This window comes from Schistocerca nitens, chromosome 3 (genome assembly GCF_023898315.1).
Source record: "Schistocerca nitens isolate TAMUIC-IGC-003100 chromosome 3, iqSchNite1.1, whole genome shotgun sequence".
NCBI lineage: Eukaryota > Metazoa > Arthropoda > Insecta > Orthoptera > Acrididae > Schistocerca > Schistocerca nitens.
In genome coordinates, this window is record NC_064616.1 from 52,931,114 (window position 1) to 53,003,202 (window position 72,089).

Here is a 72,089-nt window from a genome sequence, read left to right on the forward strand (position 1 = left end):
CATAACATAGAGTAAGGGGAGAGAATGGAGGTAAAAATAGACCAACATGGAGACGTTCATGGGGGACAGTTAAAAAAGTCACCAGAAACTTAGAAAACACAGTTGGCGATTCTTAAAACACACAGAAGACACTGAATGCACATGCACAGGTTAAAAGTCGGCCACAGTATTAAAAACACTCCAGAACAACACACTTAAAACCCACTTGGAGCACACACGATGAAGAAGAAAACTGCCAGGTGGGACCTGCCGAGGGAAAGGTCAAAGAGGATGAAAAAGGAGAGGAGAACAAGGGGTAGCAGGGGAGGCGGCGGGATGAAGAAAGTAGGGGCGTCAGCGGGTACACTAAGAGGCAGGAGACACGTGTGGCAGTAGATGAAGAGGGAAGACAAGGCAGGAGGAAGTGCAGAGACACTGAAAGGGGGGCACAAGAGAGGGAGGGGGAATTGGAGGGGGAAGCTGCTCAGGAGAAGGGAGAGGGAGGAGAGGGAGCCCTGAGGAGGAGGCAGGAAGATGGGGTTAGAGTTAGTAGGAAGAGTAGATGTCAGGGCGCAGCTCATCATCCAGTAGGGGTAGATGGTGGAAGTTGTGTTGGGAAAGGAGATGGAGGGTGTAGAGATGGAGAGAGGGTGGGACACAATGGTAAAGGCGTGGCAACAGGTTGGGGGTGGAGAGGAAGGGAGACACCAGGGGGTGAGGGGGATCAAGGTGGCGGACAATATATAGTGTGTGGATGTGTTCAAGGGAAAGGAGAAGGTGGGGGAAGGGGATGAGGTTGTAGAGGATGCGCGTGGGGGACGGAAGGAGGATGCAGAAGGTGAGGTGGAGCGCATGGTGTTTGAGGATTTGGAGGGCTTTATGGAACTGGGGAGGTGCGGAAATCCAAGCTACGCTGGCATAACAGAGGATGGGGTGGATCAAGGATTTTTAGGTGTGAAGGATGGTGGAAGGATGCAGATCTCATGTCTGGCCGGACAGGAGTTTCAGGAGGCGGAGTCAGTTGTGAACTTTGTTTTCGACGGTAAGGAGATTGGAAGTCCAGGTGAGGTGGCGGTCGAGGGTGAGGCCAAGGTATTTGAGGGTAGGAGTGAGGTGGATAGGACGGCCATAAATGGTGAGGTAGAAATCATAGAGGCGGAAGGAGCGGGTGGTGCGGCCTATGGTGATCGCCTAGGTCTTGGAGGGATTGATACGGAGGAACCACTAGTTGCACCAAGCGGTGAATTGGTCAAGGTGGGTTTGGAGGGTACATTGGGACCATTGAAGGGTAGGATAAAGGACTAGGAAGGCGGTGTCATCAGCAAACTGGAGAAGATCAAGAGGTGGGGGAGGTTTGGGCATATCAGCAGTGTACAGGAGATAGAGGAGAGGGGAAAGGACAGAACCTTGGGGCACGCCGGCAGAGGGATAGAAAGTACGGGAGTTGGAATTGTGGATAGTCACATAGGAGGGACGATGGGAGAGGAAGGAAGCAATGAGACGGACGAAGTTGTTGGGGAGAGCATAGGTATGGAGTGTGAAGAGGAGCCCGGGATTCCAGACACGGTCATAGGCGTTCTGGAGATCAAGGGAAACAAAGATAGCGGAGTGACTGGAGTTAAGTTGGAGGGAAAGAAGATTGGTAAGGTTAAGGAGCTGGTCGTCAGTGGAGAAGGAAGGACGGAAGCCACATTGGGTAAGGGGAAGGAGGTTAATGTGGCGGTGAATACGGTGAGAGAGGATGGCCTCGAAGACCTTACTGAACACGGATGTGAGGCAGATGGGACGATAGGAAGAGGTATCAGAGGGGGGTTTGTTAGGTTTAGGGAACAGCAGGACACGGGAAGTCTTCCATAGGTCAGGGTAAAATCCAGTGGAAAGGAGGACATTGTACAAGGTAGCAAGGACAGACAGGAAGGATGGGGTGGGGGATTCCTTGAGGTGGCAGTAGGTGACGCCATCATGAGCAGGGGCAGTTTTGCGTTTGGAGCAGAGGATAAGTGTGATGTCTTGTGTGGTGATGGGAGTGTTGATGTCTGAGGGGGGTAACCGATCCAAGTACTGGAAGCTAGGGGCGAACTGGGGGACAGAGGTGCCACTGCGGTCAAGGACGGTGGGGAAGAGGGAGTAATCAAAATGGGGATCGTCAGGAATGGAGAAGCAGAATGGTTAGCCTTACTGAGGTTGTCAGGAAAGGATCGATCGTCATGGAGGATGGGGTAATGCGGCGTGGGATGGCTACCAGTAAGGTGGTGGAAGGCTGACCAGTACTTGGAGGAGTTGACAGGGAGGGTGGAGTTGAGGCGTGTGCACGTCTGGCCGCAGTCCTGGAATTTCTTTGCTGTAAGGAGGTCCAGATGTGTTGCTGTAGTTGCCGGTGGCGGGTGAGAGTATCCCAGTTACTGGTGTGGAGGAAGGAGCGGTAGAGCCTGTGGGATTCATGCAGAGGAAGGACAGCCTGTGGAGGAAGTGTAGGGTGGTGAGGGTGGAAGAGTTTGGTAGGGACATTAGCCTCCACAGCGTCAGTTATGGTCTTATGAAGGAAGGAAGAGGCATGGATGACCTCATCAGGGTGGTGAAAGGTGAGGGGGTGGATTTCGACCTGTAAGGCAATGGATTCTCGGTAGGCATCCCAGTTGGCATGGCAGTAGTCATGGACAGACTTTGGAGGGGCAGCTGGACCGGTAGAGTAGATGGTGAGAAGGACAGGTAGATGGTCACTACAAATGGGATCAAGAACATCAACGGCGATGCGACCAAGGACGTTGAGAAGCGAGGATAACATCGAGGGTGGAGTTACTTTCAGGATGGGTGTGCTGTGGGGAAGGAACAAGGTCACCATGGAGGGTGGCAAGGAACTGATGCCACTGCCGAAGGGTGGCAGGGTCACGACTGTGGATGTTGAGATCAGAGGCGATCACATAGGTGGAGAAGATAAATTCAACATGGGAAATGACGTCAAATGGGAGAGGAGCTGCAGGGCGGATATAGATAGTGGCACAGGTAAGGGAGGTGGGAGGGAGGGAGCGAGGGAGGGAGCGAGGGAGGGAAAAGACAGGCTGAGGAGAAGGTGTTGGGTGGGGTCATTGAGGATAGGTTAGGGCCAGACAGGGACATGTACTCTAATCATTTTTTTTCTTTATTGTTATTTTGATCACCTTATACAAAGGCGGGCTGGCAGCAGCATATTACGTTGCTCTTTAGCCGCAAGTGGTACAATAAGTATTACATATAGGTGGCACAATAAAAACCGCGGGCAAAAACTATAGACACGAAAAACAATAAACATGGAGCCGTTCACGCTGGATGAGAAAAAACATTAACACTAGTTGACACGGCGCACGTAACACGGATGACTGCGACGGCACACGTGAACAGTGGTGGTGTGACCTCGAAAGAACACCAAACACAAAACGAAGGCACACACATGAGACACTGATGGCGATGATCTCCGGCGCGCGAATGTTCACTGAGCGTGTGCGAGTCAGGGGACCTGGCAAGAGAGGAGGAAGGGGAGTGGGAGAGGGAGAGAGGCGAGCAGAGATGCCACGGGCAGGTGAGAGAGGGGAAAGGAGGAAGTGGGAGGGGAATCCTGGGGGAAGAGGGGTGGAGGAAAGGGGAGGGGAAGATCAAAGTTGATAGGAGGGGTAGTTGGAGTGGAGGAGGACATCATCAGAGAGGGGGAGCTGGCAGAAGCCACCTTGGGAGAGGGTAAGGAGGGTGGAGAGATGGAGACCGGGTGGGACATGGAAATACAGGCGCGGCAACGGGCGGGGTTGGGAGAGGATGGGTGAGACATGCAGGTGAGGAGGATCGAGTTTACGGGAGGTATACAGGATCCGTATCCTTTCAAGGAAAAGGAGAAGGTGGGGGAACGTAATGAGGTCATACAGGATCCGTGTGGGGCAGGGGAGATGGTTGCGATATGAGGGGTGGAGATGCAGGCCGGATGGGTGTAACAAAGGATAGGGCAGATGAGTGATTTATAGGTGTGGAGTATGGTGGAGGGGTCCAGACCCCATGTACGGCCGGATAGGAGCTTGAGGAGACGGAGTCGGGAGTGTGCGTTGGCTTGGATTGTCCGGAGATGGGAGGTTCAGAAGAGGCGACGGTCGAGGGTGACGCCAAGGTACTTAAGGGTGGGTGTGAGGGCGATAGGACGGCCATAGATGGTGAGATAGAAATCAAGGAGGCGGAAGGAAGGGGTGGTTTTGCCTACAATGATCGCCTGCGTTTTGGAGGGATTGACCTTGAGTAACCACTGGTTGCACCAAGCGGTGAACCGGTCAAGATGGGATTGGAGAAGGTGTTGGGAGCGCTGGAGGGTGGGGGCAAGGAAGGCGGTGTCATCGCAAACTGGAGAAGGTGGACGGGGGGTGACGGCGGCGGCATGTCCGCCGTGTACAAAAGGTACAGAACGGGGGAGGACGGAGCCTTGGGGCACACCGGTGGAGGGGAAAAAAGGTGTAGGAATCCATGTTATGGACGGGGATGTAGGGTGGACGGTGGGAGAGAAAGGAGCCGATCAGACATACGTAGTTAATGGGAAGGGCGAAGGTTTGGAGCTTGAAGAGGAGACCGGAATGCCATACGTGGTCATAAGCATGTTCGAGGTCCAGGGAGAGGAAAATTGCGGAGCGACGAGAATTAAGCTGTTCGGAAAGGAGATGTGTGATGTGAAGGAGAAGGTCATCGGAAGAGATCTAATCAATGCATTTTTTTTCTTTATTGTTATTTGCAAACCTGTTGACAGGCAGGCCAGCCGCAGCGTACTACGCCGCTCTTTGTCCTCAGAGAAACACAAAAGATACAAATGAAGATAATGTGAGATAAAAATATGGTGGACTTATAAACGGAGACAAACACTTTGAAAATACATGGAGCCGTTCACGGGCATAGAGTCCAAGATAAAATTTGTTCAGACACTAGGACACATACATAGACGAAAATTTTCACACGTGAATGTAGGTGCACAAAACGAATAACACTGAACCACTTAAGCACAAAACGATGGCACACACAGAACACGAGGCGTTGATCTACGGCGCCCGAATGTTCACTAACCGTGTACGAGTCCGGGGACCTGCCAAGAGAGGAGGAGGAGGGGTGGTGGGAGAGGGAGAGGGGAGAGCAGATGCCATGGGCAAGGGTGATTGGGGGAAGGGAGGAAGGGGGAGGGGAAGCCTGGGGTAAGAGGTGTGGACGGAGGGGACGGGGGAAAAGGGAAGAGAAGGGAGGGAGGGTGCATAAGGGAAAGGACACAGGAAGTGGGGGCGGGAAGGATCAAAGTTGATAGGAGGGATAGATGGAGGGGAGGAGGACATCATCAGGGAGGGGAAGCTGGCGGAAGCCACCTTAGGAGAGGGTAAGGGTGGTGGAGAGATGGAGACCGGGTGGGACGTGGGAATACAGACGCAGCAGCTGGCGGTGGTGGGAGACGATCGGGGTGACTAGTGGGTGAGGAGGATCGAGTTTACAGAAGGTGTACACGATCCATATCCTTTCAAGGAAAAGGACGAGGTGGAACGGAATGAGATCGTATAGGATCCGCGTGGGGGAGGGGAGACGGATGCGATAGGCGAGGGGGAGAGCATGGCGTTCAAGGATTTGAAGAGATTTGTAAAAGGTAGGGTGGGGTGGAGATGCAGGCCAGATGGGCGTAACAAAGGATAGGGCAGATGAGGGATTTATAGGTGTGGAGGATTGTGGAGGGGTCCAGACCCCACGTACGGCCGGAAAGGAGCTTGAGGAGACGGAGCCGGGAGCGTGCCTTGGCTTGGATTGTCCGGAGATGGGGGGTCCAGGAAAGGCGACGATCCAGGGTGACGCCAAGGTACTTAAGGGTGGGTGTGAGGGCGATAGGACTGCCATAGATGGTGAGATAGAAATCAAGGAGGCGGAAGGAAGGGGTGGTTTTGCCTACAATGATCGCCTGTGTTTTGGAGGGATTGACCTTGAGTAACCACTGGTTGCACCAAGCGGTGAACCGGTCAAGATGGGATTGGAGAAGGTGTTGGGAGCGCTGGAGGGTGGGGGCAAGGAAGGCGGTGTCATCGCAAACTGGAGAAGGTGGACGGGGGGTGACGGCGGCGGCATGTCCGCCGTGTACAAAAGGTACAGAACGGGGGAGGACGGAGCCTTGGAGCTCACCGGCGGAGGGCAAAAAGGTGTAGGAATCTGTGTTATGGATGGTGACATAGGAAGGACGACGGGAGAGAAAGGAGCCAATCAGACGGACGTAGTTAATGGGAAGGGCGAAGGTTTGGAGCTTGAAGAGGAGACCGGAATGCCAGATGCGGTCATAAGCACGTTCGAGGTCCAGGGAGAGGAAGATGGCGGAGCGACGGGAATTAAGCTGGTCGGAAAGGAGATGGATGAGGTGAAGGACGGCCGAGAGCCACACTGCGTAACGGGAAGGAGGCGGTGCTGGCGGAGATGCTGGTGGATGCGTCGGGTGAGAAGAGATTCCAGGACCTTGCTGAAGACTGAGGTAAGGCTGATGGGACGGTAGGAGGAGACGGCGGACGGCGGTTTGCCAGGTTTAAGGAACATGAGGATACGGGAGGTTTTCCACAGGTCGTGGTAGTAACCGGTGGACAGGACTACATTGTAGAGCCTGGCCAGGGAGGAGAGGAAAGAGACAGGAGCTTCACGAAGGTGACGGTAGGTGACACGATCGTGACCATGAGTGGTGTTGCGTTTGGTGCTGAGTGTAGCAATGAGATCCTGTGTAGTGATAGGTGCATTGAGTTCCGTGTGTGCAATGTTGTCCAAGCACTGTAAACCAGGAGCGAGGGGAGGGAGAGAGGTGTCGGTCCGATCGCGGATATCTGGGAAGAGGGAGTAATCGAAGTGGGGATCATCGGGGATGGAAAATACATCGGAGAGGTAGGAGGCAAAGTGATTGGCCTTACTAAGGGTGTCAGGGAAGGGGTGATCATCATGGAGAAGAGGATAGTAGGGGGAGGGTTTAGTTCCGTGTAAGGCGACGGAAGGCTGACCAGAACTTGGAGGAGTTGATAGGTAGGGTAGCATTTAAACGGGTTCATGTCTGTCGCCAGTCCCGGCGTTTCTTAGCCGCGAGCAAATTACGAATGTGTCGCTGGAGTTGCCGGTGGCGTCGTAGTGTGTCCGGGTCACACGTGCGGAGGAGTGCACGGTAGAGATGGCAGGATTCACGGAGGAGGAGGACGGGCTGTTTGGGTAAGGTAGGACGGTGGGGATGGATGGCGACAGTAGGGACATGGGCCTCTACGGCCTCAGACATGGTCTGCTGGAGAATGGAGGCGGCATGGGTGACATCGTCGGGGCAGTGGTAGGTGAAAGGGTGGCTATCGACTCGGGTGGAGAGGGTATCCTGGTAGGCATTCCAGTTGGCACGGGAGTAGTCATGGACGTACTTAGGGGGAGGGTGATTACGAGGGTTGGGGCGGGGGCGACGACCGTCTGAAACGGTGAGGAGGACAGGGAAATGGTCGCTACCAATAGGCTCCAAGACATCCACGGTTATGCGGCCAAGGAGATTGGGGGAGGATAACATCGGGAGTGGAATTGGATTCGGGACAGGTGTGCTGGGGGATGGGGATGAGGTCGCCTTGAAGGGAGGAGAGGAACCGATGCCACCGCCGTAACTGGGCAGCGGAACGACTATGGATGTTGAGGTCGGCGGTGATCACATAGGAGGAGAAGGTTCGGTCGATGTGGGGAGGAAGTCGAGGGGAATAGGGGCGTTGGGGCGGACATAGATGGTGGCGCAGGTAATGGTAAGGCTGGGGAAGAAGAGACTAAGGATCAGGTGTTCGGTGGGGTCGGGAAGGAGAGGTTGGAACCGAACGGGGATCTGGCGGTGGTGACCAATGGCAACTCCGCCACGCGCAATTGGGAGGGGATTATCGGAGCGGTGGAGGAGATAGTGTGAAGTATGGATGGAGTGGTGGGGTTGGAGGAAGGTTTCATTGAGGAGGAAGACATCCACGCGGTGGGTGGCAAGGGTGTGCAGGAAGAGGTTCTTGTTGGCGGGAAGGGAGCGGATATTGTTGAAAAGGATACGTTGCTGTCGCGCCATGACAGGGATTTAGACGAGGGTCTCAAGACGGGAGAAGGTGAAATGGGCCTGGTTGTTGGAGTAGGTGGCGTACATTTTGATTTGGAAAATGGAACGGGCGGCGAGGGATATCTGTTGGAGGGTGTGGGGGCGCTGAAAGGGATGAACATTCTGAAGGGCAATGGTGAGGAACCTGATGATGTCCTCAGCGGTGGGGGGGGGGGGGTGGACGAAGAGAATTGCCAGGAGGGGTGGGGGCGTCCAGCGGACGGACAGGGACGGTGAGTTCAGGAGTGGTCGGAGGGGGTTGGGCTTTACACTTTTGGGAGTAGGTGAGATGGGGGAGATTGCAGGTATTGCAGGAGGGAGGGGATTGAAGGTTAGGGCACTGCCGGAGGAAGTGCACTTGCTTAGAATGTGGGCAGGTGGGGACCTCGCGGCACTCAGCTGTTGGGTGCACATTATAGTGCAGACACCTCTGGCAGCGCAGGGATTGAGGAGGGGAACGGGAGGGGTCGACCTTGTAGCGCTGGTTGAAGAGGAGGGCACCCTCCTTCAGGAGACGGTCAATGGAGGGGGTGTCCTCGGAGAAAACCCGCATAAGGCGGGTGGGGCCGGCCGAGTTGAAAATGTGGCGGACCACCCGCACCTCCAGCGTGGGATGGGCCTTGAGCTCCACCAACACCTCCTCCTCCGTGATCGACGGACTGAGCCGTGTGATCACAGCGGTGAGGGTCGGCGGGCGACGCGGGGTTGCGGTTGGTGGGTAGGAGATGGAGAAGGAGCAGGGGTGAGGGAGGCGTTGGGGCCAAAACGGGTGATGGGGAGGCGGGAGATGATGTCAGTATGGAGGGTTGGGCTGGGAGAGGAGATGAGAACGGAATCCCGTCTGGGAGTGAGGAGAGAGATGGGGGCACCAGGGAAGTGTTGGCGGAGGAGGAGGGAGAGATTCTGGGCCTCGAGAAGGGAAGGATCGGGACGGGAGAGGAGGTATTTGTATAAAGTGGGGGGAGGAGGAGGAGGAGGAGGAGGAGGAGGAGGAGGAGGAGGATGAGGCGGAGGGAGCAGGGCCCGGTGGGGAGACATCCATGGCACCCTGGGGGGGGGGGGGGGAAGGAGGACGGGGCGGGGCCTTTTTGGGAGCGGAGGAGGTGATGGTGCTACTAGGGCGTTTAACGACGGCAGAAGGGCGGGTAGTAATATGAGGGACGGCAGCAATAGGGAGGTGGTGGGAAGGGACAGGCCCCGGCGTGGACGCAGCAGTCGGCGCCGGAGATGGAGACGGTGAAGGCGACGGGCGACGGTTGGGCGTGGACAGTGGCCCGACGGGCCACCACCCTAGCTGGAGCTGTAGTGACAGGCTGGGGGAGTGGGGGGAAAGGATCAGAGGGAGAGGAGCGGGAGGAAGAAGCTGGAGAGGGGGCGACAAAGAGAGAGGGCGAAGGGAGAGTGAGAAGAGGTGGGATGGAAAGAGGGGGATGTGACTGAGCCGGGGCCGCTGCTGCTGCTGCTGCTGCTGCTGCTGCTGCTGGAAGGCCTGCTGGTTGGACCGCTGCTGCTGCTGCGAGAGGGCTGGCTGGCTGGCTGGCTGGCTGGCTTGCTGGCACTTGAGAAACCTAGCACTTCGATTAGTGCTGGAATGGCACAATCGAAGGGCGCCAACCTTGCAGAGTACCGCCGGAAATGTATTTCGGTGAATGCACGCCTCTGTTATATATAGTTTGTTGATAGTTTCACCTAGTATTGAGTGCCTCACATATTTACTTCGTTTTCGTACGTTTTACTTGTGACTCTAATATGTTCTTGGAGTTTTCTGTTCATTTCATAGACTGCATTAACCAGATAATGTGGGTCATGCACAGATACGGAATTTTATCACTCTTTTCTTGCAACGGAGTGCCGCAGGGTACGAGGTGCCCTCTGGCGGTCAACTTCCTCCAACCACTTAACGTCTGTCCGGAATTCTGGCGTTAGCGCCAACAGAGGGTGCTGATTATGTGTAGCACTATGGTTTCTTTCATTTGTGGCTTCTTTAGCGATTTGTTTTATGGTTGTTTAATATTATCCGGTGCACTATCAAAGGTGTTTAATATTTATGTCATTACCTACTAGAATGTGGGCCCTAGAGCATATGTCAACTACTGTTTTTTAACTCTTCCTCTTTTTAACACTCTTACTTTTGTCGTGTTCTTTTTATTGCTTTTTATTACTTTAATGCCTTTTATACGTTATAAGCTCATTACAGACTTCAACTATTGCATCGACCTTTATTTTTGCTGTTCAATTAATTACTGAAAACTAGTGTATGCCTACATTAGCGACATCTGGTGGCTACTGTACGGCAGCTTGTTTTGAGCAGTAGTGCTACTGACAACACGACTCGTGCATATGATGTTATTTATATATATATTTGACGGTGCTGGTGCTGATTCTGCATTTAACATTTGACGACGCCACTATGGCTCCAGTATTTTTTTTATTGTTATTTTAACACCTTATACAGGGTAGGCCGGCAGCGGCAAGGCTGCAGTTCATTAAGACTTTGTTTTTATGAAACAGGTATGCCTCCTCATACTTAAAGCGTACAAATGCATATATTTGTCAGTAGTAAAAATGGTTCAAATGGCTCTGAGCACTATGGGACTTAACATCTGAGGTCATCAGTCCCCTAGAACGTTGAACTACTTAAACCTAACTAACCTAAGGACATCACACACATCCATGCCCGAGGCAGGATTCGAAGCTGCGGTCGCGCGGTTCCAAACTGAAGCGCCTAGAACCGCTCGGCCACACTGGCCGGCTGTTAGTAGTACTTTTCGTTATGGTCTATGTATTGTTTTTAAGCTGTAGACAATCTGTGAGTGTATTTATGCTTTTACCATTTTTTGCTGCAGATCTGATGAGGGACATTATAGACCGAAACCGGTAATCTGTTAACAAAATGTTTTTGACCATAGACGTAAATCAAAGGAAACTAATTTGTTGTGATTTAGGGGCTGGCGGGTTGTGGGTAACGACGCGAACGGTACGTCGTTACTCAGCGCTGTGTCGTCGTGGTTTACATTTACGAGTAAAATGACGTTCCGGAATCGTCACAGCTTTTGACCCGGAAGGCGAATGATCCTCCGTGTCGTGGCGGCCACGGAGATGTGGACCGGGAGAAGATGTCTCGTGTCTCCTGGGGTGCTGGTGTCGTCTGCAATAACGCCGCGTCGGATGAGAGCAGTAAATCTGTCGAGGCAGAGAATGTGGTTTGGGGCGGCGGGGTCGGGGGTGAGGACGGCGGCGGAGATGTGTCTCGATGGCAGTGCTGGTTGCCGGGCCGGCTGATGTAATCACCGAGGCCGCAACGGATTACGTTGGCGCGGAAGTCGCTTCTCCCTGGTGGCCAGTCTGCTTCCGGCGCCACGCCTCGCTATTCCTCCGCTGTGGCTGTGGTCGCCTTCCGAGTGTCCTCACACACAACGCTGCATCGGAGAAGAATCGGTTTCGGTTGTTCTGGTCGTCGTTGTAGTTATCTTTGCGGCAGAAGCAGAGACAACAGTGATCACGGCTGCCTTTAAGTGTCTCACCCGGGCACGTATCTAGACTAGGAGCCTGCAGACAACTAAAGCACCGCCTCTGAGTAGGAAAATTCATTTCCGTTGTTTGACATCGTCAGCGCCCGTACAAAGTCCCAATTTTTACAAGTCCAATTTTTATACAATCCAATCTAGCCACTGTCGCGAATGATGATGATAAAATGATGAGGACAACACAAACACCCAGTCCCCGGGCAGAGAAATCCCCAACCTCGCCGGGAATCGAACCGGGGACCCCGTGATCCACAGGCAGCAAACACTAGACACTAGACGACAAGCTGCGGACATCATTCTGACGATGTGAAAGCACTGACGTGAGGTGAGTTACCTCATTTCACTGTCAGAACTGCTCGAAGTCATGAGAGACGAATTGAGGCACAATATCAGATATGAGGTTTTGCAGTAAGGTTCCATGGAAAATATATTTTGGCTCATTCCGAATCATTGCTACTGTTATTTTCTTATTGTTATTTTTCATATTCATGATACAGGGTGTTCGGAAATTCCCGTTACAAATTTCTGGGACTTGTGGGGGCGAGTGAGTACGTAATATTTTTAATAGGAGCCCATCTCCGAAAACGTACCGTTTTCGTTCTACGATGATTTCAATTCAGACGTGTGACGCGTTCCCGTCTGCCGAGGGAAATAAAAAGTTTCAGAGCTGCTTGTCCTGGTATGCAATTGTGTAGATAAGATGTATTCAACGTCAGACGATCACCTCATGTCATTTAACGTCGCATGCAAAGTTTAATTTACGAGACTCCTGTAGAGAGCAGAGGAAGATCTGCTGGCACGAGTTCTGCCGCTGCGCTAGAAATTCAAGAGGCACCAGGTGGGATGGAGAGTGTGTACGAGAATATGCTTCGTAGGTGCAGTGTCTGTAACAACGTTGGTGATCTCCACATCAAGCCACCGTAATAATGCATCAGTGCTGTTCTGTTCGTGTAGTATGCTGGATTCTGTTTTGTTTTTGAACAGCGTAGACAAAAAATTCAAATGGCTTCGAGCACTATGGGATTTAACATCTGAGGTCATCAGTCCCCTAGACTTAGAGCTACTTCAACCTAACTAACCTAAGGACATCACACACATCCTTGCCCGAGACAGAATTCGAACCTGCGACCGTATCAGTCTCGCGGGTCCGGACTGAAGCGCCCAGAACCGCTCGGCCTCCGCGGTCAGCTAACAGTGTAGACACGTAATGTTTAAGCGTTAATACAAACAAATGTGCTTAAGCGATAAATGGATGTTTCGTATGTTTGCTTTCGAAATGTTGCCTATAACTGCGTCACGCCTAATTCAATTCCTCGAGCAGAAGTAGATGAGTTACACTTCTGAATTGAAGCCGTCGTAGAACGGAAACGGTACGTTTCCGGACGTGGGTTACTATTCAAGATATTATGTACGCACTCCCCACTGCAAGTACTACAAGTTGTGACGGGAATTTCCCAACACTCCGTAGAGGGGATATTACACAGAGCGTCCACAATGACTGCGTATGTTGGGTTTAAGTATTGAGCTACGTAACCAATGTAAATGCATTCCATTGGTTTTGGCGGCGTAGGCCATGGTTAGGAAGATGAGTGTGGTGTTGTGCAATTTTTGATATAGGACTGACATTTGTGTTCCTGGAGATATCTGACAAGTGAACATACCGGTGTACCACTTTTTGCGTAAGTTATCCTCGGTTACTCCTTATGCAGTAGGATAACGACTTGCTATGGATCTACGATGCACAAGTGATCTTCTTGGGTAGTAATTACCAGCGTCCGTTGTGACACTGATTACGTAAGTCTCTGTGTGTAAGACGCCTGCACATTTAGATCACTGGGTTCCGTTCCAGGCCACGTTTTCCTCAGGAATGCGTTGACCGTTCTGTAGTTTCCACTATGACTTCCGCAGTTACCAGTAAACCTTCCACAATAGAGTTCATTTCTCTATGAAACTTTAAACATACAGCATATTAAAACTTCCTGGCAGATTAAAACTGTGTGCCCGATCGAGACTCGAACTCGGGACCTTTGCCTTTCGCGGGCAAGTGCTCTACCATCTGAGCTACCGAAGCACGACTCACGCCCGGTACTCACAGCTTTACTTCTGCCAGTAACTCGTCTCCTACCTTCCAAACTTTACAGAAGCTCTCCTGCGAACCTGCAGAACTAGCACTCCTGAAAGAAAGGATATTGCGGAGACATGGCTTAGCCACAGCCTGGGGGATGTTTCCAGAATGAGATTTTCACTCTGCAGCGGAGTGTGCACTGATATGAAACTTCCTGGCAGATTAAAACTGTTTCATATCAGTGCAAACTCCGCTGCAGAGTGAAAATCTCATTCTGGAAACATCCCCCAGGCTGTGGCTAAGCCATGTCTCCGCAATATCCTTTCTTTCAGGAGTGCTAATTCTGCAGGTTCGCAGGAGAGCTTCTGTAAAGTTTGGAAGGTAGGAGACGAGGTACTAGCAGAAGTAAAGCTGTGAGTACCGGGCGTGAGTCGTGCTTCGGTAGCTCAGATGGTATGACGCTGTGTTTAGTTCGGCGCTAGCGGCCGTGCGAAGCGGAGGTCCGATACTTCCGCCTGTGCGGCGTGTGCGAGTGTTTGTTTACTTGTGGACTTAGTCTGCGCGCGGGCTAGTAACAACGATCATGGCGAACAAGTACAGGAAAACTACATTACGATTAAATTTCTGCAAAGACTACGAACGACCAAAGGCCTTAGCAGTGGAACGATTCATTCGAGAGGACGTCAAGATACCGCCAAACGATATTGTCGGAATTCACCTGTCCATCGTTAGTCCCACGGTGTATGTTAAGATGGTAAATGACGCGGCGTGTGAGAGAATTCTACAGGTGACAAAAGCTGGTCTCCGATTTTGCCATAGTGACGGGAATGTCGGCACGGTAACTGTAGAACATGCTGGTCTGGGTGTACGCACAATACGTGTTTTTGAGCTGCCATTTGAGCTCCCGGCTGACGAAGTTATCGAGGCTTTTAAGCCATACGGCACGGTACATGGTCACACAGCAGAACGCCGGACACAATTCGCCACGTACCCCGTTCTTAACGGAGTGCGATAGATCGCTATTGATCTTCAGAAGCATGTACCGTCCTATCTTACAATTGGTGGTTGTCGGGCGGTGGTGATTTACGATGGTCAACCACGTACATGTTCTGGCTGTGGCCAGGAGGAACACCTCAGGTCGAACTGTATGCAACGTCGGATTACGCAACTGCCTTCAGATGTCCGGGAGCCGTCGCCGGTGATGACAGTACTACCGATCACCTATGCCAAAGCCCTCACTGCGTCCGCTGATGACCGAAAGGACACAGCCCCGGTGGAAGATCAAGATGGCACTCTCCGAAACCTTGTAGCAAACGTCGGGATGACAGAGGATGCTGCTCCATCGAGCATACAATCTACGGCGACAACATCAGATGAGACCGAACTCCCACCAAGCACACCGATAGTACACGAAGCAGTTCCAGCCACTACGGATGCTGTTCCGTCTGGAACGCACTCTGTGACGACAACATCAGTTTCGACCGAACTCCCGCCAAGTACAACGATGGGACTCGAAACACTTCCAGTTCCTACGGATGCTTTTCTGTCGGGCAGCCGTGATTCCCTACAATCTGAGGACACGGAAGGAAGATCACGCAAACAACGTTCCCCGAAAAGGAGGAAACGGCGTCGTCGCACGACATCTCCTAGGAATGACTCCACTTGCCCCGACGACGAAGTGCCTGTGGACCAAGACGACACAACAGCCTCTACGAAACAGGATGAGGCAATGGAAACTGTTCGATCAGACCCGCAGCGGTCTGTCATATTGACGGTACCGGGACGTGGTGATGCTGAAGAGGACTCACAACCAGTTGGCTCTCCAGACGCAGATGCTGTGGCTATGGACACGAATGTATCACTGCCTGCAAAGATGTGGTATGACGATATTGAGGAGGCGCCGGACGTCATACAGAGGCAGCCGGCACTCACGAAGACGGCCTAATAATTGCTAAAGGTGAAGGGAGAGGGGCGAGAGAACGTCTTCTAACTCAGCCCCCAGCGCCGATGCAGGGAGATGTTGTTGCGCCTCGACAGAGTGGGATTCAACGCCATGCGAACCGTATTGCGACATTAAATATAAATGACGTGCGTTCACCGGCCAAAATACACCTATTGAAGGAAACGATTTGGGCATCTGATGTGGATATTGCTCTGCTGCAGGAAGTCCACATAGCTGCACTCCCATACATCGCAGGCTACCAATCCTATTCGTCACATGGAGATCACAATGGGAGTGGGGTGGCAGTTTACGTGCGAGATGGCTTCCCAGTGGAAAACGTGTGTTACCTTCCGTCGGCCAGGGGAATGGCTTTCACGACGTTTGGGACACGCATCATCAATCTTTATGCACCGTCGGGAAACAATCGGCGGCGGGAAAGGGCGCGATTTTATGCAGAAGACATTGCCCCACTTTTCCATGGACGTTATGAATGTGTAATAATTGGTGGAGATTTCAACTGTGTTCTCAGCCAGAAAGACCAATGGCCGCAAGCAAACGTCAGCCAAGAGTTGCGAATCGTTGTCAACGACCTTGTACTTAGTGACACGTGGGAATTACGACATGGAGATGCACCGGGATACACCTATGTGACAAGTCATTCGGCGAGCAGGTTAGATCGCATTTATATCTCACGGGCTCATGCAACTGATGTCCAGGACGCGGAACGCTGGCCATTGGCATTTTCCGATCACAGCGCTTACATCTGTACGGTGCTTCTTCCCCGTAGAGAGGTGTGGAACAGTAAGGCCCCGTGGAAATTAAACATTCAACATCTACATGATCCTGAATGCCGTCAACGGATCCTTGAGACATGGACGATGTGCGAGCGAAGGGTTGGAAGGTATGCGACGAAGCTTGATTGGTGGCTGACTTGTACTAAACCGGCGCTTCGCCGTACGTTGATCTCATATAGCAGGGAGATGGCAGAATGGCGCCGCCGTATGACCGACTTTTATTTTGCAGCGCTGCGCGACCTGGACGATGGTCCGCCGGGACAGGACGTTTGGATCGAACGCAAAAGGATAAAAGCTAAACTAGTGGCTTTAGCTCGGAAACATCTTCAGGGAACCATGGTGCGCGCCAGATGTCACGATACGATAATGCACGAGATTCCTTCCATGCACCACGTCGTGAATGAACGAAAGCACCGACGACGCGTTTTGGTACGGGAATTAATTACCCGCGAAGACCGAAGAGTGCCGCGTCAAGCGGACATTGTCTCTGCATTCGTCGACCATTACCAACACATCTATCGGGAAGAAGCAGCCCCTGTCGATGACCTCGAGCGTATAGCCACGTACGTCTCCCGTACACTGACGGTGGAAGCCGCAGGAACCTTACTGGAAGCCATTAGCTGTGAGGAAGTACATGATGCGATCGCAAAGGGTGCGTTGAATAGGTCCCCAGGCATTGATGGTCTTCCTGCTGAATTTTATCGAGAATTTCGCAACGAAATGGCACCGCGATGGACGGAAATGTACAACGAGATGTTAAATTCCGATGCGCCTATTCCACCGGCTTTTATGGAAGGCCTCTTGGTGCCAGTACATAAACCGAAGCCAGGAATTACGGTCACACATTATCGCCCCATCACCCTGCTTAATGCCGACTATAAGATCTTTGCACGGTTGCTAGCGTCCCGATGTCGTATATTAATTCGTAGCGCTCTCTCTCCAGAACAGACGACACCGGGTGGATCGGTGAATGTGCAAACAGCTACTGGCGAATGCCGTGATGTGATAGCGCTGGCGGAGGAGTGCCGGCTTAAAGCGGCGATGGTGGCGGTTGATTTTGACAGTGCTTTTGATAAGGTGCGCCACAACTATCTGTACGCTGTACTGGAACAAATGGGATTTCCAGACCGTTTTACTGGTCTCATTAGAAGGATTTATGGGGGCGCACAATCCTTGGTACAGGTTAATGGGCGTATAGCAGGGCCCATTCAAATTCGACGATCCATTCGCCAGGGCTGCCCTCTTTCGATGCTGCTGTTCGCGATAGCGTTGGAACGATTGATTGGGAGGCTAACAAATTCTCTTTCTGGGATGGAATTGCGGGGCTACACCTTCAAATGTCGTGCCTATGCGGACGACCTCCTGCTGCTCGTTCGTTCTGAGGAAGAGGTGAAGACGGTCCTTGAACTGTTGTTGGACCACAGTGTGACGGCGGGTAGTGCAGTGGACATGAACAAGTCGGCAGCAATGCCGGTTGGAAGGGGCCTTACGCCGGAAGAAATCAGTCCGTTTCCTTATGTGCAACGATTCCGCTATCTCGGCATAGACTTTACCTCATCTGTAAAACATACTGCGGCAGTTAACTACCGACATATTTTACAGACAACACGTACCATGGTCCGACAACATTTCCTACGGCGCCTTGATCCTTTGCAGCGAGTCGAATATCTGAACACTTATGTGGTTTCTCGAATGGTGCATATTTCGCAGATCCTGCCCCTACCACTCACGCTCGGACGTCGACTTCAATCAGCGCTATTTTGTGATGATTGGGTCGCCCCTCAAGGTGCGATACGCAACGCTCACGCTCCCTACGGACAAGGGGGGACTCGGACTTACGAATGTTCACTGCCGAGCGACGGCGCTCCTTCTAGCCACGATGTACAAGCAATGGCGTAGCGGGCGTGATTCCCTTACATCCCGCCTACTGGATCTCCTAGTTCCAGCGTCCCTCACACCTCCGGTGGCGGTGGGCAACATTACGCCACATTTTGCGCATGTATCAACATTTATCGTGGAACTTAGTTATATCAGAGACGAGCTTCCGCGCACGAGACCGCCATGCGCGAAGGATTTTTATGTTTGGCTGCTACGACGGATAAGTCGTAATGTCATTGAACTCAAACACCCCAAGTTGCATTGGCCGAAGATTTGGAGACATGTGCACCAAAAATTCCTTCCTACCTTCGTTCGGGCACTGTGGTTCTCTGCCACGTGTGGCAAGTTCAACACCAGCCAACGACTCCATGCAAATGGACTAGTGGACATTCCACTATGCCCGAAATGTCGCCAAGTGGATGACGACCATCACCGTTTAACTTGTATCGCGGTGGAGGACGTATGTCTCCTAGGAAGACAGATGGTGGCTTGCTACCTCCGTGTGACCCCGCAACATATTACACCTGCTTCCTTCTTACATCCGGAAAGTGACTACTTTCCGGCTACTAAATCACAGTCGACCATCTGGGTCAAAGGTTGGACGATCGCGTACCTCTATGGCGATGCTGCCAAGTCGCGACTCGACTTTTGGTATTTCTTGCAGCAAGCCCACAATGAGGTTCATAGATGGTCACACTATCGGAAAACCTTTGCCAACTATCTTCAGGCAGTCTTCCTCGACCTCCCACGTAGTTGGGATGTGCCGGGTGCAGTCGGTGTGCACATTTGACAGCTGATAATGAACCTCACGCTTCTCTCACCGCTCCATATGTAATGCACATACTATACCATGAAATGATCTACATGTTCCTTTTAACAGAGTGGTCCTTATGGAAAATAAATAAATAAAAAGCAACATCCCTGTATCCCTGTTCCTTTACATTTGTGATTTGTTTTACAATGATGGTTTTTTTTTTTTTTTTTTTTGCAGAGGATGCATTTCATTTAGTGTTTGTGAACTGCCTAATTTTGTATCCAAAAAAAAATGGTAGAGCACTTGCCCGCGAAAGGTAAAGGTCCCGAGTTCGAGTCTCGATCGGGCACACAGTTTTAATCTGCCAGGAAGTTTCATATCAGTGAACACTCCGCTGCAGAGTGAAAGTCTCATTCTGGATACAGCATATTGTTTATCTAAGTCTGGCTAGGAGGCCATTGGCAAACAAATAAGTGTATCTGCTATTTCCACGCTCAGTGGTTTTCTTTCTTTCTTTCTCTCTTTCTTTCTCGGGGCCTTCGTCCCGCTGCAATGCGGGGTCGGCCTTGTTGCTATTGATTTGGCAGTGTTAGTTACAGAGGGTGGCCGGATGCCGCTCCTGCCACCACCCCGAGCCCCCCCAGGACGAAATGAATGTACTGTCTGCGTCTGCGTCTAGCGTATGCCATGGAGTAGTGTGAACGTTTTCAAATGTCTGCGAGTCGTGTAACTGAGGCGTAACGTGGGGACCAGCCTGGTATTCACCTAGCGGGATGTGGAAAATCGCCTTAAACCGCATGCAGGTTGCCCAGCATACCGGCCCTCGTCGTTGATCCGCCGGGCGGATTCGATCCGGGGCCGGCGCGCCTACCCGAGTCCAGGAAGCAGTGCATTAGCGCTCTCGGCTACCCAGGCGGGTTTCCATACTCAGTGGTTAATTTCTAGTAAATATGATAGTTTTACAGTCCGAGGAAATGTGGTCAGCGTCGTAAGAGTTGGGCTAGACCTTCCACAACCCTATAGCAGACTATTAGTGATTTATGATTGACTACATGAAATTATATTCCATACGGGTGGAGATAATGCAACGGTTCGTGGTTTTCTACGACACTGTATTGTACAAGTTAATCTAAAATGATTTTTACGACTTTGATCACGCGTACGTCAGTAATGGTTGCGGCATAATGTTCACTTTGTATTTTTTATATTTTTTATTTTTTTCCAGGTTAGTTATTGACGAAAATCGCTACGCCAATTCCTGCAGACGGCACAGTGTGTGGAATGGTTAATAGAACAAAATCAGACTCCCAGCTGAATTGGAACATCCAGACAAGTTATAGAAGCACACCATAATCACGTCGGACCATCAGACGACGTTCAAGGAATCCGGAAGTGTCATGAAGAGACCGAGTTCTGGTCGTCCGTGCATGAGTGATGTATATGCGAAACGGGTGCAACAGGCATTTACCTGGAGCTCAACCAAGTCAACCCGTCAAACGCCTCGATAGTTGCTGCTACCACTAACTTCGGTGCACAGGGTGTTGCTTTAGAGACTGAAGCTGCATGCCTGTAAGATGCACCCACTGCATGCACTTCAGCCTGATGAGAGACCAAAGCACAAATTATTTGCAGTTGAGATTCTGAGTCGCATCAGCGGAAATTCAGACTATCTGAAAAAGGTGATGGTAGCTTGCTTTCATGTGTATGGGAAGGTAAACCGACACAATGTGCCGATTTGGGGCTCTGTGAAACTCCACCTTAACATGAAATTTGTGCGCGTCAGTCCAAAGGTAAAGGTGTGCTGTAGTCAGTTCCATGACCGTGTGGTGGCACCGTTTTTATTTGCAAAGACGTCATAACGTCGACTTTTTATCTGGACATGTTGGAAATGTTTACATTCTAACAAGTGGGAGAACTGCAACCTGATGTCATGCTGCAGCGGGATGGAGACCCTCCTAAATTGACCTCGATTGTTAGGAAGGTTTCGGACGACATATGTCCAGGTCACAGAGGAGGACCCCAGACAGAACCCCATTAGATTATTTTCTTTGGACCTCTGTGAAGGATGCTGCCTGCGAGACCCCAGTGTGGGACGTGCAGGAAATGTACACGTTAATGAGGACGTGCTAGGCCCGACATGTGTGGAATTCGAATATCGCTTAGATATCCCGCCTGATAAGATGGCCCACACAATGAGCTCTGTCAAACGGCTACTAAAACTTGAAACATGACAGTCACATATCGCTTGGTGCTTTCGCTGGAAGTGGAAAGTTACTCGATTCCTCGCAGGAAGGGAGTGAGTCTGGAGTGTTGATCAATGTACCATTTGGCCAGCAGAAGCCTTTCACGGTATCTCCAAGCAGGGAATGGCAGCCTCCTGGAAGGCACTCATTTTTCGCGATAGGGTCCTGATTCCCAAAACGTTAGTGTGGTCAGTTTCTAGCACTGTATACTGTTGGAGCAGGTGCGGTGCCGCGGCCTGCAACAACGTTCCCCTGTGGGTACTTCTGTGTCAAATTTGCATTTCGTTCTGAACGTCAAAAAGAGCCACCTACTGGCGCAGCCCTTTACACGTAAAGGAGTTCATTGGTTTCCCTCCAGTTTACGGAGTGTCATATCCAAGTATTGCCCTCACCACCAGACTCATGCTAAAAAAATGGACAGAGACTGTTCAGTACAAGTACCAACTTAATGACTCGTAATATGCATTTTTGAACGGCTTGAATGGAAGTTTCTGTAACGTTCTCGTTTTTGTGTGTGTGTGTGTAAACGCTCATTATCGTTTGTCACATTGGTAGTAGCTTTCTGTCACCCCTCCAAGTGGAGTTGGGGATTATGGGCAGTTCAGGAAAGAGAACTTGGATTTGGCATCTGTTCAATTCCTGGCTCTTTTCTCATCCTGACTGGTGCCCACCCGCTCTAGATGGAAAATGAAAGTGTCGCTCAGGCTGTAGCACAATCCATCTTCTAAGCAGCTTGGCATTAACTAATTCTACTCTGCATCCTTTCAATAAAAAGCAAGCCCCACAGTACATAGCGTCATTTTTATTTTAGTCTACTTCATTTTTAAGAACACTGCTTTGAGCTATTTTGATATCAGTTATTCGCTTGACTAGAGCAATTAAAAGTTCTTTATTCGCAATTTTTACTTATTTTTTGTGATTCATAACTTTCCTCAATTTCCCCACGGTTAGGTGACCCTTAAATAATAAGTATAATCAACTGCATTTTTAGGATGTTGCTTCATAGTGATAAGTTTCAGTTGTGTGGCACAAGCTTTTGAGTCTTATTTTGGTCTCTTCCAGGTTTCTTACTGTGCTATTACTAATATAAACATGTCATACGATGCATGTTGTAAGACCTACATTTTTTCCTTTTAAATTCTGCATGCACTTATTGTAACTAGTTATCTCTTTTGCTTCATTGGGGATAGTCCGACATAAACTGCTTCAGTTTTCGACAAGCTCTTAGTTTTCATTGCGAAGTCCTTCCCAGAAACTAACCAGTTAACTTTCATTTTGGGCCTTTCGCCGGGATAAACTTAGAAACAAACACGTAAATATGTGATAAAAATTGTAAGGATAATTTTGGAACACCCTGAATGAATCTGAGGCATCGACTAATTGCTAACACAGCGGTAACTTTACTAAATCTGAGGCATATTTAAGCTTATCTTATAAAGAGTGGAATGTTGCGTCGTTTCCTGGAGACTATAAGTGGATGCGTAACCCTGGCCTCGCTGGATATAAATTTAGCGAAATGAGGTCATTGGGACCTGAGGAGAAGAATCGTGACCTATATATCGGATCAGATAGGGAACGCCAGGATTTTGGTTACACTTTATTAAATTTGACAACCGGTTTCGGCTTTGCAGCCAATCTCACACCTATAAATGAGAAAATATAAGCAAAAACGTATTAACATAGGATTGCTTAACTTCACCTTTTACCTAAGCCACGTCGCATTTCTGCGTAGCTACGCGTGAGGCATATGAGTTGTTCCTAATTAGCACAAAGGGAGTACTTTGGGGAAATCTTAAACTCTAGGTACGAAGCTTACACAACCCTCGTTCGATCAATATTCGACTGTTGTTCGTCAGTCTGGAAGCTATACTAGACAGGATCGCTAGGAGAAACAGGTTCATCTAGTAGGCACGAAAGGGTCATGGAGATGCTAGTCGAACCCCAGTGGCAGACGCTACAAGAGAGGCTCTACGCACCTCGGTGTGCTTCACTGTTAAAATTTCGGGAGTGTACGTTCCTAACAGGTTAGATCCATACATTGTATCCTACTACGTACAGCATATATTGTGTAAAAACCATGAAGGTAAAATTTGAGAGATTCAATCTCAACAATCGATCTTACGGCAGACCATTCGAGACAGGAACAGAAAATGGAAAAGTAACAGTTGTACACAAATTATCCTCCACCACACATCATAAGGTGTCATGTTGAGTATAAATGTAGGTGACAGATGAAAATAACTGCACATAACTCGGCGACGATGACCGATCATACAGTTGGAAACAATAAATACAAAGCAGATTGTACAGTTAGACGCACGTCGTTGACGGACAGGATTATCTAGCCAGATATCCAGGCCTACCGTTAACATATCGGCGATGGGTTCGTCTTTCAAAACGCTTAGACACGAGCACACCATGCTCTCATTATGATCGCACTGCCGTAGATGGCAAGAATCGAGCTGATGAAATGGCCACGGCATCCGTTGACATGAACGTGAATGAGCTATATTGACACAAACCAACTTGTAGGAACCCTGGACACTGACTGGGTGACCTCAGCAATTGTAAAGAAGTCGAGGTGACACGCTTCTTCTTGGGCAGAAACGCTGAACTGGCCTACTATCTGATCAATAGTATCCGGACAGCTACAAGTGAACATTAATTTTATGTATGTCCAGTGTTGTCCTTTATGACGGCCTTAACTCTGCTGGCGACACTTTTAAATGAGGTATCTGAATATCTGTGGTGGAATGGCAACACATTCTTCCTCAAGAGCCGAAACAAGAGAAGCTACTTGATGTTGGACAATGGAGTCTGGAGCGAAGTGGAAGTTCTAACTCAAACCAAAGATGTTCAAAAAATGGTTCAAATGGCTCTGAGCACTATGGGATAGAACATCTGAGGTCATTAGTCCCCTAGAACTTAGAACTACTTAAACCTAACTAACCTAAGGACATCACACACATTGCAGGATTCAAACCTGCGACCGTAGCGGTCGCTCGGTTCCAGACTGAAGCGCCTAGAACCGCTCGGCCATAGGGTCGGCCCCAAAGATGTACCATTGGGTTCAGGTCGCGACTCTGGACATTCCTCACTGTTTCCAGAATTAGATTTTCACTCTGCAGCGGAGTGTGCGCTGATATGAAACTTCCTGGCAGATTAAAACTGTGTGCCCGGCCGAGACTCGAACTCGGGACCATTGCCTTTCGCGGGCAAGTGCTCTACCATCTGAGCTACCGAAGCACGACTCACGCCCGGTCCTCACAGCTTTACTTCTGCCATTCCTCGCTGTTGTTAACAAACATGATGGGACGTAACTCTCTCCAGCCGTTAGCCAAACCCAACGCTTCCATCCGACTACCGCATGATATAGCGTGATTCATCACTCCAGATCACACATCTACAGTCACGCTCTTTGCATCATATTGCATTCAGTATAGAAATGTATGGCCATGAAGAGCTGTTCGACCATTGTAGCCCATTTTTTTTTTACTACCTACGCACAGTCATTTTGCTAGCTGTACAGCTGGTAGCACTTTGAAAGTCATATGTGAGTCCTTCCACTGATTTCCTGCAATGTTTGTAACCACCCTATGCAATACTCGACGGTCCTCGTCCGTCGCTACATGAGGTCTGCGTAGTTCGGTTTAGCTGTGGTTGTTCCTTCGCGTTTCCACTTCTCAATCACATCACCAACAGTCGACATGGGAAGCTTTGACAGGGTTGAAATGTGAGTGATGAATCTGCTACTCAGATGGCATCCGAAGACCAGCCCATGTTCGTAGTCACTGAGCTCTCATGACCGTCCCATTCTACTGTTCATGGTTTACTATTGAGAACACAAACTCCCCGCCTCCTTTCATTCCGCTGCATCCGCCATTCATTCTCGTCGGCCCACCCGCGGGAAGGTGGTAATATTAGAAAGGGTGGTCCGTTTGTCCCCTTTTGAGGACGAAAGGGGGGGAGTCAGAGTAAATCTGTGGTTCGGATTGCTTCTTTCCCCTCCCAGCTTACCTACGGGTTTACTCGATTGTTAGCCTCTGCCATGTCTGTGAAAGTCTAAGGCACCAATGACTGTACTGTTTAAAATACAAGGCACTAAGACCTGATCCATTGACTCGCCTGTCGTAACTAGTATTACTACACTCACGTGTAAAAGGTACTCTAAGAAAGAAGAAAAGTTCCTTTTACCTCGTGGTAGGTACTAGTCAATTGCATAACGAATTCCTGCTCATCTGGAAGCTGTAACTTACGTAAATTTGTGTTTATGCGTATTTGGCTATATGTAATCAAGATTGTTAATGTACGCCATAGTGGATTTTTTGATATTGTTTCTAGTCAGCGAAAACTGTTGTGTGTTTTTCCAATTCAATAGCTTTGAAGGCTTTAACTCGACGTGCTTATGTGTTTTAAACAGGTAGTTGGTTATTAGTGTGTTTACCTGCCATGCAAAAGTTCGCCATTTCATTACGGGTAGAAATTGTTGCCTTGAAAGGAGAATGTTGTAAAAGTTCGCAAGTCCTACCTGGCGAGCGTGTGTGTTTGCCGTAAGTTAACTGGCAGAAATTTGTAAAATTTGTTTTTTATATATATTTTGGAAATGTTAATGTTATTAACTATGAGTGTCCCCCGTGTGCATGAGTCATGCGTTTTGGTTTTTCTATTTTGAGAACTTTTGTAAACAGGATTGTCTTTATATGTTGCAGACAAGTTAGATTCTGCGCCATTTAATGAATGGAGTGAAATTCACCTGTAATTTAGCTGAGCTTGAAATATTATACAGCACCGCGTTGTATATGTTAAATTGCTTGCCTGTACTTACCTTTTACTGGCGTGAAATTTTTTGTCATAATTTAAAGTCCTTTCCTATCGTAAATTGAGACTTATTGGTTAAATGATTGTTGCTTTTTAAAAAAATATCGTAAAAGCTTGCAGCAACTTTGAATAAAAAGTGTTACTCAAAATTGTGTGTAATTTCAGCAGTTATTCCTTGGCACCTACTTTATATTTTTTGTATTGATTGAGATTAATAACCTTTGGTGAACCAGTAGCAATTTTACGGTTCAATATACTCCTCTTATGTTATTGCATTAATCTCAGTGTCTCACTTGTATGATTAAAAACGACGTTATGCACTCCGATTTGTAACAAATTTCCTCATGTTTTTTACAAGTTTAAATTAATGCATTCATTCGGATAGGTTTTATAATTTCATATTGTTTTCTGCGTCAGCGTGAGACTGTTAACATATGTATTTAAACTGAAAGTTGAAATGAAGTTACATGTTGTGTTATTTTTTCATCAATCTATTGTTGGGAACATACAAATAATGGCCGTTCTGATAATTTGGGGCACTGTAAGAACAGATGATCCCTTCGTAAGGTAGATGATCGTCAGCAGCACTGACAGACCTGAACATGAGGGGCACCGGAGTCATTTCCTCCTTCCTATTCTATCTTCGTATGACAAGTGGGAAGAACGATATTCAGTACAAACATCACTCCAGCAAAGGCCCGATGTGTGTCAGAAGAAGCAAAATGTTTGTTTACCTATACTGGAAGGAATAAGTGAATAACTTCCTAGACCCCGTGCTGTTAATGTTTGCTTTCGAAATTGAAACCGTTCTCTCCCCTTTTTATACTTCCTCAGGTCTCATATTTATGAATGAATCAATTTCCAAGAATCAAATCAACGAAAAATCATTGGCATTTCCTGAAGTCGAAACCAGGCCATTGCTTTCACAGTCAATCACATTGATTCCTCAGCTACAAAGGCTGACGGCAGCTTAAATGAATTCTTGCTGGAACCCACGGCTCTTCACAATCATCCGGCCGCTGTGGCCGAGCGGTTCTAGGGCTTCATTCTGGAACCGCGCGACCGCTACGTCGCAAGTTCGAATCCTGCCTTGGGCATGGATGTGTGTGATGTCCTTAGGTTAGTTAGGTTTAAGTAGTTCTGGGTTCCAGGGGACTGATGACCTCAGATGTTAAGTCCCATAGTGCTCAGAGCCATTTGAACCATTTTTTCTTCACAATCTCTTCAAAAGTTACGACTTGACATCGGCCCCCAATAGGTTGCAGGAGCATTTAAGAAGCTGTTTTTCCTCAACTAAGACAGGATTTTCCAGTTAAACCCAATTTGAGTTTTGAGCCCTTCCCCTTTCTGATGTCCTCTCGCCTCTCTAGTTCGCAGCCCATAGAGTTTCGATGACTCGTTTACGGTCAAACCGTACTCTCGTGCTGCAGTGCTATTACTGAATGCCGCATGTCTTATCGTTACATTGTGCTGTTTTCGAAATACTGGTCCGAGGATGAACTACAAAAAATTTTTGAGCAGTTGTTAGCTCTGTGTGTCACTTTAACCTTCATAGATACTCTATAGGGACCACAAGCACAATCTTTCCATAAACAGCTCAAAAGAACTTTGCAATATCTGCACATCGGTGGAAGTGTGTGGGTTTAGACTCTAGAAGAGAGTGGAATCCCATAATATGACTTATGAAACTATAAAAACTAGAACCCTAAAACTAAGACGTACAATAGCCACGTTGAAGGTTGTTGTTGAGGCCTTCATTCCTGAGACTGGTTTGATACAGCTCTCCATGTTACTCTATCCTGTGCAAGCTTTTTCATCTCCCAGTACTTACTGCAACCTACGTCCGTCTGAATCTGCTTAGTGTATTCATCTCTTGGTCTCCCTCTATGATTTTTACCCTCCACACTGCCCTCCAATGCTAAATTTGTGATCCCTTGATGCCTCAGAACATGTCCTACCAACCGGTACCTTCTTCTAGTCAAGTTGTGCCACAAACTCCTCTTCTCCCCAATTGTATTCAATACCTCCTCATTAGTTATGTGATCTACCCATCTAATCTTCAGCATTCTTCTGTAGTACCATATTTCGAAAGCTTCTATTCTCTTCTTGTCTAAACTATTTATCGTCCATGTTTCACTTCCATGCATGGCTACACTTCATACAAATACTTTCAGAAACGACTTCCTGACACTTAAATCTATACTCGATGTTAACAAATTTCTATTCTTCACGAACGCTTTCCTTGCCATTGCCAGTCTACATTTTATATCCTCTCTACTTCGACCATCATCAGTTATTTTACTCCCCAAATAGCAAAACTCCTTTACTACTTTAAGTGTCTCATTTCCTAATCTAATTCCGTCAGCATTACCAGACTTAATTCGACTACATTCCATTATCCTCTTTTTGCTTTAGTCGATGTTCATCTTATATCCTCCTTTCAAGACACTGTCCACTCCATTCAACTGCTCTTCCAAGTCCTTTGCTGTCTCTGACAGAATTACAATGGCATCAGCAAACCTCAAAGTTTTTATTTCTTCTCCATGGATTTTAATACCTACTCCGAATTTTTCTTTTGTTTCCTTTACTGCTTGCTCAATATACAGATTGAATAACATCGGGGAGAGGCTACAACCCTGTCTCACTCCCTTCCCAACCGCTGCTTCCCTTTCATGTCCCTCGACTGCAACTGCTGTGTTCAGATGCAGGCTGAGTTGGCATCCCTTCGCTCCCAGCTTCAGGCAGTGTTGGCTTCGGTCACACAGCTTGAGGCTGTTGCCAATGGGCATCACTGTGGGGGTCTGGATGGGGGTTTGTCGGGGACGGCAGCTCGTCCCACGCATCCCCCGATCGGACTACGACTGTGGCTGCCCGGGATACTGCCCACATTGAGGCTGATCCCTCACCTGTGGTAGAGTGGGAGGTCATCTCGAGGTGTGGCAGGGGGCGAAAGACATTCCGGAGGGCTGAACGGAAGGCCTCTCCAGTCTGTCTGACGAACCGGTTTCAGGCTCTGTCTCCGGCTGATACTGATGCTCGGCCGGAGATGGCTGCTTGTCCTGTTCCAGATGTTGCCCCTCAGTCTGCAAGATCTGGGCAGTCGCAGAGGGTGGGCTTACTCGTAGTTGGGAGCTCCAACGTCAGGCGCGTAATGGGGTCCCTTAGGGATATGGGAGCAAGAGAGGGGAAGAAAACCAATGTGCACTCCGTGTGCATACGGGGGGGAGTCATTCCAGATGTGGAAAGGGTCCTTCCGGATGCCATGAAGGGTACAGGGTGCACCCATCTGCAGGTGGTCGCTCATGTCGGCACCAATGATGTGTGTCGCTATGGATCGGAGGAAATCCTCTCTGGCTTCCGGCGGCTATCTGATTTGGTGAAGACTGCCAGTCTCGCTAGCGGGATGAAAGCAGAGCTCACCATCTGCAGCATCGTCGACGGGACTGACTGCGGACCTTTGGTACAGAGCCGAGTGGAGGGTCTGAATCAGAGGCTGAGACGGTTCTGCGACCGTGTGGGCTGCAGGTTCCTCGACTTGCGCCATAGGGTGGTCGGGTTTCCGGTTCCGCTGGATAGGTCAGGAGTCCACTACACGCAGCAAGCGGCTACACGGGTAGCAGGGGTTGTGTGGCGTGGACTGGGCGGTTTTTTGGGTTAGATGGTCTCGGGCAAGTACAGAAAGGGCAACAGCCTCAAAGGGTGCGGGGCAAAGTCAGGACATGCGGGGACCAAGCACCGAAGCTGAAATCGTTATAGGTACAGAAAGCTGGCTGAAGCCAGAGATAAATTCAGCCGAAATTTTTACAAAGGCACAGACGGTGTTTAGAAAGGATAGATTGCATGCAACCGGTGGTGGCGTGTTTGTCGCTGTTAGTAGTAGTTTATCCTGTAGTGTAGTAGAAGTGGATAGTTCCTGTGAAATATTATGGGTGGAGGTTACACTCAACAACCGAGTTAGGTTAATAATTGGCTCCTTTTATCGACCTCCCGACTCAGCAGCATTAGTTGCAGAACAACTGACAGAAAATTTGGAATACATTGCACATAAATTTTCTCAGCATATTATAGTCTTAGGTGGAGATTTCAATTTACCAGATACAGACTGGGACACTCAGATGTTTAGGACGAGTGGTAGGGACAGAGCATCTAGTGACATTATTCTGAGTGCACTATCCGAAAATTACCTCGAGCAATTAAACAGAGAACCGACTCGTGGAGATAACATCTTGGACCTACTGATAACAAACAGACCCGAACTTTTCGACTCTGTATGTGCAGAACAGGGAATCAGTGATCATAAGGCCGTTGCAGCATCCCTGAATATGGAAGTTAATAGGAATATCAAAAAAAGGGAGGAAGGTTTATCTGTTTAGCAAGTGTAATAGAAGGCAGATTTCAGACTACCTAACAGATCAAAACGAAAATTTCTGTTCCGACACTGACAATGTTGAGTGTTTATGGAAAAAGTTTAAGGCAATTGTAAAATGCGTTTTAGACAGGTACGTGCCGAGTAAAACTGTGAGGGACGGGAAAAACCCACCGTGGTACAACAACAAAGTTAGGAAACTACTGCGAAAGCAAAGAGAGCTTCACTCCAAGTTTAAACGCAGCCAAAACCTCTCAGACAAACAGAAGCTAAAAGATGTCAAAGTTAGCGTAAGGAGGGCTATGCGTGAAGCGTTCAGTGAATTCGAAAGTAAAATTCTATGTACCGACATAACAGAAAATCCTAGGAAGTTCTGGTCTTACGTTAAATCAGTAAGTGGCTCGAAACAGCATATCCAGACACTCCGGGATGATGATGGCATTGAAGGAGAAGATGACACGCGTAAAGCTGAAATACTAAACACCTTTTTCCAAAGCTGTTTCACAGAGGAAGACCGCACTGCAGTTCCTTCTCTAAATCCTCGCACAAACGAAAAAATGGCTGACATCGAAATAAGTGTCCAAGGAATAGAAAAGCAACTGGAATCACTCAACAGAGGAAAGTCCACTGGACCTGACGGGATACCAATTCGTTTCTACACAGAGTACGCGAAAGAACTTGCCCCCCTTCTGACAGCCGTGTACCGCAAGTCTCTAGAGGAACGGAAGGTTCCAAATGATTGGAAAAGAGCACAGGTAGTCCCAGTCTTCAAGAAGGGTCGTCGAGCAGATGCGTAAAACTATAGACCTATATTTCTGACGTCGATGTGTTGTAGAGTTTTAGAACATGTTTTTTGCTCGAGTATCATGTCGTTTTTGGAAACCCAGAATCTACTCTGTAGGAATCAACATGGATTCCGGAAACAGCGATCGCTTGAGACCCAATTCGCTTTATTTGTTCATGAGACCCAGAAAATATTAGGTACAGGCTCCCAGGTAGATGCTATTTTCCTTGACTTCCGGAAGGCGTTCGATACAGTTCCGCATTGTCGCCTGATAAACAAAGTAAGAGCCTATGGAATATCAGACCAGCTGTGTGGCTGGATTGAAGAGTTTTTAGCAAACAGAACACAGCATGTTGTTATCAATGGAAAGACGTCTACAGACGTTAAAGTAACCTCTGGCGTGCCACAGGGGAGTGTTATGGGACCATTGCTTTTCACAATATATATAAATGACCTAGTAGATAAGTGTCGGAAGCTCCATGCGGCTTTTCGCGGATGATGCTGTAGTATACAGAGAAGTTTCAGCATTAGAAAATTGTAGCGAAATGCAGGAAGATCTGTTGCGGATAGGCACTTGGTTCAGGGAGTGGCAATTGACCCTTATCATAGACAAATGCAATGTATTGCGAATATATAGAAAGAAGGATCCTTTATTGTATGATTATATGATAGCGGAACAAACACTGGTAGCAGTTACTTCTGTAAAATATCTGGGAGTATGCGTGCGGAACGATTTGAAGTGGAATGATCATATAAAATTAATTGTTGGTAAGACGGGTACTAGGTTGAGATTCATTGGGAGAGTCCTTAGAAATTGTAGTCCATCAACAAAGGAGGTGGCTTACAAAACACTCGTTCGACCTATGCTTGAGTATTGCTCAACAGTGTGGGATCCGTACCAGATCGGGTTGACGGAGGAGATAGAGAAGATCCAAAGAAGAGCGGCGCGTTTCGTCAGAGGGTTATTTGGTAACCGTGATAGCGTTACGGCGATGTTTAGCAAACTCAAGTGGCAGACTCTGCAAGAGAGGCGCTCTGCATCGCGGTGTAGCTTGCTCGCCAGGTTTCGAGAGGGTGCGTTTCTGGATGAGGTATCGAATATATTGCTTCCCCCTACTTATACCTCCCGAGGAGATCACGAATGTAAAATTAGAGAAATTCGAGCGCGCACGGAGGCTTTCCGACAGTCGTTCTTCCCGCGAACCATAAGCGACTGGAACAGAAAAGGGAGGTAATGACAGTGGCACGTAAAGTGCCCTCCGCCACACACAGTTGGGTGGCTTGCGGAGTATAAATGTAGATGTAGATGTAGACTCTTATAAATGCCATCTGCTTTCTGTACAAATTGTAAATAGCCTTTCGCTCCCTGTATTTTACCCCTGGCACCTTTAGAATTTGAAAGAGAGTATTCCAGACAACATTGTGAAAAGCTTTCTCTAGGTCTACAAATGCTAGAAACGTAGGTTTGCCTTTCCTTAATCTTTCTTCTAAGATAAGACGTAAGGTCAGTATTGCCTCACGTGTTCCAATATTTCTACGGAATCCAAACTGATCTTTCTACTAGTTTTTCCATTCGTCTGTAAAGAATTCGCGTTAGTATTTTGCAGCTGTGGCTTATTAAACTGATTGTTCGGTAATTTTCACATCTGTCAACACCTGCTTTCTTTGGGATTGGAATTATTATATTCTTCTTGAAGTCTGAGGGTAGCTTTACGTTGAAGGTTGTCAGATCAAAAGTGTAGGTGTCTGCAGATGTATAAAATAAACGTATGTAGCTAAGTAACATTTACTACCACGTTGCTCCACCTAGTGCATTGTAACATAGTGTTGGATGTTCCTCGGTATGCTGTGCTCATGTTGGTCGCACGTTGCTGCTCAAACCTGCCTCACAACGCCAGCGACCCTCCTGACGTGACGACGGTTCCTGCGGGCTTCAATTGGTCTCAACGTCGCTGAATCACGTACATATCAGCAGATACCGTATACCATTTCCTACGGTAGATTCCTGCCTCCTAGGAGAAACTGTTCTCGATGAAAAACGAACACATAGCCGAAATGTTGACAGTAGTTTGGAGGATCCTTTCGCGATGCTGAACAGGCATCAAATTACCATCGACGAGAGGCATCCGACAACGGTACACCATCTCCCTGCTGATCACGTGTCTGAACACTGCCACTCCCTCCTACGGCGATCATCAGGCGTGAGAAAAATCCTATACTCATAGGTTGAAGGAACCCTACGCCATTGATTCAGGGGTTCCCGGGAATCTAACCCTGGCCCATTCGCTTAGCTATCCGCCACGCTGACCCTGCAGTTACCGAGAGGGACAGAATGAAGATTCTAATGACGTCCCTGTGATGTACAGTTATTCGGTGAGACTCTTCTGGCATTGATAGCTTCTCTCGCCGTCAAGTAACAAAGCGCATACCGTCTAAGCTTTAAATGGACCTACGAGGAACGTTGACGGACTGCGCAACATACGCCAGAAATCCTGCCCCGTTATGCGTTCACTGCTGGAGACACAGTGCGCCGTGTGCAGTTGCAGTGGGAATGCAGGTTCACTTTTACTTCCATTAAGCAGCGATTTGCTGTGATCGAAAGAGCACTGAGAAGACATTATCCAGTTAAAAGAAATACAAGCTACGTAAATAATGATGGTAATGTAACACTTTTCTGAGTAATTTATTTTCTAGCTGCAGTGTATAACGCAGGTAGACCAATGTTTGCTGCCCCCTCTTGGCATTTCCCGTAGTAAAATGACATTAACTGTATTCACTACTTCGAACATAGTCTCTTCACAATTCCTAGTATAGCGATGTGTGGGGGCTTAAGAATTTTCTTAATTTTGAACTTAAAACGATTTCTTGGTAGTTCCTAAGTAGATTTTTAGAACCATTGTGTGTCTTTCTTTACATGTCAAACAATGTAGATTTTGCAGTCTATCTGTCGGAATTTCGCACCACTCAAACCAGCTTATAACCAATCGCACTGCTTTTCTTTGTGTAGGCTCTGTTAGGTCAACCTGATACCGATTTCAATACAGGTCGTACAAATGTTTTATAAGCAATGTCTTTCTCCTACAAATTCTGGCTTCCCAATGATGATCTAATGAATAGAAGCCTGAAACATTCCTTAACCACAGATGAGTGTAGGTGCTCGATTCTCTTCGACACATCCATGCACTCTTGCTCCTACGTCTTTACGTAATATGAGTGACTCCAATTGAAGCTCCATGTTATAGTCAACGGCTGCCAAATGTTTAAGTTTCAGGAAGTGTATGGCTGTAGAACAGAATGATTCCGTGATGATGCTTCAAACTTTCCACTTGAGGTCAGGGACACTGGTCCGGAAACGACCAATTCGAAAGTTATAAGCGACAATAGTTCTGATACGTCTCACAGTGGAAGACACACAGCTACTCTTATTGCTAAGAAATAAGAGTATATACTGTGAAACACATCTCTTCTAGAGCAAGACCTTTGGTTCCTATACTTTTGGAAAAGGTAGTATGGAGCAGAAAAAGGAAAAATGTTCACTAAGCAAAGACTCTAAAGTACATATCCTAGAAGTTATGAGCACTTGTTCATCTTCGCTATAATGAAACACACCTCGTCTACTGATCAAGGGTCCATTTTTTTGGTCTATATAACCTCCTCCAAAGAAATGGCAACCAAAGATCTTGCAGTGAAAAAGACGTGTTTCACAGTATCGAAGATGAAAAAGCGTCAATTTCTCTTGAAGTATGTATTTTAGAGTAAATGTTTACTAGACTGTTTTTGATTTGGTCCATACTGCCACCGCTGAAAGTTACGTACCCTAAAATCTTAGCCGGCTGGTGGGACCGAGCGGTTCTAGGCGCTTCAGTCTGGAACCGCGAGACCGCTTAGGTCGCAGGTTCGAATCCTGCCTCGGGCATGGATGTGTGTGATGTCCTTAGGTTAGCTAGGTTTAAGTAGTTCTAAGTTCTAGGGGACTGATGACCTCAGATGTTAAGTCTCATAGTGCTCAGAGCCATTTGAACCATTTGAACCTAAAATCTTAGCAACAACAATATCGGTACATGTCTCGACTGTCGGAGGTATCAAACCGATTTTCGCTTATAACTTTCGACTCAGTCAATTCCGGTCTAGGGTACCGTACCACGAACTGGCACATTTAACCTCTCCATCATCCCTGAAAGTTTGTTAACATTATCACTGAATCACCGCTTATTGCTATATACTAAGAGAAACTTGTGAATTTTTCCTTGAGGGTGATATCTTGATAACATCTGTTCGAACGTTACTACAGTTTTTACTGTGTAATAATACCAGTGCGACCTGCGAAAATTTGAAACTGCAGTTAAAAGCATCTGATAAGTTATTCATATGAAACACTCACGTTCATACGTTAACACATCTTTAGACCTGCGAAACAAAGCGATTCAAGACGATATTGTGGCCATGACACCCCTGTGTGACGTGATGGAATGATACAGATACAAGCTGTACCAGAAATCCACCCGTAGGCAGGGAGAGATAGGAGAGGGGGGTCTCCACTGTGTGTGTTGTGCCCGTCAGCCGCTGTGACGCAGGACGGCAATGCGGAGCATCATGCCCTTGCATGGCAATACAGGATAACAGCGCGTGCAGACTATGGATGAGGCTGTTGAGCGCGGCTCGCCGTAAAACCAGTCATTGCTGGACAGACGCCCATAGGGATCAGCAGTAATCTGTGATAGCGGTGTCAAGTGCTGCAATCCCTCCTCTAGACCACTCCACCCGTTGAGTCGGATTTAAATCCGGACAGTAATCTCGCCTCTCTAGGTTCGTGACATCCTCATGTTGTAGGTACACGTCTACCAGGTCAGGCCTGTGTGGAACTACACTGCCTGACAAAAAAACATTTAGCACCCAGAAGGAGAGTAGGGTATGAAATAAACTTCACAGACTAAGCGACAATGTTATATGATTATACAATCGAGTCAATAATGAATTAAGAATGTGTCCGACTTTCTGTAAGTACACAAATCGTTTTTTCTTAACGCCCAAACATGTTTCACCGCAGTTGTGGCATCCTCAGTGGGTTGTTTCTTTATTTTTCGGAAGTACATACATAAAGATTATGTTTGGATTAGGAAATATGTTACATCGAATTCTGTTGTTATTTAAATTATATTTGCTCTTTACCTTTTGAAATGTGTAATGCAAAAGCCTGAGATAGTTAGAATTTTCCAATCCTTCTTCGATGTCTATGTTTATTACTGGAAATAATAGCAATAAAAAACTGAAAACAGGTTATTTCCGAAACCGGTTATTCTGAGCGGTTTTTACAGTCAGGTTAAACTGGAGATGAAAAACAAATGGTATAACCAAACACCGGTTAGTTTAGCGAACTGGGCAACGGCTCTCGCTTACCTATCTTACCCCGCAACTTGCCAGCCACATATCACTCGATTAAATTTTCGTTCTTTGACTAATTTTTGTGTCAGTCATACCACTTGTAAGCTGACATATTACTAATTGTTGTAAGACTTACGTGCGGAACACATGTAATTCTGAATGGTGGTCCATTACAACCACAGATTTAGGAGAAGTGGTCACGATATTTTAAATAAAACCTCGAATAAATGAAGTTACTTCATGAACTGTATGTAACTATCTGGTACATATTGGAATACCCACACCACCGACCATAGCATACAGCTAGAGGAACCAAGACAAAATGACGCAGATCGCTGATACGGAGGATAGTACGGTATTCGTTTTCTGCACTTGCAGGAGAGCAACGCTGCGACAAGTCATGCTGAGTTGGTGGAAGTGCATCGGTGTGATATTATTCTATTCCACTCGACACGCTTTTCAGTAATCTGAAATCGATTGCGACCAGTCGCTCTACTCCAAATTGACTGGCTCAGAGGAAAACTACTTTCGTCGTCATAACGTAAATTCTGCACAATAAAAATTTGTTCTTCTGTAAGACAACCGACAGTTTTGGCCAGTACACAAAATTTTTTGGAATTATCCTTCCCTTCTCGTATCAATATTTTTATTTAGCTCAGCTTTGTTCGTGTGTTTCAAATTTCCATATTTGGTTTGTCTTTTAGAAATTATCTCCAGCTTTACTAACAATTATTGGAAATCAGAACCAGCTCTTACTCGCAGTGACATGATACTTTTTATAGGCGATGGTTTCCACCAACTACTCCTTCAAAACTTGGTATGGGAACACTGCACATCTTATTTTTGACACATATTTGGAAAAGCCTTTTGAATCTAACATATGTCAGTTGAAGCCAGAGATGAAAATACATCGATTCTGACAACAGTTTCACTCAAAGGACGATGTTTTAAATACTACTACTTATCTATAACACAGATAAAGACATATTAGTTCCTTTCATAATAGTTTATCTGGAAAAAATTCAATTACAGTTTTGTAATCTTTCGATCAAACGGAATCGTTTGATGTACATCAAAATGACATTCTGTTTGATTTGTATTTTGATATTTTTCTAGATGTTTTTGTGTGTATTTAGCACTCCCAATCCCTTTCAGCCTGGTCCAGTCAAAATATTGTACATCATTATAAACAAAACTTCCATGCGATCAGAGCCGGAAATTTGTAAGAGATTCCCCAAGGTTATTTGGATGTACTCAATCGTCTGTATTATTAATCATCAACATAACTTCAATTTGCAAGATACTTAATTTGAATCATTAGACACGTGGTAATTCGGACGTATGGCTTTCCTAACGCCATGGGGATGACGTCACTACCCACTAGAATAAAAGCAGCAGCCTCAGCTGAAGAGGAGCACTTTTTGGCAGTGGCACACGTGTGGCTGCTTGTTGTGCTGGGAGTCTTCGCTCTATTGTTTTTGCCTACGGTGAAGATGGCAACACTGACTCACTCAGACGGCAAGACATTTCAGTGCAAAACAGCAAACAAACGATAGTCGTAAACGCATCAGAAACGTAAATTTGTGCAGCAAAACCAGTTTCCAAGGCCAAGCAACATAGCGAGACGGAGTATTCACAAATGAATAGGACAAAACGTGAGTAAACACTGTCAAAATACGAAACATAGTCCACAAATAACAAAGTACACCAAATAGTTCACCGTACGTAAAATTCACAAAATTTTTACCGACGTCCGCAGGTCATTCCAACTACACAAAAAGAACAAAACACGTTTGGAACACACTACAAAGGTGCCGAGGCTCAGGACTAGCTACATCTACGTGATTACTCTGCTATTCACAATAAAGTGTCTGGAAGAGGGTTCAATGAACCACCTTCAAGCTGTCTCTCTACCGTTCCACTCTCCAACGGCACGCGGGAAAAATGAGCACTTCAATTTTTATGTGGGAGCCCTGATTTCTCTTATTTTATCGTTATGATCATTTCTCCCTATGTAGGTGGGTCGCAATAGAATGTTTCCGCAATCGGAGGAGAAAACTGGTGATTGAAATTTCATGAGAAGATCCCGTCGCAAAGAAAAATCCCTTTGTATTAATGATGTTGTTGTTGTTGTGGTCTTCAGTCCTGAGACTGGTTTGATGCAGCTCTCCATGCTACTCTATCCTGTGCAAGCTTCTTCATCTCCCAGTACTTACTGCAACCTACATCCTTCTGAATCTGCTTAGTGTATTCATCTCTTGGTCTCCCTCAACGATTTTTACCCTCCACGCTGCCCTCCAATGCTAAATTTGTGATTCCTTGATGCCTCAAAACATGTCCTACCAACCGATCCCTACTTCTAGTCAAGTTGTACCACAAACTTCTCTTCTCCCCAATCCTATGCAATACCTCCTCATTAGTTACGTGATCTACCCACCTTATCTTCAGCATTCTTCTGTAGCACTACATTTCGAAAGCTTCTATTCTCTTCTTGTCCAAACTAGTTATCGTCCATGTTTCACTTCCATACATGGCTACACTCCATACAAATACTTTCAGAAACGACTTCCTGATACTTATATCTATACTCGATGTTAACAAATTTTTCTTCTTCAGAAACGCTTTCCTTGCCATTGCCAGTCTACATTTTATATCCTCTCTACTTCGACCATCATCACTTATTTTACTCCCCAAATAGCAAAACTCCTTTACTACTTTAAGTGTCTCATTTCCTAATATAATTCCCTCAGCGACACCCGACTTAATTTGACTACATTCCATTATCCTCGTTTTGCTTTTGTTGATGTTCATCTTATATCCTCCTTTCAAGACACTGTCCATTCCGTTCAACAGCTCTTCCAAGTCCTTTGCTGTCTCTGACAGAATTACAATGTCATCGGCGAACCTCAAAGTTTTTACTTCTTCTCCATGAATTTTAATACCTACTCCGAATTTTTCTTTTGTTTCCTTTACTGCTTGCTCAATATACAGATTGAATAACATCGGGGAGAGGCTACAACCCTGTTTCACTCCTTTCCCAACCACTGCTTCCCTTTCATGCCCCTCAACTCTTATAACTGCCATCTGGTTTCTCTACAAATTGTAAATAGCCTTTCGCTCCCTGTATTTCACCCCTGCCACCTTCAGAATTTGAAAGAGAGTATTCCAGTTAACATCGTCAAAAGCTTTCTCTAAGTCTACAAATGCTAGAAACGTAGGTTTGCCTTTTCTTAATCTTTCTTCTAAGATAAGTCGTAAGGTTAGTATTGCCTCACGTGTTCCAACATTTCTACGGAATCCAAACTGATCTTCCCCGAGGTCCACTTCTACCAGTTTTTCCATTCGTCTGTAAAGAATTCGCGTTAGTATTTTGCAGCTATGACATATTAAACTGATAGTTCGGTAATTTTCACATCTGTCAACACCTGCTTTCTTTGGGATTGGAATTATTATATTCTTCTTGAAGTCTGAGGGTATTTCGCCTGTCTCATACATCTTGCTCACCAGATGGTAGAGTTTTGTCATGACTGACTCTCCCAAGGCCATCAGTAGTTCTAATGGAATGTTGTCTACTGCCGGGGCCTTGTTTCGACTCAGGTCTTTCAGTGCTCTGTCAAACTCTTCACGCAGTATCGTATCTCCCATTTCGTCTTCATCTACATCCTCTTCCATTTCCATAATATTGTCCTCAAGTACATTGCCCTTGTATAAACCCTCTATATACTCCTTCCACCTTTCTGCCTTCCCTTCTTTGCTTAGAACTGGGTTTCCATCTGAGCTCTTGATATTCATACAAGTGGTTCTCTTCTCTCCAAAGGTCTCTTTAATTTTCCTGTAGGCAGTATCTATCTTACCCCTAGTGAGACAAGCCTCTACATCCTTACATTTGTCCTCTAGCCATCCCTGCTTAGCCATTTTGCACTTCCTGTCGATCTCATTTTTGAGACGTTTGTATTCCTTTTTGCCTGCTTCATTTACTGCATTTTTATATTTTCTCCTTTCATCAATTAAATTCAATATTTCTTCTGTTACCCAAGAATTTTACTAGCCCTCGTCTTTTTACCTACTTGATCCTCTGCTGCCTTCACTACTTCATCCCTCAGAGCTACCCATTCATCTTCTACTGTATTTCTTTCCCCCATTCCTGTCAATTGTTCCCTAATGCTCTCCCTGAAACTCTGTACAATCTCTGGTTCAGTCAGTTTACCCAGGTCCCATCTCCTTAAATTCCCACCTTTTTGCAGTTTCTTCAGCTTCAATCTGCAGTTCATAACCAATAGATTGTGGTCAGAAATCACATCTGCCCCTGGAAAAGTCTTACAATTTAAAACCTGGTTCCTAAATCTCTGTCTTACCATTATATAATCTATCTGATACCTTTTAGTATCTCCAGGATTCTTCCAGGTATACAACCTTCTTTTATGATTCTTGAAACAAGTGTTACTTATGATTAAGTTATGCTCTGTGCAAAATTCTACAAGGCGGCTTCCTCTTTCATTTCTTCCCCCCAATCCATATTCACCTACTATGTTTCTTTCTCTCCCTTTCCTACTGACGAATTCCAGTCACCCATGACTATTAAATTTTCGTCTCCCTTCACTACCTGAATAATGTCTTTTATCTCGTCATACATTTCATCTATTTCTTCATCATCTGCAGAGCTAGTTGGCATATAAACTTGTACTACTGTAGTGGGCGTGGGCTTCGTGTCTATCTTGGCCACAATAATGCGTTCACTATGCTGTTTGTAGTAGCTAAATCGGACTCCTATTTTTTTATTCATTATTAAACCTACTCCTGCATTACCCCTATTTGATTTTGTATTTATAACCCTGTATTCACCTGACCAAAAGTCTTGTTCCTCCTGCCACCGAACTTCACTTAATTCCCACTATATTTAACTTTAACCTATCCATTTCCCTTTTTAAATTTTCTAACCTACCTGCCCGATTAAGGGATCTGACATTCCACGCTCCGATCCGTAGAACGCCAGTTTTCTTTCTCCTGATAACGACGTTCTCCTGAGTAGTCCCCGCCCGGAGATCCGAATGGGGGACTATTTTACCTCCGGAATATTTTACCCAAGAGGACGCCATCATCATTTAATCATACAGTATAGCTGCATGTCCTCTGGAAAAAATACGGCTGTAGTTTCCCCTTGCTTTCAGCCGTTCGCAGTACCAGCACAGCATGGCCGTTTTGGTTAATGTTACAAGGCCAGATCAGTCAATCATCCAGACTGTTGCCCCTGCAACTACTGAAAAGGATGCTGCCCCTCTTCAGGAACTACATGTTTGTCTGGCCTCTCAACAGATACCCCTCCGTTGTGGTTGCACCTACGGTACGGCCATCTGTATCGCTGAGGCACGCAAGCCTCCCCACCAACGGCAAGGCCCATGGTTCATGGGGGGGGGGGGGGGGTATTAATGATTGCCACTCCAATTTACGTATCATGTCTGTGACACTATCTCCCCTATTTCGCGATAATACATAACGAGCTGCCCTACTTCGTACTTTTTCGATGTCATCCGTCAGTCACACCTGATGCGGACCCCACACCGCACAGCAATACTCCAGAATAGGGTGGACAAGCGTGGTAGAAGCAGTCACTTTAGTAGACCTGTTGCACCTTCTGCCAATGAATCGCAGTCTTTGGTTTCCTCTACCCACAATATTATCTATGTGACTGTTCCAAATTGGGGTATTTGTAATTTTAATCCCTAAGTATATAGCTGAATTTACAGCCTTCAGATTTGTGTGACTTATCACATAATCGAAATTTAGTTGATTTCTTTTAGTACTCATGTTAATAACTTCACACTTTTCTTTATTCAGGGTCAATTGACACTTTTCGCACCATACAGATATCTTATCAAACTTATTTTGCAAGTCGTTTTGATCATCTAATGACTTTACAAGACGGTAAATGACAGCATCATCTGCAAACAATCCAAGACAGCTACTCAGATTGTCTCCTATGTCGTTAATATAGATCAGGAACAATAGAGGGCCTACAACATTTCCTTGGGAAACGCCGGATATTACTTCTGTTTTACTTGATGACTTTCAGTCTATTACCATGAACTGTGACCTTTCTGACAGGAAATCACGAAGCCAGTCGCACAACTGAGGTGATACTCCGTAGGCACGCAGTTTGGTTGGAAGACGCTTGTGAGGAACGGTGTCCAAAGCCTTCTGGAAATCTAAAAATATGGAATCAATTTGACATCCCCTGTCGATAGCACTCATTACTTCGAGTATAAAGAGCTAGTTGTGTTTCACAAAAACGATATTTTCTGAATCCGTGCTGACTATGTGTCAATAAATCGTTTTCTTCGAGGTACTTCATAATGTTCGAATACAGTATATGTTCCAAAACCCTACTGCAAATCGAAATTAGTGATATAGGCCTATAATTCAGCGGATTACTCCCACTTACCTTTTTGGGTATTGGTGTGACTTGAGCAATTTTCCATTCTTTGGGTACGGATCTTTCTGTGAGCGAGTGGTTGTATATAATTGCTAAATATGGAGCTATTTTATCAGCATACTCTGAGAGGAATCTGACTCGTATACAATCTGGACCGGAGGCCTTGCCTTTATTAAATGATTTAAGCTGCTTTGTTACACCGGGGATATCTACATCTACATCTACATTTATACTCCGCAAGCCACCCAACGGTGTGTGGCGGAGGGCACTTTACGTGCCACTGTCATTACCTCCCTTTTCTGTTCCAGTCGCGTATGGTTCGCGGGAAGAACGACTGTCTGAAAGCCTCTATGCGCGCTCGAATCTCTCTAATTTTACATTCGTAATCTCCTCGGTAGGTATAAGTAGGGCGAAGCAATATACACTCCTGGAAATGGAAAAAAGAACACATTGACACCGGTGTCTCAGACCCACCATACTTGCTCCGGACACTGCGAGAGGGCTGTACAAGCAATGATCACACGCACGGCACAGCGGACACACCAGGAACCGCGGTGTTGGCCGTCGAATGGCGCTAGCTGCGCAGCATTTGTGCACCGCCGCCGTCAGTGTCAGCCAGTTTGCCGTGGCATACGGAGCTCCATTGCAGTCTTTAACACTGGTAGCATGCCGCGACAGCGTGGACGTGAACCGTATGTGCAGGTGACGGACTTTGAGCGAGGGCGTATAGTGGGCATGCGGGAAACCGGGTGGACGTACCGCCGAATTGCTCAACACGTGGGGCGTGAGGTCTCCACAGTACATCGATGTTGTCGCCAGTGGTCGGCGGAAGGTGCACGTGCCCGTCGACCTGGGACCGGACCGCAGCGACGCACGGATGCACGCCAAGACCGTAGGATCCTACGCAGTGCCGTAGGGGACCGCACCGCCACTTCCCAGCAAATTAGGGACACTGTTGCTCCTGGGGTATCGGCGAGGACCATTCGCAACCGTCTCCATGAAGCTGGGCTACGGTCCCGCACACCGTTAGGCCGTCTTCCGCTCACGCCCCAACATCGTGCAGCCCGCCTCCAGTGGTGTCGCGACAGGCGTGAAAGGAGGGACGAATGGAGACGTGTCGTCTTCTGCGATGAGAGTCGCTTCTGCCTTGGTGCCAATGATGGTCGTATGCGTGTTTGGCGCCGTGCAGGTGAGCGCCACAATCAGGACTGCATACGACCGAGGCACACAGGGCCAACACCCGGCATCATGGTGTGGGGAGCGATCTCCTACACTGGTCGTACACCACTGGTGATCGTCGAGGGGACACTGAATAGTGCACGGTACATCCAAACCGTCATCGAACCCATCGTTCTACCATTCCTAGACCGGCAAGGGAACTTGCTGTTTCAACAGAACAATGCACGTCCGCATGTATCCCGTGCCACCCAACGTGCTCTAGAAGGTGTAAGTCAACTACCCTGGCCAGCAAGATCTCCGGATCTCTCCCCCATTGAGCATGTTTGGGACTGGATGAAGCGTCGTCTCACGCGGTCTGCACGTCCTGCACGAACGCTGGTCCAACTGAGGCGCCAGGTGGAAATGGCATGGCAAGCCGTTCCACAGGACTACATCCAGCATCTCTATGATCGTCTCCATGGGAGAATAGCAGCCTGCATTGCTGCGAAAGGTGGATATACACTGTACTAGTGCCGACATTGTGCATGCTCTGTTGCCTGTGTCTATGTGCCTGTGGTTCTGTCAGTGTGATCATGTGATGTATCTGACCCCAGGAATGTGTCAATAAAGTTTCCCCTTCCTGGGACAATGAATTCACGGTGTTCTTATTTCAATTTCCAGGAGTGTATTCGATACCTCATCCAGAAACGCACCCTCTCGAAACCTAGCGGCAAGCTACACCGCGATGCAGAGCGCCTCTCTTGCAGAGTCTGCCACTTGAGTTTATTAAACATCTCCGTAACGCTATCACGGTTACCAAATAACCCTGTGACGAAACGCGCCGCTCTTCTTTGGCTGACCTTCTATGTTTCTCATCTTGGCAGTTGTTCTTGATTGGAATTCAGGAATATTTACTTCGTCTTCTTTGGTGAAGGAGTTTCGGAAAACCTTGTTTAATAACTCTGCTTTAGTGGCACTGTCATCAGTGACTTCACCGTTGTTATCGCGCAGTGAAGGTATTGATTGCGTCTTGCCACTGGTGCGCTTTATGTATGACCAGAATCCCTTTGGGTTTTGTAGTGTTGGCAGAAGAGCCAACACCGTGTTGCTAGAGGAGGCCGAAATGCACGCGTTTAATTACACGCAGACTGGCGTGAGGTCTGGAACAGGACAATGTCTTGAGAATTGCAAATAAAGTACGTAGATGATGTAATACTTAACTTTAATCCATAATTGGTGTACATCGCTCTTGACTGTACATGCTTCAATATAAATATCAATTGAATACGGCGCCTTGCTAGGTCGTAGCAAATGACGTAGGTGAAGGCTATGCTAACTATCGTCTCGGCAAATGAGAGCGTATTTGTCAGTGAACCACTGCTATGAACGTCGGCTGTACAACTGGGGCGAGTGCTAGTAAGTCTCTCTAGACCCGCCGTGTGGCGGCGCTCGGTCTGCGATCACCGACAGTGGCGACACGCGGGTCCGACGTATACTAATGGACCGCGGCCGATTTAAAGGCTACCACCTAGCAAGTGTGGTGTCTGGCGGTGACACCACATTCCTCCCCCGCAAATCGGCGTACGGTTGTGTTATAAGGCTTCCGCCCGCCGGGGAGAGGACCCCATGTTGACGTATGCGACGAGGTGGGGAGCCTAACAACAGGCGAGGCTGTGCCACGCGCACCCAGCCATTCGGTCAGAGGGGAGCTAGGAAACGCCTGAAAACCTAGTCCAGGGTGCACGCCAACATGCGGTGTATGCGCCCGTAGAGAGACAGGAGGGGCCGAAGGGCTGACCTCCATCGCGTCGGGGTACCCGTCGGGCGAAGAGGCCATCTGGTCCGGAGCGGGCAAGAGTTCCACGTCAGAGGACAGCTGGTCACGGGAAGCGATCGGCGCGTGACCCAGGGAGGCGCCCGGCGGTTGCAGCGACGCGTCCACTGCGGGCGTCGCCGGCGGAAGAACAGGCGGCGGCGGCGGCGGCGGCGGCGGCACGTCGCCATGGGGCAAAATGGAAGGCAGCGTCGGTAACACCTGGGGATGAGGCGAGCAAGTAGATGAGTCCCCAGGGCGCAGACCGGACGGCACCGTCGCTGAAAGCAGACGCGGAGCGGCAGAACCCGTGCGACGACAGAGGCGCATTTGATTGAGATGCCGACGCACCTCACCAGAGGCCCCCAAAACCAGATACATAGCGCGGCCGAGGCAGCGAAGAATGCGCCCTGAGAGCCAACGCCGTGAACCTTGATAGTTGCGATAGTAGACAACGTCGCCTGGAGCAAAAGCAGGTGGCTGCCGCTGCACAGGAACCCGATGCGGCGGATGCAGCAAAGACATCAAGGTTCGATGAGAACGACCGTGGAGCAACTCAGCCGGCGAGCGACCATCTCGGGGCTGAGAGCGATACGAAGACAAGAAGAGCAATAACGCGTCCTCCCGAGAATACGACTCTTTCAACTTCAACATCTGTGACTTGAAAGTCCTGACCAATCGTTCAGCGGCACCGTTTGAGTGAGGCTAAAACGGCGCGGATTTCAGATGTTGAATACCATTGGCCTTGCAGAATGACTGAAATTCTGCGGACATGAATTGTGGGCCATTGTCGGAAACAATAGTCTGCGGAAGACCTTCAATGCAAAAGATAGCGGATAACGCTTGGATGGTGGCAGACGACAAAAGGAAAATGACTGAAGGAATCCACCACAACCAACCATCGAGCATTCCAGAATGGACCAGCAAAATCGATGTGTAAGCGTTGCCAAGGGGAAGTGGCTTTCGGCCATGCAAAGAATTTCCGCGGTGGGGCGGATTGTTGTTCGGCACACGCCATGCAAGAAGAGCACATATTCGTAATCGCAGCATCGATTCCGAACCAAGTACAGTGCTGACGAGCAAGTTGTTTCGTTCGCACTATACCCCAATGTCCTTGGTGGGGAAGCCGTAATACAGAGGACTGGAACGAACGTGGGACCACGACCCTGGACTGATCATTATCAGAACGCAACAGCAAAACACCACGTCGAACAAAGAGTCTCTCCTTGTGAGCAAAAAATCGGCGAACCAACGGATCCTCGATCCGTGACTTTGACAAGGGCCATTGAGTAGGAACAAAACGCAAAACGGTAGCAAGGACAGGGTCAGCAGCTGTGTCAGTAGCTACACGACGAAAATCAATCGGAAACGATTCGACCACGTCATCGGTTTCCGCATCAATGAACATGCAAGCAAGTTCGGAAGAATCGAATGCTCTATCCTCAGCAACAGGCAAATGGGAGAACGCAGCGGCGTTTCCGTGCTTAGCAGTGGACCGATACAAGATCGTAGCGGTACTGCGAGAGGAAAGTAGACAAGCGAATGAATTTCTGCGCTGTACGTGGAGGTACAGGCTTGTTCGGATGAAAAAGCGATGTCAAAGGTTTGTGGTCTGTGATGATGGTAAAGTGACGACCATACAAGAAATCATGAAACTTAGTAACACCAAACACGAGAGCCAATGCTTCTTTCTCGATCTGAGAATAATTTCTTTGCGCAGACGAGAGCAATTTGGACGCAAAGGCAATAGGGCGATCATGCGATCCATCTTTGTGCGCAATCACAGCACCGATCCCGAAATCCGATGCATCTACCATCAACAAAAAGGGTTTCTGGGGGTCGAATGGCGTAAGGCAAGTATTTGAAAGCAACGCCGATTTCAACTGGCGAAAGGCGCGTTCGCATTCCGTCGTCCAGACGAACGGAACACCTTTACGACGTAAGCGATGAAGCGGAGCTGAAATGGAAGAGGCATGGGGAACATATTTATGATAATCGGTGATTTTTCCCAGCACACTCTGTAGCTGCTTCAAATTCTGCGGCGAAGGCAAGTCTTGTATGGCACGGAGGTGCTCTGGACTCGGATGTATGCCTTGGGCATTGATTACATGTCCCAGATAGGGTAAGTCACGAGCAAAAAATACACATTTGTCCTTCCGCAAGCGAAGACCATTTTGTCGCAAGACCTGAAATAATGTTCTGAGATTGGCTAAACGTTCTTCTTCCGTCTTTCCGGAGATCACAATATCGTCCAGATAGTTTGCTGCAGTAGGGACCGATGCACAAACAGTTTGTAGATATTGCTGAAACAATGCAGGGGCGGATGCACACCCGAATGGCAGTCTTTTGAATCGGTACAAACCAAGATGCGTGTTAACCACCAAGACTCGCTGGGATTCGTCGTCCACTGGTATATGCAAGTACACATCTGCTAGGTCCAACTTCGAAAAATATTTACCCGGGCACAGTTTGTCAAAAAGATCTTCCGGGCGGGGTAAAGGAAAAGTTGCAATCACTAGTTGTGGATTCACCGTTGCCTTGAAGTCCATACAAAGTCTCAATTTTCCGGAAGGTTTTGGCAAAATTACTAAGGGTGATGCCCAGAGAGAAGCCTGCACACGCTCAATCACACCTTGTGATTCCAAATCGTGTAATGTTCTTGCGACCTCATCACGCAATGCGTGGGGAACATTGCGCGCTCGGAAAAATTTCGGTTGCGCGTTTACTTTCAGTTCCAAATGTGCTTCATAGTTCTTAGCGCAACCAAGGCCCGGTGCAAAAATGTCTGCAAATCCTTCACATAGACGAGAAACACTGGCTGAAGGCACAGTCTGGTTCACTGATAGGACCTTATTGACTATAGACAAGTTAAACAACTTAAATAAATCTAAACCAAACAAGTTCACTGGAGAAGAAGAACGAAGTACGTAAAATTACACACGTTTTGTTTGTCCCTTGTATGTTGCAAGAAGGCTGCACTGTCCTAACACAGGGATCTTGTGACCTGAATATGTAGTTAGCGTAACATTTGCGGCACGCAACGGAGGTTTGCCCAGCTGGTGGTAATTGATTAGTGAAACCGCAGCTCCGGTATCGAGCTGGAATGCTATCACGTGGCCAAGAATGTCCAAGTCTACAAAAAGTTTATTGTCCTGCTGACGACAAGAGCGACTGTCTCGTGCAACGTGAACTAACACCGGCACAGAATCACTTGCGACTTGACGCGATTTCCGTCGATGTCGACGCACACATTTTGTGGGACGAACACAATCACTGTTAGAGAGAGTGGCACTGGGCGGAGTGGAATGAACTACATGAATTTCCATGGGCGAAGGTTCACGAGCCTGAGTATTAGTGGTTCGATTCCGATTCCGGCGCGAAGCAAAGGGCCTGGAATCGTTGTTAGTGTCCGATCTAAGCTTTTTCTGGCAAACACTCTGAACATGTCCTTTTTTATTACAGAAAAAGCAAACAGCTTGGCGTGACGGGCAATTGTCACGCGAATGTCTAGTAGCACACCGCGGGCATGACTTTAGCAATGCATTTGCGTGCTTGCGCGGCAAACGTAGCGGAGAGCTTGGCGGCAGCTGCGCGGACGAGCGCGAGGGCTGTTCCGTGCAGCTCGCCCGGCGGGCCGGTTAATGTGACACACAGCTGGCGAAGTTTCAAATGTTTCCTGAGCAAAGTCAAGTGTGTCTTGCCGATCCAATATGTCCATCACTTGTTGAAGGGAGGGATTGACTAGTTTCAAAGTCTGTTCCCTGATACGAACATCAGAAACGTTCTGTGCAATTGCATCACGTACCATAGTATCTGAATAAGGGAGTCCACATTCACACTCAAAAGCACAATCCCTAGTAAGGCCTTGCAAAGTTGCAACCCACTCCCGTACGTTTTGTACGAAAGAACGTATACCTTTTTGCAACGACATTGACTGATTCTTTGAAATATGCATCTAATGCAGACAAAATTTCGTCGTAGGACAGAGTTGCTACGTCGCGTCGGGGAAATAATTTCACTATCACTCGGTACGTGTGCACCCCGACGGATGCTAACAAAAAAGGCTGCCGCTCGTTACCTTGAATTCTGTAGGCGGCGAGATGGAATTCAAATTGGCGTGACCACTCCGTTCAGCTTTCCAGTGCTGCATCAAAAGGACGAAAAGGTGGTGCAACTGCATGTTGTGGCTGCGGTAGCGGTGGAGCGACGGGGGCCGCATCGTTTTGCATTGCACGTGGACCCTGGACGAGCTGTCCAAGGGCATACAATAACGCCTGCGTCTGCTGATTCTGCAAGCGATAAAATTCGGACAGTACATCGGGAGATTGTGGCGAAGCCATGACACAATGAAAGCAGTCTATCAACAAACACAAAATCCTCAGCGCCAATGTCGTGTTGGCAGAAGAGCCAACACCGTGTTGCTAGAGGAGGCCGAAATGCACGTGTTTAATTACACGCAGACTGGCGTGAGGTCTGGAACAGGACAATGTCTTGAGAATTGCAAATAAAGTACGTAGATGATGTAATACTTAACTTTAATCCATAATTGGTGTACATCGCTCTTGACTGTACATGCTTCAATATAAATATCAATTGAATACGGCGCCTTGCTAGGTCGTAGCAAATGACGTAGGTGAAGGCTATGCTAACTATCGTCTCGGCAAATGAGAGCGTATTTGTCAGTGAACCACTGCTATGAACGTGTCGGCTGTACAACTGGGGCGAGTGCTAGTAAGCCGGCCGCGGTGGTCTCGCGGTTCTAGGCGCGCAGTCCGGAACCGTGCGACTGCTACGGTCGCAGGTTCGAATCCTGCCTCGGGCATGGATGTGTGTGATGTCCTTAGGTTAGTTAGGTTTAAGTAGTTCTAAGTTCTAGGGGACTGATGACCACAGCAGTTGAGTCCCATAGTGCTCAGAGCCATTTGATTTTTGAGTGCTAGTAAGTCTCTCTAGACCTGCCGTGTGGCGGCGCTCGGTCTGCGATCACCGACAGTGGCGACACGCGGGTCCGACGTATACTAATGGACCGCGGCCGATTTAAAGGCTACCACCTAGCAAGTGTAGTGTCTGGCGGTGACACCACAGGTTTTCTGCCAGATTTCGAGGAAGAATTTCGCTGTGGAAATTATTGAAAGCATCTCGCATTGATGTAAGCGCTATATTTCGAACTTCCGTAAAACTTTGCCAATTTTGGCGATTTTGCATTCTTTTGAATTTGGCGTGCTTTTTTCGTTGCTTCTACAACAACGATCTGACCTGTTTTGTGTACCATGGGTGATCAGTACCATCACTTATTAATTTATGTGTATATATCTTTCAATTGCTGTCGATTCTATCTCTTTGAAAACATTCCACAGCTTTTCTACACTTACATGATCAGATCTGAAGGAGTGAAGACTGTCTCTTAAAAAGGCGTTAAGAGCATTTTTATCAACTTGTTTAAATAGATATACTTTGCGTTTATTTTTAATGGTTGTAGGAGTTACGGTATTCATCCTAGCAGCAACTGCCTTGTGGTCACTAATCCGTGTATTCTTTGCAAAACTCACTATTTGTGCAGGATCATTTGTTGCTAAAAGGTCAAGTATGCTTTCGCAACCATTTACGCGTCGAGTGGGCTCATGAACTAATTGTTCAAAATAATTTTCTGAGAAAGCATTCCATACAATTTCGTATGACGTTTTATGCCTGCAGCCGGCTTTAAACGTATAATTTTTGCAGCATATTGAAAGTAAATTGAAGTCACCGCCGACTATAATTGAATGAGCAGGGTACTTACTTGAAATGAGGCTCAAGTTTTCTTTGAACTGTACTTCTGAGTCGGGGGGTCGGTAAAACGATCCAATTAATAGTTCAGTCCGATTATCAGGTATAGCCTCTACCCACACTATTTCACATGGACTATCTACTTCAGCTTCGCTACAAGGCAAACTACCTCTGACAGCAATAAATACTCCACCACCAACTGTATGTAATCTATCCTTTCTGAACACTGTTAGATCGTTTGAAAAAATTTCAGCTGAACTTATTTCCGGCTTTAGCCAGCAGCTATCTGTACCTACAACTATTTGAGCTTCTGTGATTTCTATTAGGGCTTGGAGCTCTGGCTCTTTCCCAACACACTACGACAATTTACAACTACAATACCAAACGTTTTTTCAACTACCTTACTGTGTTTTAGCTGCCCACTTTTAGACGGACCGTCTGTGGTTCCCTGAGACCCTCTAACCTAAAAAACCGCCCAGTCCCTTCCACACAACCCCCGCTACCCGTGTAGCCGCCTCCTGTGTGTAGTGAACTCCTGACCTATTAAGTGGAACCCGGAAACCCATCACCCGATGGCGCAAGTCAAGAAATCTGTAGCCTACACGTACACATAACCACCTGAGCCTCTGATTCAGACCCTCCACTCGGCTCTGCACCAAAGGACCACAGTCGGTTCTATCAACGATGCTGCAGATGGTGAGCTCTGCCTAAATCTCGGAAGCAAGACTGGCAGTCTTTACCATTTCCGCTAGCAGCCCAAAACGAGACAGAATCTACTCCGATCCAAAGCGACACACGTCATTGGTACCGCCATAAGCCACCACCTGCAGTTCGCTGCACCCTGTACTCTTCATGGCATCCTGAAGCACCCTTTCCACTTCCGGAATGACTCCCCCCGTAATGCACACGGAGTGCGCACTGGCTTCCTTCCCCTCCTTTTCAGCCATGTTCGTAAGGGGCCCCATTACGCGCCTAACGTTGGAGCTCCCAACTACCAGCAAACCCACCCTCTGTGAATGCCCAGACCTTGCGGGCCGAGAAGCTTCCTCTGGAACGGGGTGGACGATTGCATCCCGCTCAGAGACATCGTCAGCCGCAGATAATGCCCGAAACCTGTCCGTCAAACGAACCAGGGAGGCCCTACGATCGACCCCTAGGAAATGTTTTCGCTGTCTGCCAGACTTCGGAATGCTCTCCCACTCGACCACGGGTGAGAGGTCAACCCTAGTGCAGGCTGTACCCAGGGTGGTCACAGCAGTGGACCGATCAGAGGAAACGTGGGACGTGCTCGACGTTCCTTGAATCCCCGCGTCCGATCTCCCACAGTGACACCCGTTGGCAGTAGCCTCAAGCTGTGTGACAGAAGCCAAGGCGAAATGGTTCAAATGCCTCTGAGCACTATGGGACTTAACATCTGAGGTCATCAGTCCCCTAGAACTTAGAACTACTTAAACCTAACTAACCTAAGGACATCACACACATCCATGCCCGAGGCACGATCTCACCTGCGACCGTAGCGGTCGCGCGGTTCCAGACTGAAGCGCCTAGAACCGCTCGGCCCCTCTGGCCGGCAGAAGCCAATGCAGCCTGGAGCTGTGAGCAAAGGGTCGCCAACTGAGCTCGCATCTGTACACAATCACCACAGTTTCTCCTATCCATTACTGCAATCGCTCCTGTTTTAAGCTCGTAAAAATATGCAACAAACGAACGACGTACTCGCCTTATTAGCAGCGGGAAATCGAAGTGCTCTCTCACTGACAGTCTAACTGACACTGAGCTGTTATAACCAAACAAACAAAAGCCTGTACGATACGAGGGTCGATACAATTGTCGATATCAATGGCGGCACTGTACACTACGCTGATATTGAAATAAAAGGTTGTGCCTAGAAAGCACTCGAACACGCAAAAAATTACATAAATAAACTAGTAACTACACAGATAACTGAAAATAAGTCGCTCCTGTTTGAAGCTCGTAAAAATATGTAACAAGTGAATGGTATACTCGTCTGACAGCTGCGGCGACGAACTCCACCCCCCACCCCCACCCCCACCCCTCTTATATTGTGCCTCGGAACATTGGAACTACTGAGTGTGCCAGTGAACAGTGATTATATGGTTCTTCGTCCAATGCATATACGTGTGCTCTTTCAGAGAAACTTTGATCGTGTATTTTGCAGGGGTTCGATTTACTGGTGTTTTCTTTATTAGACTGACTCTTGTATTTTGCAGGTGTTTTACTCATTGGTGTTTTTTTTAGACGTTGACTACTGTACTTTCAGAGCTGTTTTTGTGTGTTGTATTAGATTTGTGATATATTGTTTCGTAAATTCATTCCTGTGGCATTGCTTCGTTTATCAGTCAGATAGCTATTCATGCTAATTGGACTGTGATTGATTAGCGTTTGCATGGCGCATATTTATAGTGAGGAACCCCTTAAGGTTGGCTCAAATGGCTCTGAGCACTATGGGACTCAACTGCTGTGGTCATCAGTCCCCTAGAACTTAGAACTACTTAAACTTAACTAACCTAAGGACATCACACACATCCATTCCCGAGGCAGGATTCGAACCTGCGACCGTAGCAGTCGCACGGTTCCGGACTGTGCGCCTAGAACCGCGAGACCACCGCGGCCGGCACCCCTTAAGGGTAACAATTACATAATTAATTGTAGTTTCAATATAATGACACAGTGTTCATTGTTTGCTAACTAACTGAAATATAGTAGAGTGATTAAATTAGTGCCACAAAGTTATTTTAATTCTACAAACTATTAGTTTTATAAGATATAGAATTTTTTTGCGATAACCACTTTGTAAAACATGTTTTTTCTCTTATCTTTTTTTTTGCTTTTGCGGATTGTGCATTGTAATGTTCTGCTTTATAATACTGATGTTATTTTCATGTTTTTTTTAACTGCTGTGGCACCTTTGCTATTTTCATAAATTTCACTTGTTAATAAACAGTCATAAATTTTCCTGTGATCAGTTGGCTCTTGCAATGAGCAAATACTGGTGAACTCCATAAGGGTAACAACCAGAAATTGTTTTCATATTAATGACACAGGAACCGTTGTTTTTACTTGCTGACCGAATTAGGTCTACACTATCTTTTAAATAGGTGTCACAGATTGTTCTTTTTTTTCTCTTTGAAATTGGTAGATTCTAAAGGTGTGTTGAAATTATTGTGTTTTAGCAAGTAGCTGGTGACCTTTTGCCTTTTCTTTACATTTTTGGTTTAAGTTGGGTGTGAGAAGCCTGCTCGGGAATGTCCTAGCATGGCCAGAAAATTCCCTGCACAGCCTTTTCCCGGAGCGTTGGGGTTATGAGAGGTCTCTGTTGGATTCCTTTCATGTTAATTTCTTAAATCTGTTGTCATTTACGGCATAAATTCCTCTTCTAAATTTACTTTGGTGTTTCTGACTATCTAGGAGGAGACTGAGCAGTGAAACGTGTTACTTTTACACATAAACAAGAACGATCTGTCACACTACTACACTTTAAAACACAGTTTATATGTAATTCATGTCACACAATTCTCATACGGAACCTACATCCGCTTTCTTTTATATACTGTATATGATAAGATACTGTCATCCCCCTTCCCTTCTGTGTGAGAGGATGAATGAGCAAATGTATTTCTAGTTGCATGCTTGATGGTAGCAGACAAGCCTGTCTGCTAGAGAACAGTAGGACCAACGTCGGAACAGGTAGCTACGCTTTCTAAAAGCAGAGAGGTTTCTATTCTTAGTATGGTCCTGTCCGTCCCTTGTCATGCTGGTATAGGAAGCTGCCTCTCTGGTCACTTCCGTTTGTATCTGTTAAGAACGCTCGGTAGGGTCCCAGGTCAGTCTGTCCGCGGCGAGTGTCTGAAGTGGTAAGATCTGTAGCTAAGTGCATGTCTGCTAAGTCCGTAGGACAATGGATTTCTTAAGTTCACCGTAACTGAAAATTTAATCACCTTTATTTCGGGTTTAGCTCTAAAATATCTAATGTTATCTTAAATTGCTACGCAGTGTAATTCGAGTGTGAAGTTCAGAATATCTTTCGGTAGTTGCTTTGTCACTACTTTGTGAGTAAAGTAGAACCACGTGTTGATCAGTAACTCTAAGATCATCAATCTTAAATGCGAATGTGCGTGAGATTATAACGTCTCGGATTGACAATATTTTTCAATATAGCAACTTTTCTTTATGTTCAACCCACGTGGGGTGTACTTTGTGACACCAGTACCACGTGCTTATACAATTGTTTGACCAATCAGGTTAATAGTAAGATGATAGTAACCAGTTCAAGGTTTTTCTTTTGTAAATTGCGTTTCGATGCAATTTATTTTAATTATCAAAATTATTGTGGAGTTACAATCTTTGTGTAATCCAAGTTGACCACGTGAAGCATGTGGTGTAAGCATCAAAGTGGCCCTCAGCTATTCTTTTCGGCAAGATTTCACAGAGTGTTAGTATGAATTTAGTATACCAGTGTGTGGTAATTTCATGACGGAGAGGACTGCGCTACGAACGTAACTTCTTTGGGTGAAAATTGAATCGGTTGGTTGTGGTTGATTTCCTCTTGGATATGTTTCAACGTTCTTCGTGTGTTATTTTATTAATGCAGTGTTGTATGTAGCCTCCCAATCTTGGCTCCCTATTTGATGTGTTCCATAAGATTACAAACTCACATTTTCTCAATCCTAAATAAGGCACCAGTTTAGTTAAGAATCAAGTTTGATATGCTGAAATTTTAACGGAACAATGATCAATGTTAAAATAAATGTCCAAATATAAACTGATTTATTTATTTTTATTTAAATTTTCTTTTTATATATATGTCACCGGTTATCGTAATATGAGTACTAAAAGACTATAATTAATGTTAGTCTGGTTGGGAATTTGGTAAGCTAGACTGGATACCTGGTGAAACAGTTGCGCAGTAATGCAAGGTTAACTTCCTCAGATAGCTCACAGCTTTTAACCCACTTTTATGGTCTTGAATATCAGCACCGCTTTCAGAACAAATTAATGCAACAACATTACAATATCCCTCATGTTTGCAGATGACATGATGTAATAGTTTAGACTGGTGGATAAATTCGGTTGGCAGCCACACGTAAAATAAAAGGTAAAGTGCGCATATAACTGAAATAACAACAAAATCAGATCTAACGCATTTTCTAACCAAAACATAATCTTTATGTACGTATTTCAGAAAAATAAAAGATGATGCAACAGCTGTGGTGAACCATGTTTCAGTGTTAAATTAAAAGATTAATTTGTATTCAGGCAAAAAAAGGCAGCCAATGGAACTGAGCTCAAAGCTCCAATATACTAAATCGAGTCATTGTTAAATCCCCTCTGGCCTTGATGCATGCTCTGATTCTGATCGGAATGGTGTCATAAAGCTGTTGTATCCTCTCCTCAGGCGAGGTCGCCTACGGCTGTTGTAACTGGCTCACGCTACCCTGTATACTGTCCCTGGGACTGAATTGACGTCTGAGGTGGTTCCATACAAGCTTTATCGGGGATAGGTCTGCGGACCTTGCTAGCCACGGCAGTACGTCAGCATCACACAGACAGCTCATAGAGACACGTTTCGTGTGTGGACGAGCGTTGTCCTGTTAAAAATGGCATCACGATACTGTCGCAACAGACGTAACACATGATGTGGTCGAATGTCCGTGAGGCACCGTTGTGCCGTCAGGGTTCAATATATCGCTACCTGCTGTGACCTCATAATACACCCGATGGCTCCCCGCACCTTGTCGCCGTTAGTAACACACTGTTTCTCTCCTAAAGAGTGGAAAGGTGCGTTTACACCTGTGCGCCTTGCGGCTAGTCGTCGTGCGGCTGCAGCTTACCCCAGTGTAAACACAGGTGTGAATGGAATCACTCTCACGCATATGTTGAGGATGAGGCATGTACCTACACGTGGGCCTTTACTTGCGTATGGGGAAAAGCACAGTCGAACGGCGACTAGGCGCAAGGCGCACAGGTGTAAACGTACCTGGAGAATCGGACTTCTGGCGAGGTCGCCGCCGTAGTCGCCGAAGATGTTCATCCGGTGTAGCGTACAAACGCTTTTCGTCACTGAACACAACGTGACGCCATTCATCAGCAGTCCGTGCTTGCAGGTCACAGAATCACTCCAAGTGGAGCCATTTTTGTAGTGATGTTAACGGCAGAAACGCATGAGACGGCAATTCCCTAGTCCGGCTCCTACCAGTCTGCGATCAATGGTGCGGGATGACATGTAATCTTGCAGAGTCCATTACATGTTCTTAAACGCCAGGCGCAGATGTGAAGGAGTTACGTTGCGCTTGTTGTATAAAACGGCGATCAGACGTGGTCGGCCGGCCGAAGTGGCCGCGCGGTTCTGGCGCTGCAGTCTGGAACCGCGAGACCGCTACGGTCGCAGGTTCGAATCCTGCCTCGGGCATGGATGTGTGTGATGTCCTTAGGTTAGTTAGGTTTAACTAGTTCTAAGTTCTAGGGGACTAATAACCTCAGCAGTTGAGTCCCATAGTGCTCAGAGCCATTTTAGACGTGGTCGACCGGAATCTTGCCGACGAACAAGCCAACCCTCACGTTCTCGTGTACACCGACATAGGGCCACTGTCACATTCGAATACTGCACAAATCTAGATATTGCTCGATTCGACCAGCCGACCAAATAGAGACGCACGATGAGGCCCCTTTCAAACTCTGTCGGGTGCTGCTCATATAGCCTCTCACCATTACACATCATCTTCGTATCCTTCATAGTAATCGTTCGACATCTGATGCTACTAAGCCTGATAACAACACTAAAAACGCACAGCTTTCATGCACTCTGGTGGCTGTTCTAAATGTCTCAGAGAATGGCAATTCTCATCGTTTACATAACCGTCAATGATGTGTATGTGTACGAAGTTACATTGACATCCGAACATATCTTCTGCGTGCTTTTTCCTTTTTTTTTACCTGTCATGTATATTCTACCAAAATCACACATCATGAAATTCACCAAGAAAGAGTGGCATGTAGACACATCACAAAAAGTTTTGCATCACCCAGGTTCCCAGAGCTCCTTAAGTCCCTCTGACTGTTCAGAGATGTCACTAAATCCGCCCAAAGATGTAAACAACCATGCACGAGCAGCGTCTACTAGATGCAGGGGGTCGGACAGCCGATCAGTTCCATTCATTCCACCAGGAAGGAAATACACGGCTCGTGTTGTCTGTAGTTCAACCATGACTAGACGGTCAATACCGCGGTTAGATTGCGTCCACATTGTTACTTTATGCCAGGAAGGGCTCTCAACAAAGGATACGTCCAGGTGTCTCGGAGTGAACCAAAGCGATGTTGTTCGTACATGGAGGAGATACAGAGAGACAGGAACTGTCGATGACATGCCTCGCTCAGGCCGCTCAACGGCTACTACTGCAGTGAATGACCGCTACCTACGGATTATGGCTCCGAGGAACCCTGACAGCAACGCCACCATGTTGAATAATGCTTTTCGGGCAGCCACAGGACGTATTGTTACGACTCCAACTGTGCGCAATAGGCTGCATGATGCGCAACTTCACCCCCGACGTCCATGGCGAGGTCCATTTTTGCAACCACGACACCATGTAGCACGGGTACAGACGGGCCCAACAACATACCGAATGGACCGTTCTGAATTGGCATCACGTTCTCTTCACCGATGACTGTCGCATATGCCTTCAACCAGACAATCGTCGGAGATGTATTTGAAGGAAACCCGGTCAGGCTGAATGCCTTAGACACACTGTCCAGCGAGTGCAGCAAGGTGGAGGTTCCCTGCTGTTTTGGGGTGGCATTATGTGGGGCCGACGTGCGCCGCTGGTGCTAATGGAAGGCGCCGTAACGGTTGTACGATACGTGCATGCCATTCTCTGACCGACAGTGCAATCATATCGGCAGCATATTGGCGAGGCATTCGTCTTCATGGACGACAATTCGTGCCCCCATCGTGCACATCTTGTAAATGACTTCCTTCAGGATAACGACATCGCTCGACTAGAGAGGCCAGCATGTTCTCCAGACATGAGCCCTACCAAACATGCCTGGGATGGATTGAAAAGGGCTGTTTATGGAACACGTGACCCACCAACCACTCTGAGGGATCTACGCCTAATCGCCGTTGAGGAGTGGGACAATCTGGACCAATAGTACGTTGGTGAACTTGTGGGTAGTACGCCACGACGAATACAGGCATGCATCAATGCAAAAGGACGTGCTACTGGGTATTAGAGGTACCGGTATGTACAGCAATATGGACCACCACCACTGAAGGTCTGGCTGTATGGTGGTACAACATGCAATGTGTGGTTTTCATGAGCAATAAAAAGGGCAGAAATGATGTTTAATTTGATCTCTATTCTAATTTTTTGTACAGGTTCCGGAGCTCTCGGAACCGAGGTGATGCAAAACTTTTTTTGATGTGTATACAAGATGACATCACTACGGAGTACAAATATCGTACTTCACCTAGGAAAGATGAGTATTTGTGTACGTGCTCCTCACAGGACATCGCCCCAAATTAATATTGTTTATGCTATGTCGTTCCCTTTCCACAACGTTTTCGGGGCTGTGGCTTGTCACTGGAGTGCCCACGCGCAACGACATCGAGAATCACAGTCCAGCCTAAACCATGACTCATCTGTGAGCAGCTCACTGCACCCCGTTCTCGAGTCCGTTCACGACAGCAAAGACACAACATTCGTTAGGCCATAAGGTGTTTGTGTGAGGGTGTCGGGTGGACAGCAACAAACCCTCGAAGCCGCAGAGGCTATGATTAATGGGAGTTTTACGAGTGAGAGGCTGCTGTGAGGGCAGGTGCTACTCTGATCGGATGTCTTTGGATACCTAATCATCCTGGTACAATTACTTGAACTACCAGTAATGATAATCAGTGGTTAACGCCTCTTAGAGATCCTCCTCAGACACGAAATGACGCCTGCACGGTGTTCAACTTGTGACAGTGTTCATCTATCAAATTTTCCAACAATCCGCTCACATTTACTGTCCAGATGAGTCCGTCGTGTCATCATGCTTGCTTCCTACTCAAATAACCACACCAGACAAGAAAGGGTCACCAGCACGAGACATTATGACAATACCGCCCCTAGCATTCATAATGACCAGGAAGAGAGTCCACAAGATTCTTATGGTATGCAATTTCACCCACTATTCCAAATAATCCAAGAGATTTTCTATAGATTAAAATCGGGCAATTTAGCGTACTAGTCGAAGAACAATGGGCTGCCAAAGTGTTTATCAAACGAGGGATATACGCATGTAGCTGTTGTCATCTTGGAAGATGAGAGTGTACACAGCATGCCCATCACACGAAGATCTAGAAGAAAGGGCAGCACCTGGTCACGGAGAATGTTGAAATAAACCCCCTGGTCCATGTTCACGGTGACCTTAACGAGTGGGTCGAAGTCACGGTACGAAAAACATCCCCAAAACATGACATAACCACACATGCTCTAAATTACACTCTCCAAATTCTGCGAATTAAACGCTTTATTAGGCCGTCGATGCACTAGACGCCTTGAATCTTTTGAAAAGACGTAAAATCGTGACACGTCAGACAACACTACTCACCTGCGGTCAGCTGCTGTCCAGTTTCTGTGTCGTTTCGCCCATTAAAGACTTGCAGCATTATGTGCCACTGTGCGCAACGACCGCTTCCGAGATACCCGAATCCAAATTTCCACTGCATGCAGTTGGCTTCGCAATGTTCGCTAGAAAACTGATTGGGATGGTACTGCAATCACTGAAAGCAGCAATTTCTGGTGGGTTTGAAGTCGATTGTCACTGACAAGGCGTGAATGACGCCTCCAGCCCCTGTAGATTAATATTTTATTATGACCTCTGTTCTTATGGCGTTTACATGACTACCAACAGTACGCCATTCCTTGTAGGCACATTGGACAATCCGCGTTGATACATCGAAAAAGCGAACAATTTCACTAACGGTTTAGTTACGGGTCCCTCCACACTCGATAGTTTGCTTTCTGCTATTCTGTCACGTCCCTGATTCAACTAACTTTACTCCGCTGATTGCTTGCAACCTACTGACACATGAACACCACTTAAATGCCCAACTTACATCAGTGGTGGGGAGAATGGGGGAGTTGGCACATGAAAACCTGGTACACCACAGATAGCACCTCAAAACCAACCAGTGTGCTCTTTTGAGCGAATAACTATTATTTCGTCCGATTAGTTCACTTGTGCTACTCTCTCATTATACCCAAAGCCTCTGCCCACAAGGGCAGTGCAGACTAGCTAGCCGGTATCGAACTGTCGTGCTATCTATTACACGTTTTTCATGTTGTAGAGGCTCAAATGGTTCAAATGGCTCTGAGCACTATGGGACTCAACTGCTGAGGTCATTAGTCCCCTAGAACTTAGAACTAGTTAAACCTAACTAACCTAAGGACATCACACACATCCATGCCCGAGGCAGGATTCGAACCTGCGACCGTAGCGGTCTCGCGGTTCCAGACTGCAGCGCCAGAACCGCGCGGCCACTTCGGCCGGCATGTTGTAGAGCGACTGATTTTCCGTGCTTTTTGAAAGTTTCCTAAATCGTAGACGTTAATGTATAACATGGAGAGCAGTGTCCTTATTACACTTCCCTACTTTCCAAGTCAGTTTTGTTTCACTATATTCATATATGTGGGCTACTATCTCTACGACTTGCTGTAGTGCGTTGTGACTGGATCTTCCTTCTGGTGGGAGCACTGCGCCGATACGCCGTGCTCTTCCTGCTGTAACCTCTGGCCTGTTTGCGCAGGCCCACGTGCCGCAATCGTTCTCACCTTTGCTGACCTGCTGTATGCCTGCTGGCTGACCGCTGTTGACCTGCAATCAAACCGCCGCTGCACGCAACCGCGGCAACGTACGTTCGAAATCGTACGAAAATAGCTTCCGATTCTGTTCGTAGGTGACTAGTCCTGGCATTCATTTACTTATTGTCACTCACAAATCGAACTACGTGTCCGTAACAACCATCGCGTGTAACATCGCATACAGGCAGTGTGTAATAAATCATAAAAAACATTAAACTAACTTTATTTTACACGCGTGGGGAGTGACTAAATACCGCGGAAGTATACACAACAGTTTGAGGAAATCAAACGACAACTGCCTGTCTTGCACTTTATTTCAACAATTGGCGTTTCGGGCGTTCCCTCACGGTCAGATGTTTTAGAATAGTCACTAGATTACCCTCCAGTTGTCAAATGTAATGTGTATGTTGTACCTTGCTTGTCCGAAATATTAATTACCTTAGCTACCCTGTTATTCAGGTCGGATTTAATTTAGTGCTACAGTCAATACTCACTCATCTGCTGCTGAGCACACACATTGATGAGCCAAAAAGTTTTGTCCGTCACTCACGGTGAGACTGAACGCCACCGGATGGCTTTGCAGACATGTGACGTGGCAAGTAAATTCCGAAATTTACTGACATCAGCTACTTTGCCAAAGGAAAGGTGTGCGAACATTTCGGAAACGACGAAGATGGTCCGCTGTTAGTCTGCTGCTGGTGTGAGCATCCTTGGAAACTGATTGAAGAACGTTGGAGCAACGAGTAGGCGACAGGGTGTTGGACATCCACGCTTCATCACAGAACGTGGACGTCGGAGGCTTGCCCGCTCAGTGAAGCAGACTGCCGACAGAGTACGATACTGGTACAGGCACAAGTGTTTCGGAGCACACCGTTCAACGCACATTGTTGAACATGGAGCTCCGCAATAGACGATGCCTACGTTTTCCCACTTTGGCCCAACGACATAGCCTATCCTAATTGCAGTGGACACGGGATCATTGAGACTGGACCATGGGTAAATCGAAATGCGTCTCTGGGTCAGATAAATCACGTTTCTTGTTAGACCAAGCCGCTGGTCGAATCACAATATGCTGTTATCCGCGCAAGCTGCTGCTCGAAATGCACCGCATCATGGGCATAGGTCAGTGGGGGCAGTATTATGCTGTGGGAGACATTCGAGTGGCTTCCATGCGACCTGTGGCAGTAATCGAACGCACCATGACAGCTATGGACTCCGTGAACATTATTACGGACTACCCGGATTCCCTCGTGCTTGATATCTTTCCCGACGTCGACAGCGTCTTCCAGCAGGATAACTCTCCGTGTCACAATACCAGAATCGTGCTGCAGTTGTTTAAGGGTCATGATAGTGAACACACGTTAATGTCATGAGGAGCAGATTCACCTTATCTGAATGCGATGGAACAAATGTGGGTGTCAATCGGGTGCTAGATCCGCACTCACAAACCACAGGTCCGTAATTTAAGGGAATTGCGTGACCTATGCGTAGACATTTGGTGCCGCATATTTCCGGTAATCTACCGAGGACTTACCGAAACCATGCCAAGCAGAAGCGCTGCTTTACTACCTGGGGCACACGTTTTTAAGCTAGTACTCGTAATGTTTTGGCTTATCGGTGTATTAATACCATGCCGTACACATTACACATAGTCACAAATCAGCGTTTACATGAGTGTACAGAGAGTAAAACATGATCTTTCAATATACGAAGAGTAATATTACCGTATATTTGTAGGAATAAATGACAAAATTTGGAGAATTTCCTTTATTGTTCTCTAATTATCAAAATGTATTTTTTCAGCACTCCTATCCTATGTCTAATATACACTTAATTAATTATAAATCTAGTTTGCCTAACGTGTGAGATAACACTCGTTATAGGAGAACTAACATTGATCCACTGGTCTTGTTCATTACGGAAAATTGGCTAACTTGTAAATACATAAGTAAATTTAGACTTCACCAGCATATAATGCTGACAGAAAGTTATCGGTTATCCATCCGAGTTAAACGAGCTGCTCGCCAGGCTGTGAGGGTCCAAGTGATGTCTGCCGGCCGCCGTGTCATCCTCTACCTTGCGACGTCATGCGGATACGTTATGGAGGACCATGTGGTCAGTCACAACGCATACATGTCTTTTAGTTGCCACTACTCGATGAACTAGCTCCTCAGTTGTTATCAGGAGGCTGAGTGCACTCCACCTTGGTAGTACCGGGAATGGAACCCAGGTCTTCCGGATGGCAGTCATATACTATTTTCTTTTTCTGGTTGCTAGTCACGTGTAAGTGGAAGCCTACCAAGCAGTGCCGTTGGTTATAACTCATCTTCCAGCAAAGAATATTAATGATCCTAACTGACAGTCTGGTAGATATATTAGTCATAATTTGTGTTGTACTCACCTTTCGATCAGAAACGGCCCTCTTCCAGTGTGCTAGTTGTGCATAACGTTGTATGTTTCTGCCATCCAGACTTAAAGATGATAAGTCTCTTGATGGGAATGTCGTACTAAGAGAAGAGGGCTGCCATCAATCAAAATCCTAAGATTGGTTTGAACTCCACAGTGGCACAATCCTGCTGAAGGTGGTATTGAAAATTTGTGGTAAGGACTATGGGACCAAACTGCTGAGGTCATCGGTCTCTAGGCTTACGCACTACTTAATTCAACTTAAATTAACTTACGCTAAGGACAACACACACACACCCATGCCCGAGGGAGGACACGAACCTCCAACGGGGGGAGCTGCACGAATGTGGTATTCTCTTCCTTCCCCTCCTCTTTGAACTGAATTATCCATCCAGTTGTAGGACGACCTACAGTTCAACATGAACTCCAGAGCATGGTGCAGTTAACAAATATTGCCAGAGGTGAAATTACAGATGGAAGCCCGCGGGGGGGTTATTGAACCAGAGACTTTTGAATCCCTAGTCTGTCACTTAACATTTTTTTAATTGCACGCTTTTCACAAGGAACCACATAACAAAACATTACAAATTTCCATAAGGCAGAAAATTATCAGACTAATATGATTCTTTTTTTATTTTTTTACTAACATAAAACGAACATATTTGAAGTTTATTCCGTACTTTTCACAAAGAACCACATTTAAAATAAGGAAAAAATACAATACGCCATAAAAGGCAGCAAAACAAAACAATCTGGTACGCACTCCTGCAATAAGTGAAAATGAAAATAACTGCGATACGACGTGTCAGCCACACTTCTATCGCCTTTCCACACACTAAACGGTGTTCATCTCTGTCTATAACCCCGTAATATGTGCAAAGGGGGAATCCAAATGAACCATGTTTACTACGTGCAGTCTGGCCCGTGTCATGTACTTGTGATTTACTAGAGCGTACCGTGAGGATCGAGCAGCCGAGTTCAAGTACGAAGGAAGGACAGCACGCCAGAGGATGGGCCAGGCTCGCAGCGGGTATCACCGATCCATCACGAACTCGTCATGAAGAGACGATAAATATGAGCCGCGCGGGGTAGCCGCGTGCTCTCATGTGTCTTGCCACGGACCGCGCGGCTCCCCCCGTCGGAGGTTCGAGTCCTCCCTCGGGCATGGGTGTGTGTGTTGTCCTTAGCGTAAGTTAGTTTAAGTTAGATTAAATAGTGTGTAAACTTAGGCACCGATGACCTCAGCAGTTTGGTCCCATCAGATCTTACCACAAATTTACAATCGACATGAATGCCCATGGTAAGTCAAACACTGTGACATCACAGTGCACATGGCCCGGTTTGATGGCCAGCACAAAAGGTCTACCGACGTCTCTGGATATTGGTTACATTTTAATAAGTGAGGTGTCGCAGGATGCGATTTTTGCCTACGTCTTATTATAATTAACCATTAATACGCGCTCATCTGGAGATAGATTGGGTCGAAAGTTGAACGAAGAGTAGTGGATTAAAAGTCAGAGAATAAAAACTGCCACTGCAAGCGCCAAGGGAAATAAACATTTGCGATGGTTGGGTCGGATTGTAAGAACAGTAGCGGTTTTCCTGCAGCATGCAACAGGTCGTGTTAGGGTAGGCTTTGTTAGTAGTGGGTATCACGCAGGACGATACTTTTGACGTTGTGGAGCTGTGTTACCCAGCGGCTTCAGCTGGGTAACGGTGTTAGCTTCTCGGTCAGCATCAGCATGCCTGTAACTGTTGGGTTCATCATCGTTTCGTTTAGTGTAGGGTGGTGTTGGCCGTTTGTTTGTGCGTTAGTGTGCGAGCCTGTCAGCTTCCGTGCTGTAGCCTGTTGGTGGTTTTAAATCAGCTGGCATATCCAGTCAATGCTGCTGATTTGCAGGAGCTTGACGATGTTGTCGCTTGTGAGTGTATGTTAGCTCGCCATAGGTAGTTATGCACTAGCCAGTAGTGTCTTTGGCCGCTTATGCTTCCATCCATGGTTGTGATCGTAGTTTCCCAGAGTAAGAATGAAAGGATTGTTCGAGTGTCTCGAGTTCCTGTATAGTCGTGTGGCGACTTTTTTTAATACTTCCTTGAGGGTTTCAAGGAGGTATTCATTGTGAATGTCCACGGTGTGGGTGTAGGTGGAGCGTTGCTAATGATGCGTAGCACTTTGTTCTGTATGATCTACAGGAGCCGCAGGCGTGTAGGAGCTGCGTGTCCCCAAACGGGAGCTGCGTACGTCATCAGAGGTCTAATCGGTGTCATGGATATGGTCCTCGACACCCTCCTATTCAGTGTACTTTCCCTGCTGAGCATTGGGCAGAGTTGTTTGAGGCTCACGTGCGCTCTGTTAGCAACGTATTCGATGCGGTCGCCCCATGTAAGTTTCCGGTCAAGCCAGACACCAAGGTATCTGACTTTCTCTCGGAAACGTATTGGGCGTGTATGTAGTGTTACCTGTCTACAGTGTTGATGTTTGCGCAGTAGCTTCGGTCTGCGTGTGAACAGAACTGCTTCGCACTTGTCGACTTTTACTTTAATACGCCATCCTCCAAACCATAGCTCGGCAGTTCTGAGTGGTGTCAGTAATCGTGAATCTGTGTTCGACGGTTTACAGTCTTGCGCGAGGATGGCTGTTTCATCCGCGTAGATGGATAACGTCGTGTTTTGTATTGTTGGAAAGTCATTAATGTAGAGGTTGAACAACATGGGCCCTAGAATGCTTTCCTGGGGTACTCCAGCTTGGATACCGTGTTCTGTCGATTGTTTACCCTGTACATCAGTGCTGAAACCTCTGTGAACCGTGAATTTACTTTCAAAATCTTTTCTTAAAGAATTTACTTTCTTTACTAGCGATTCTTCACGAACATTAACACATTTAATCACACTAGGTGAGCGTGGAAGTAGTTGCCAGGAAGTAACTGATGGAAAATGAAATTACTTTTAACAAATATGAATTTTATTCCTAAAAGCTTTTTCGAAAACAGATTTAAAATTATAAGCACAAAAGCACCCTCGAAATAACAAGTTACAATTTTATCTAGAGGCAGAAAGAACAATATTAACAGTATGAGCCTTCGGAATGAGAAGCTTGCCTGCTCCCTTTCAACGCGGCCGTAGTCATGACCGCTCACAGCAACCTCTGAAAGAGTATACTGGTGCAAATCTGCAACACACCAGATTACTTTAAACTAAAAAAATTTTTAACAACTCACACAAACACGTAAACTATGCGGGATGGAAATGGTACAACACTCAAATTATTTGCCACCGAAAGTACAATTTTTTTTTAGGACTCTTACGGTGGAAGGGTGGCAACCTTATAACCTGAAATGACTATTTAAAAAAAACCATAAAATGCAGACTTACATAAAATGTACAACATGCTCTACATTACACAAGATGATAGGCAAGTTAAAAACATATTTAAAGAATTCGACCTTTAAGCAATAAATTCGTTAACACCGAATACGACAAACATGACAGAGGCAGCTATTAACGTATGGAAGGTTGACGGGGGGAGGGGGGGGGGGAGGGGGTACTAAACAACCCGAACCGCAGATTGCTCTAAACCTCCCCAATTCCACAAGGGAAAAGCGGACCACCCAATTCACAAATAACCACCTTCTCGCGGGTGGGCAAACGGAGAAGAATGGTGGGACGACCCCAAAACAAAGCAGCTGGTGACCTCACCAAAAAAAAAAAAAAGTAGAATTTAAGAAGTAAATGAAACAACATATCTCCAGTCACTTAATTCTAATAAACTGCGATTTCTGGCGAAGACCTGGCGCAGCACCCCCAACGCTCTCCCGAACCGTCCGCTGCCAGACGCTTCAACGGACGCAGGAAGGCGCGTCGATCTCCCGTCTCACGGCGTCGCAGCTCGCCCCGGCCAGCCCGATGTCGTGGTTTCGCTCCTGTTGCTCTCGTGTGAACCGCGAAGCCACTACCCCTTTCTATACGGCGCTGCCCACTGGTCTCACGTGCGGACCTCACATGCGCCGACACTCAAGGCGGACAAGTCATCTGGTGTCTCAGAGCGCGACCGACCAACCGACCGATCCTACCGCCAATGACCGTTGCCCGAGCAACTATAGCAGACTGGCGACCTAACGCGCAGATTCAGATGCAGGAACTCAGCTCCGACCGGGCGACCACTAGCTGAGTTCTGTTATTGGCAGAGTGGCAAGACTCTCATTTTCTGGCTTTTAAGTTTGATCCAAACGACAGACATACTAGCACTCCGACGACAGACAGACACTAATTGCCACACAAAAGTAAACGAGAGACAGACCAGCAACTGGTGACGAGAGACTGACCTAGCCTCATTCCGACTGACACCCTGACGAGCTGATAGCGCCCCTTAAATGCACGTGAACAGGCAACCTTTCCGCTTTCCCACCAGAGGGAGACACCAAAGCTGCGATTACCACAGCGGCGCCACCGCTAGAAACGGAGGGCGAATGCTTCACACAACGCGCTGCGGCTCGCTCTTCAAAACAGCAATTTTTTACCACGGCCCAAACTGTTCGTGAGATATGAGTGTATGAGACACAGGAGTCCGTCGAGGAAACCAGCATCGCTTAATTTGCGTGAAGGGCTGTTGTGCCAGAGACGGTAGAAAGCTTTTTCGATTTCCAGGAACATCGCCCCTGTGTTCGTGTTGTAGCCGTGTGTTCTATGTTCGACTACGCGGAGGAGTAGTTGTGTTGTTGAGTGGTGATTGCTGAAGCCGAATTGCTCCGGTCTTAGGGTGTCATTGGCGATGCAGTGCCTAGTAATTCATTTTAGTTTTGCCTTCTCAACAATCTTGCTGTGCGAGCACAGCAGACTGATGGATTGGTAATTTTGTGAGAGGGAGAGGCCTTTCCCTGGCTTCCTGAACATCAGGAGCTTGGCCACCATCCAAAAAATCAAGGAAGTGTTGGTGTTTTAAGATGGCATTCGTCATGTGTGCAAGGTAATCTACGGCTCTATCCTTGAACTCCTGGAGGACACGGTTTTCAGTTCCATCGGACCCAGGGACTTTCCTAGCGTTGGTATGCTTGATAGCCCAAGTAATTTCGTTTGTACTAGTATGTCTGATTTCGTCACCCATTGGTGCGATACAAGTCGTGTAACCTCCTGGTCCGTTTCAGGTGTGAATACTGGGTCTGAAGGAGCCAGATTCAGCTTGAACGACGCTGCACTTGTTGTGGCCATAAGCTCTGAGTTCTCTTTCGCTGAGTAAGCTGGACCGTCTGGACCTTCTAGAGTAGGAATGTAATGTTTCTCCCTGGTGAAGTGTCTGGCTAGCTTCCACACACCAGGGAAGCCCTGCGAGCTTCTGCCCCCGTTGCTCGTTTATAAATGTTTGTATTTTATCTCGTGTTAGGTCCATGAGTCTGTTGACGTGCAGTTTATAGAACGGAGGCCTGGTACGCTGCCATTATCTCCTGAGGCGGTTGCTCGTTGAGATAAAGCCCAGTATTTCCAGGGGCATGGCCGTCGAGTGTTGTGGTGTTGTGTGTGTAATTCAAAGTGAGGTAGCATGAGCTATTTATGTAGGAATTTTTCTTCAGACATATATATAGGAGTATTAGTTTTAGAAAAATTAACGCTGCAAACATAGACAGCGCTGCGCTAAGTCTAAAACGGCATGAAATGCAAGATAGTTTGCTTGTTAAAACAATTAATGGCGTATTTTAGTGCATTATAACTTTTTAGCGTTGTTCGTGAAGCATAAACCTTTTAAAAACGTAGCCACTGTAGGAAGCTTGTGTTTGCGCTAGAGCACATTATCAGTGCTAGAAATGCTTTATTTGACATTTTAAAACATTCGCACACTTGAAAAATTCATCGATACAGTCAACAGAGAGAGATACTGGCACACTGCACTGCATATCCGTGAGATGTGGCTGTCTTGTGCCACACGTCACAGCCCCTACAAACAGCCTCCTTGCATGCGCCGTGACTTGCGGCCACTGGTCCCTCACATTTCTGCCAGCAGCGGCGCAGCTCCCCATCCCTGCTTACATAAGCGGTGCCGTGCAGTGATCGGCTCAACGCCAAGTGTATAGACTGCCAATTCATTGTTATTTCCCTAAATGCTCCTGACACGAGTGCTCAAAAAGAGGTGAAGGCACGTGTCCATCCTCACCGCACCTCAAGCCACAGAGCGCTCCTCGAGTAGCACAGACATGCAACCTCTTAAAATCACTCCACATGTTTGCCATTAGACCGCAGCAGCAGCTCTCATTTCCATCACATGTGAAATAGCGTACCCGAGTCTTTGATTCAGACCCTCACACAACCCTAGACACATAGGTTGAATTATACATACCAGACTTTGCTTCGATACACAAATGAACCCTCACACATGCCATGTCAGGGACTTTGAATAATACATTGGTACATTTATATGGTCTGTTAACCCACCAGGTTAGCTGAGGGTGCTAATACGCTGCTTCCTGGACTCGGGTAGACACGCTGGCCCCGAATCGAATCCGCCCGGCGGATTAACGACGAGGGCTGGTGTGCCAGACGGCCTGGATCTGGTTTTAAGGCGGTTTTCCACATCCCAGTAGGTGAATACTGGGCTGGTCCCCTTGTCTCTCCTCAGTTACACTACTCGCAGACATTTGAAAACGTTCGCACTATTTCATGGCTCACACTAGACACAGACAACTGTGGTACACTAATTCCGTCCCGAGGTGGTGAGAGCAAGGGCATCCGGCAACCGCCTGACACTAACATTGTCAAATCCATGGTAACAGGGCCGACCCCTCGTCGAAGTGGGACAAAGGCCAAAAGCAAGTGACGACGAAAATTATATGGGCTGTTAAACATCATGTAGGCACGGACTGCAGCGCATATTCAGTATTATTTGACTATCTAGCCTTCAGACAGCGGCCGCATTCAATTCATTAACGCACCATCGCATAAACTCAGTGCACCTGAATAAATATGCACTATGATGTATCTTGCACCTGAATAAATATGCACTATGATGTATGTGTCTAACCTCCAGACAAAGGCTGCATTCTAT